Here is a 60,948-nt window from a genome sequence, read left to right as displayed (position 1 = left end):
CAAGGTGTACTGGCATTGGAGAGGGTCCAGTGGTGGTTCACAGGAATGATTCTGGAAGTGAAATGGTTAACATATGAGGAGTCTTTGATGGCTTTGGGAGAAGAGTGAGGGAGGATCTCATTAAAACCCATCGAATATTAAAAAGTCTAGATAGGGTGGATGTGGAAAGGATGTTTCCTATAGGACCAGAGAGCACAGCCTCAGAATAGAGGGATGTCCATTTAAAATAGAGATGATAAGGAATCTCTTTATCCAGAGGATGATGAATCTGTGTAATTCTTTGCCACGGACGGCTGTGGAGGACGAGTTATTGAGAATACTTAAAGCAAAGTTTGATATGTTCTTGATTAGTCAGGGCGTCAAAGGTTACTGGGAGAAGAATGGAGAACGGGGTTGAGAGGGATAATAAATCAGCCATGATGGAATAGTGAAGCAAACTCAATGGGCCGAATGGCCTCGCTCTGCTCCCATGTCTTAAGTGACCGATGCAGAATGGCCTCATTTCACCCAGTTTCTATGAAATGATGTTGCCTTCAGTTACATCTCAGCTACATCATCATAAGGACAGCCGGATGGATTTTCCTGCTTTTAGAAAGATATTCTTCCAATTCACACTCATCTTCCAGCATGCCATATTTAAGTGTATAAACAAGTCTGCTTGTGGAATTGCGGGCTTGTGCTTTTGCAAGTAAATGCACTAGTTTGTCAGTACCACATTTTTTGTCAAAAGAACTACTCAAAGAGCTGGAAATCTATCTTCACAACTTCTACTGTCGAAAGAGAAGAGATCCTCATCAATTCATGCTGCAAAGGCCTGTTTAAAGGTACAGCTTAAGGTTTACTCAAAGATCATTCATGTAAAATATAATAATGGTTCTCCAGGATTAAGGTTCTGTACACTGCAAAATGCCTGTTCTGATCTGAGCTACTACTGCCCTCTGCTGGCTAATAGTTTACTGTCAGTTTGGCTGACTGCTGACGTGAATAAAACACATTCCTTTGCACTGCCTACATTTAAAGCAGCAGCCATTTTCTGAACCGTAAGAGTCCACAGGAAGCAGTAATCTGATATAATAGAAAACCAGAATGCAATTTGTTTAGCAGCAGATAAACAACAAACTGCTGGGAGGTGAGGCGATAGTCAACATTTCAGGCCAAGGCCCTTTGCTCCTACAGGTACTGCTGGAGCTTGTTTTTTTTCTTGCTCCAGATTCCAGCGTCTGCCGTCTCTTGTCATTCTGCAATGTTGCTTTGCTGGTTGAGACCAGACTGGCACTTGGGAAGTTCATTCCAATTGTTCAGAGACATACCATTCATCTCTCTGTGCAATTTTACAGCATTATCTATTTCTGCCTTGATTCACTTAATATCCTCAAATCTATTAATTTCAACTCTGAATAATCTTGGTGACTGAGTCTCCCCAGCCCTCCATGGGAGAGAATTCTAAAGGCTCTTCATCCCCTGCATGAATTTTATTCTTTTACTTTCTGTTCTAAGCAGCCCTCTGTTATTCTGAAACTGTGACTCTTCATTCTAGGCTCCTCAGCTGGGGGAAACATCCCCCAGCACTGACTTCGTTGCATCTTCTAATAACCGAGATCACCACTCGATCTCTATTCATAAAAGGCAGGTCTACTTCAATGGCAAGACCACTCCCAAGAACCGGTGTGGTGAGTCCTCACAGCACTCCCTCTGTTGGCATGTACGTCCTTTTCAAGGTAAGTTTCAAGATTGTTCAATATCTCTTCCAGTGTGAAGGAGGACAGAATAATCGTTACCCTAGATCTGATGCAACACAAAACAAAACCACAATAAGATAAAGAACACAATAATTGAAAAAAATAACAATAAATGTTGTGGTGTTCCGGGGGCGTGTCCATAGCTCGCCCCAGCATTCCTAGAGGCCAGCGTTACTTATTGTTCTCGTTTTAAAATGTGTTCGTGGGATTATGGTGGAATGTTCAAGTTCACTTATTGTTACATTTTACGCACAGATTATACAGTTATCCGTTTGTGTGTTTGTGGGTCACCCTAACTGCAACTGGGGTGTGCAATAATCACCTCCCCCATCTGTATGTGACTGAGTGAGTTCTCTCCCCAGGCCATAGTGCCCACAATGTTATTGTGCTGGTTTTATGTACATATGAGTGAGCATTTGGTCCACAATGACAGACGAGATAAGTGGAGATAAACAAGCTTATCTCGTCTGTCATTGTGGACCAAATGCTCACTCATATACATAAGATAGCATGTATACAGAGATTGCATGTGTGTACAGGAAGTGACGCTAGGCACAGGAGTGCTTGTACATAAAGTGACTCTGACAGGAAACGGTGAAGAGGTGGTGGAGGTGCTGTGAAGGAGTGGGCTAACGGAAGGAGGTGGCGATCAGCCTTACTGCTTGCGGAAAGTAACTGTTTTTAAGGCTGGTGGTCCTGGCAAGGTCTGTTCCCTGATGGGAGTGGGACAGTCTATAGGCAGGCTGGGTGGGATCCTTCAAGATGTTAATGACCTTGAGAACTTCAAGTTCATTAAACACACGGAAGTGGTGAATAAAGCCCACCATTTCACAAAAATACCCATCACCTTCCCCAGCAGACACCTGTTTACTATTTCTTATGGACCTCAGAACCCAAAGAACTGGAGTGACAAATCATCCTAAATATAATAATTAATTCTTAAAATGGCAATGCATTGACCCAAGAAATGTAAGGAGACAAGAGTGTTTCAGACACAGGCAATCAAATATGAATTTGTTACATTATCTCTCAGTTGGAAGACTGTGACGCAGAGGAGGTTTTATCATGATGGAGAGTGGGGACTAGCAACTTCTGTGAGACGGGTTAAAATCGTGGTCAGGTGTTTCTCACAAAATGGTGTTTATAATTGCATGTCTGGGATCTTCCTGTCATCGCTCAGCAGTTTAAGATGCTAAATAAATATGTAAAGCATTATTATAGCTCAAGGTTCAAAGTAAATTTATTATAATATCATCATATACAATCTTGTGGGCGTACTCAGTAAATCCAATAACCATAACAGGATCAACGAAAGACCACACCAACCGGGTGGAGAAGCAATGTTCAGAAAGCCAATGAACTGTGAATATTCAAAAGGAATAAATAAGTAAGCAATAAATATTGAGAGCCTGAGATGAAGGGTCCTTGAAAGTGAGTCCATCGGTAATGGGAACAGTTCAGTAATAGGGCAAGTGAAGTTATCCCCTCTGCTTCAGGAGCCTGATGGTTGAGAGGTAACTATTCCTGAACCTGGTTGTGCGAGCCCCGGGGCTCCTGTATCTTCTTCCCGATGGCAACAGTGAGAGGAGAGCATGACCTGGGTGGTGGGGGTCCCTGATGATGGAGCCTGCTTTCCTGTGGCAATGGTCCGTGTTGATGCGCTCAGTGGTGGGGAGGGCTTTACCCATGATGGACTGGGCCGTTTTACACTACTTTTTGTAGGATTTTCCCTTCAAGGGCATTGGTGTTTCCAAACCAGGCTGTGATACAACTAGTCAATATACTCTCCACCACATACCTATAGAAGTTAGTCAGAGTTATAGATGTCATGCCAAATCTTCACAAGCTCCAAATGAAGCAGAGCCACTGCTGTGCTTTCTTCATAATTGCACTTACAGGATGAACCCAGGACAGATCCTCTGAACTGATAACACTGAGGAATTTAAAGTTGCTGACCTTCTCCACCTCTGATCCCCCACCTCCGGTTTCCTCCTCCTGCCAGATTTTCACTCCCCCTCCTGTATGCTGATTCATCACTATCTTTGAGCCAGCCTACAACAGTGGTGTCATCAGCAAACCGAAATACAGCATTGGAGCTGTGCTTAGCCTCTCCGTTGTAAGTGTAGAGCAGGGGCGAAGCAGACGGCCTTGCGGGGCACCGGTGCTGATTGTGGAGGAGTTGTTGTTGCCAAGCCAAGCTGACTACAAGTGAGGAAATCCAGGAGTCAATTGCACAATAACATACTGATGCCTAGGTCTTGGACCTTATTGACTATTTTTGATGGGATGATGGTATTGAATGGCAAGTTTAGTTGATAAAGAACATCCTGATGTATGCACCTTTGCCGTCCACATGTTCCAGTGTTGAGTGAAGAGCAAATTAAATGGCATCTGCTGTGGACCTGTTGCACTGGTAGTCAAACTGGAGCAGATCCAAGTTGCTTCTCAGGCAGGAGTTGACATGTTTCATCACCAACCTCTCAAAATACTTCATCACTGTAGATGTAAGTGCTACTGGACGATAGTCACTGAGGCAGGTCACCACACTCCTCTTAGACATCGGTATAATTGAAGCCTGCTCAAAGCAGATGAGTACCTCAGGCTGCTGAAGCGAGAGTTAAAGATCTCAGGAAACACACCAACCAGTTGATCAGCACAGTTCTTCAATACTCAGCCAGGTACCCCGTCTGGGCTGGATGCTTTCCATGGGTTCACCCAGCTAAAGGCTGCTTTCACGTCAGCCTCAAAGACTGAATTACGTGATTATCAGGTCTGCTGGTTCATGAAGGTTCCTCCATGTTTTGGCAGTCGGAGAGAGCAGAGAAGGCATCGAGTTCATCAGGGAGTGAAGCCCTGTTGTCACCCACGTCGCCTGTAGGAAATGAGAGCATTCAGGCCCTGCCACAGCTGTCCAGCATCCTTCAACGGGACAAGTTTGGTCCGGAATTGACACTTGGCTTTCCCGAGATTGTACCTGGACCTTTTGTAACTTTGTTGGTCATCAGACTTGAATGCCTCCGATCTGGTCTTCAGTTGATTGCGGATCTCATGGTTCATCCAGGGCTTCCAGTTGGGGAAGGCTCTGTATGATTTTGTGGGGACACTCTCATCTTCAACTGTTTTCTGGGCCTGTGGTCTAAGATTCAGCGGTCAGTGAAATGTAAAGTGTGGGGCGGGGGGATGTTAAATGGGGTATCCAAATGACTCCTCTGCTCTTCTGACATAGTGGCATTAGATCTACATCCTCCATCTTGCCACATAGCAACGGTGATTAACATTGCTTTGGAAGAACACCAATCACTTACTTTCAGCCAGATATTGCCATCGGGAGCTAGTGACAATTACTGCACAAGCTGACCTTAGAGGCGTGACCCTCCCTCACCAGAGGATACAGAGGACAACTCAGACCCTTCCTGTTACCCCTAATGGCCCAGTGACCGAGATGACTAGTACAACTAGTGTACGGCTATCTGGACCAGCGTCAAACCAATGACTGCATTTTGCTCTGAGGACCTTGTGGTCGTTCACCTTGTCAATGTATTGTGGATTATTGATGGCTCTACTTAGATTGGTGCAGTTTTGCAACAATCAGTCCCCTTGGTGTCAGTCCTGATCCAATTGTTTGAATGAAAGCAGCAGTTTACTAACCAGAGATATCTGAATGTCGGAGCTGAGGAAAACTGATCACACAAGACTAGAAGAGAAGGCGGCCATCTTTAGCCTGCCTGCCATTCAATATGATCATGGCTAATCTTCTTCATGGAGATGATCCTTGGCTTTTTCCTCTTCCTTCAACAGTAATCTAACTTGCAGCAAGTAGTGTCTGCAAGAATTAGCTAAGAGTAAACATGTTAAAGAGCTGGTGGCGTTTCGCAATTAAAGAGAACAGTTAAAGAGCTTAGAAAAATAGAGGGCTATGGGTAAGCCTAGGCAGTTCTAAGGGAGGGACATGTTTGGCATAGCTTTGTGGGCCGAAGGGCCTGTATTGTGCTGTAGGTTTTCTATGTTTCCATAATCACGATAGGAGATTCTAAAGATCCCAAATTTAAACTTTATCTTTCACAACCTCAAAATATTTCAAAAAACAGTCACCAATGTTACATAAATAATGTTACATTCTAATTTCATACACTTTATTTATACAAGTACACAGGTGGGATATCTGGAATGACAGAATAATCTGGAAATGATTGCAATTGCTTCAATAGGAAAAATAGATTTTGATTATCATGGGTTTAAATATAATGCAAATTGGCCTTCTGGTCTGGGGGCCAGTTATGTACACTGTAACACCAGTACCACGATACGTACCGTGGGCAGGCACTACGGAAGCCTGAACTCTCATACCACCGAGTCCAAGTAAAGATACTTCCCCTCAGTTTCAGCCCGACTGTTTACGCTTTACCTAGATGCTGCCTGGCCTGCTGAGTTTCTCCAGCATTGTGCGTGTTGCTTCCCCTCAACCATTAGGTTCCAGAGTGAACTGGCACAGCCCTCATCACTGCCCTGACTCCATCAAAGTGATGACCAACTGTCTTGGTAACCTGTCCACTCTTGTCAAACTCCATGTTAAATCCCTTGGTGTGATATTTGATTCCACTTTTAAGTTTGACAAGCAAGTTAATGCAGTAGTAAAAGCCAGTTTTTTCCAGCTTCGTATTATTGCCAAAATCAAGCTATTTCTCTCTTTCAAAGATCTCGAGAAAGTCGTCCACGGTCTTATATCCTCCCGCTTGGACTACTCCAACTCCCTATATACTGGGATTAGTCAGTCGTCCCTGTCCCGCCTGCAACTGGTCCAGAATGCCATAGCCAGGCCCCTGACAGGTGCCCGGAAGAGGGACCAAATCACTCCTATCCTGGCCTCCCTCCACTAGCTGCCAGTACGGTTCAGAATTGTTTTTAAGATTCTCCTGTTTGTTTATAAAGCCCTAAATGGGCTGGCTCCCCCTTATATCACAGACCTTCTGACCCTTTATTCTAATTCCAGGTCCCTCAGGTCGGCTGACTTGGGGCTCCTGGCTGTCTCGCGATCTAAATTTAAGTTCAGGGGTGACTGCGCCTTTGCTATTGTAGCCCCGAGACTGTGGAACGGCATTCCCCTCCCTATCAGATCTGCCTCCTCCATCGACTCTTTTAAATCCAGGCTCAAATCTTACTTTTATTCACTAGTGTTTGAATCCTCCTGATGTGGCTGATTTTTGGCTTGTGCCTAGGCCCTTGTGTTGTTTCTTCTGTGCCTATAAGCTGTTTGCCTTGTTGGTTATATCTGTGTTTCTCATATTTGTAATTTTAGCTATTCTGCTCTGATCTGTACAGCACTTTGGTCAACGTGGGTTGTTTTTAAATGTGCTATATAAATAAATTTGACTTGACTTGACTGCAGTTTAATCTATGACCATTTTAATCTTTGTTTTGTTCTAATTGTTCTTGCTGATAAAAATTGTGTATAATTTATGTTGATTTTTTTTCTTGTGAATGCTGATTATCTAATGCTATGTGCCTAGGAATGCCATTGAAAGTAGTTTTTTTATTGCATCTGTGTATAAATATATTTGTACAAATGACAATAACTGACATTCACTCTCTCATTTCTGTTGTTGCACAGTGTCAATAAAAACACACGTTTGTGTTCAAGACCTTATGATAAGAGAAATGTATTTATCTTTAGTACCAAAACTCGATTACCAAAATAGCTGTGGTAAGAAAACGAAGTGTTGGGAACTCTTAACATGTATGGAAAGAGGACAAAATACTTTTTTTCTGGTCAACGGCCATTTTAATTTGCAAAACTTTACTTTTGCTCACGATGTTTCTCGGCTTACCAACTGTCTTGGTAACCTGTCTACCCTTTTCAAACCCCCTGTTAAATCCCTTGGTGTGATATTTGATTCCACCTTAGGGTCTGAAACAACGAGAGAAAATGCAGAAAATTTTCAGCAGCGGCCCAATTCAATTTGGGTTCACTTTATCTCAGCCTGCTGCACATTTGCGATGCAGCAGGGGGCGCCTGAGGGCCCAACTACACCCCTAACAAACATGGCGCCTGGTGTTTTCTAAGCGGACGCCTATTTTCCCGTAGGAAGATGGTGGCATCAAATCGTCATCCAACTGCGTCGGAAGTGTGAAGGGCTAAAGGAAGTGGGAGCTGTTCCGTTCGGAGCCGGGGTGTTCGTGCGGCGGCAAGATGATGGGTTCTGCCAGGGGTGGTGTCCGCGGGGGACAGGATCAGTTCACCTGGGAGGACGTGAAAGCGGATAAACATCGTGAGAATTACTTGGGTGAGCAGGGACTGTCCGGTGGGGTGCGGGAGGGAGAGGGCCCGGGGAGACTCTTGTCGGTTGTGGAGAAGGGGGAGGCGGGCGGGGGGCTATTTAGGGTCAGGGAAGGTGAGCAGGGGTACTTTTTGGGTCCTGGAGAGAGGGGTGAGAAGAGGGGGTGTGAGGTCAAATCATGAGAGTGCAATTTTCATATAGTTACTTACTCTGCTAGTATTAGCTAGTATTAGTACCATTGAGTTATATTGAGAAGCAATCCAAGAACACGCACAGAAATAATGTTGATTTGAAATTTTCGTTTGCCTTTTCCAGGTGATTATTGACTTGGGGAAAATTAGTATTCAGCCTGGGTATTTGCGTAGTTTATAGTACAGTACACTAACTGGAGCATAAGGCTAAAAGTGCAGTGATTTTTGTCGTCCAACAGTCCATGTGCTTGAAGTAGTCTTGTGATAGTTGATCTATATAAATTCGTGCCTTGTTATTGACTACACATAGGAAACTCGCTCATGGCACCAGTTGGACGATGGCAGAAAGGGAGGGACTTAACCTGGTACACTAAGGAAAAGAAAACCGAGGGGAAGCAGTCTCGCGAAGAGGAGTTGATGGCTGTTCGGAAAGCTGAGCAGGAAGCCCTCATGGCAGCACTGTGAGTTGAGAAATTATGTATTCCTTCCTGCTTTATCTCCCTCCCTCTTCCAAAAGCTTGTGCTAAATTCCTGGGACTGTGTTTGCCTTCCAAAGGATACCACCAATCAGCTGCTTTTTCCTGGCCCCATGGTGGGACACTTGCCAACTCGGCAAATCGGGAATGGGTTCCAGGATGTTTGTGGTCCTCATGGAGCTCAGCGTTAGGCAGATTGAGGTCCTGACCATGGGGTGACTGCAGAGTGAGCCCTTCCAAAAAGGAGTAACTGGGATTTGTGTTTTGGATTAAATGTAGTTTTTTTTTGCAGGATTGTATTCAAAGCACTGTCAGTGATATATCAAAGGTAAATCTGGAGGAGGAGTAAGGGAGGTACAGATACAGTATTATGTGGTTTCTGAACATTTTTTCACATTTCATGTTTACCAAAAAAATAGTTAATGTGTGCATTTGTACATTTTGCAAGTGATTCTGCACAGTTACTCGTATCTAATAATGGTAAATGCAGATTATATACATCTGGATTCCAAAGTGGCAACTTGTCGGATGTGTTAATGTATTAGCCTCACAGTGGTTTAGGAATTAAGGCTGTTTTGACATGCTCTCAGTTTCATATTTTCACCAAGATGCTTCGTCTTATTTGGAGCCCTGAAAATTTGCTATGCTGACGTTTCTATGATGGTATTCTTATGAAGTCAGTGTAGTCTCTCTAATTTGTGCATGAACTGGAGATGTAACTTATAATTCAACATAGTCAATAGTCACAGAGCCTTGTTTGGAGAATGGCTAGTATTAAATAAAAAACAGAATGTGGTTAAGTCCCATCTTAGGAAAGGGGATTGGAGTTTAAGGAAAGCGAAACAGTAGATATTTCAGATTGAAACCTGATTTCACAACCTGGGTTTTTCCTCTAAATTGCTTATATTGAAAAGAGGACATTTGGCCCTTTGGGTGCAGGTTGTGTCCCAATGGAGGAATCCCATTAGTCACATTTCCCACCCTTTTTTACTACAACTCTGCACAAATTTTCGCCCTCACTGCGCAGTTTGAAGGGAAATGATAGCAAGTGGGAGATTCTTAAGAGTGGAATAGCAAGCGTACAGGAACAGGTGAAGGGTAAACCTGGCAAGTTCAGAGAATAACACAAGAGACTGGAGTAACTCAGTAGGTCAGGAAGCATCTACAGAGGGACATAAACAATCAGGGTTTCAGGCTACGACCCTTCTCAGGCTTAACCTGCTGAGCTCCGCCATTGTTTTGTGTTTTGCTCAAGATTTCCAGCATCTGTAGAATCTTTTTGATTTGTATGTTTGGGAAACCTCTGCTGACGAGTGAAATTGAGGCTGTTGTCAAGAATAAGCAGGGAACTTGCATCGGGTTTAGGAGTTGGGGTCAGTTGAAACTCTTCATGACTATAAATGAATTAAGAGATGAGGGCAAAGAGACTGTAAGGTGCATCTATTGGATAGGGTTAAAGAAAATCTTAAGAAGGCCTGTTAGGGAGTATTCTAGAGTTATGTGAATATAGAAGATATTAATTCAAACAAGAACCACTCTTCAGTTCTGTAAATGTACATAAGTTCAAGAAGCTTACAATTACCTTTCATTTTATTTGTAAATTGCAAGCAATAAATTGAAGTTAGAAGAACAGGCTAAGAGATTGCATGTGTAAGAGCCAAATGGGAGTTGTATTAATTCGCTTTCACCAAACCAGGTAACACTGCACCATTGTGACTTGAGTGCAAGCTGACAGACCAGATGATGATGTCACTTAGCATATCAAACGTGGTCACAGTGATAGACAATCAATAGTTTTTGTGTAATTATCATAGTGTTCTCAGAGACAACCCTGACAGCACTAATTTTGGGTGTCTGCTGCTTTGTTGTCAAAAGGTTTTAGAATATTTGTGTTAATTAGTTTCTCACGAAGGTATTTGAACCTTTGGAGGTGTCTTATCAATTACAATGTGCTTCCCCAGTGTATCTCAAAGGAACCACTTGTCAACCCAAAGTATTGAAGTAACCAATGTCATCGTAACTATTGAAATTGTATTGAGTCACCTACTGTTACCTCTGATCTTAAGGGTATAAAATGTGAGGTACCTTTAGGTTTGTGAGCCTCTACCAAGTATGTCAACAGAATTATCTCGTAATGAATAGTGATTTCTGTTTCACCAGCTTCAGTGTCCCTCCAGTGACTTTGTTCAGTCACAACGAGATCTATAGCTATATTAAGGGTAAAAGAGTGGCTAGGGAGAGAATCGGTCCTTTGTAGAGATCAGCAGGGCTGCCTATGTCTTGAAGTGAAGGAGATCATGTTGTTCCACTAATGCTCTGGGCTTTACAGGTAGTGAGGTCAACCCATGGAATTAAAGGCCATTGATGCAAGTAATAGGGAAGATGCTGGAGGGAATTCTGAGAGACAGGATCTATCAATATTTGGATAGACAAAGTCTGATTAGGAGGAGTCAGCATGGCTTTGTGTGTGGCAAGTTGTGCTTGAAGAATCTTTTAGTTTTTTGAAGAGGTAACTAAAATGTAGATGAGGCTTCGGCAGTGGATGTTGTCTGTGAACTTTAGCAAGGCTTCAGCCAAGGTCCTGCTTGGTAGGCTGGTCTGGAGTGTTATGGTAGGTGTCATGGAGTCCAAAGTGAGCTAGTGGGGTGGATTCAGAATTGGCTGTGAGGTAGGAATCAGAGGGTAGTGGTTAGAGGTTGTTCATTGGAATGGAGGCTGGTGACTAGTGGTGTACCACAGGGGCTAGTGTTGGGAACCTTGTTATATATTTAAATAATGAGTTTGATGCAAATATACAATGCTTGAGTAGTAAATTTACAGATGAAACAAAGTTGGATGTTGATAGTGAAAAGAGGTTATTATAGATTACAAGGTTACCTTTAACAGTTAAAGAAGTAGGCTGAGGGGATTTCAATGAAGATAGAAGCAAAAGTACATAGTTCATTGAAAGTTGCATCACAGGGCAGTGAAAAGGGCATTTAGCTTCCCGGCCTTGAGTCCGTCTAGGAGTTGGGACATATCGCAGGTGTATAGGTCCATGGTGAGGCTGCACTTGAAGTACTGTACACGGTTTTGTCTCCCTGCTACAGGAAAGATGTAGTTAAACCAGAAAGAATGCAGAAAAGATTTGTAAGGACGTTGTCAGGGCTAGAGGGCCTGTGCAGGGAGAAGTTGGTTAGACCTGGTCTTTGTTCCTTGGCACATAGTAGAATGAGGTAAACCTGTTGGAAGTGTTTAAATATATGAGGCATAGACAAAGGACATGGTAACAGTTTTTTTTTGGGATAAGGGGGTCCAAAACTGGGGGGGGGTGTGTGGGGGGGCATGGATTTAGGGTTAGAGGGACCAGAGGGAAAACCTTTTCACCCGAGGGTGGTGAGTGTTGTGTATTTAATATTTGAGTAGTATTTTGTAAATGTATTGCTTGATTAAGCATTCTTGTGCACTTACATAATTTATTATGGGCTAGATGTAAAAATAAGTGAATTGCATACATCATGACATTACCATGTCATATGTGCATGTGTCACGAAGAACGTACATGAGTTATTCCTGACTCCGTGTTTCCCCTTTCAATTAGTTTTTATGTTTGGAGTTACAAAAAATAACAACGGTGATGAGGTATTTTTAAAATGAACCCGATACAACTACCTATTTGTTGAAGCACAACAAGACGTTCAAGTTTAAAAAAAAAAGCATCAAGAAATGGTCTAGTAAAAAAAGTACACTGCAGCACATGTTCTTCGAAAGGGACAGAAACGGTTAAGTTTAAAAAAAGGCAGAAAATGGGCAAGTTCATGGGTTCATTAACAGTGATTACTAGGTGATTAATTCTGTGCCAAAGCAAGTGCCAATTTTGTTGAGTGCATTGGATTTAAAGACATAGTTTGCTTAGAAGTCTTAACTGCTCCAACGAAACCAGCTGAAATGAGCTTTGTTGCAGGAACATTTAGAACTGTAAGATTTCATAAGTGGAATCAAAAGGAAGGGGAGCCCATTTCAGTACATGTGGCTGAATTGAAGTCTGAGCATTGTCAGTTCAATAATGGGCTTGATGAACTGAGTGAGTGTTTAGTTTCTGGGATCTTAGAAAGAAGCACTCAGAAGCAGTTCCTAACTGAAGTACAACTTACACTTTAAAGAGCAGTTGAAATAGCTGTATCGATAGAAACAGCAGGCAGGGATACAATTGAGTTGCAGCCAGGAATAAAAGTGAGTGTGAACAAAATTGCAACATTAAACAGAAACATGCCTGGCCAATAAATTGTTAATGTTGTGGCAGGGACTTGCATACACCTGACCAATGCAGGTGGAACTTGCAGAAAATGTAACAAAGTAGGACATATAAAGAGCATGTCAAGCAGACAAAAATAAATGGACTGCACAGGAGAGAGCTAAAGATTAAAAAGTCAAATTGCAGTTTTGAAAAGAGCACTAATCTGCATGATACCGATTTTTAAAAATCTGATCAGGATGTGAGTGATACAGGACTGTGTACCCTTGAGATTTACAGTGTGAAAACTAACACCAGATAGCAATGTAGCTTACACCAGAAGTGAACGGCAAATTATTTAAAATGGAATTGGACACTGCCTCAGCTGCTCCAGTCATTCCACAAAATGAGTTTAAATGGCATTTCAAAGATACTGAACTGAAACCTGCAGATATCTGACTAAGAACGTGTGCTGGAGAACCTGTGGGGATGACGTTCATAGCCCATATTGAGCTTGTACGTGGTAAAAACAGGAGGGGACCTGAGTGGCTGAGACAGCTACAATTTGATTGGAGATCCATCCACTATGTGCATGCCACATCCCCTGCAAGAGAGACAACTGAAAGCGAATTAAGGAAGGTACTGGATGATGCCACAACTGTCTCCATGCTATACACCATGAGCCATTGCCTAACAGAGGGCAAACAGGTGTTGGTGCCGTCTTCTGTGCCTCTGGTCTAACTCTGCACCAAAGTTGGTGCATTGATTCTGTTTTATTATAGATTGAGGATTTATTGATTCTGTTTTATTATAGATTGAGGATGCCCACAAGAAAATTAATCTCAAGGTTGTATATGGTGACATATAAATAGATACTTCATTGATCCAAAGGAAATTACAGTGTAGCATTACAAGTGCATAGATGTACAAATATTGGAAGAGAAGCAAGAAAGAATAAAAAAAAAAGTTACCTCAAACAGTCTAACGGGAGGGGGTCATCAATTCCCTGGCTACAGGTTGACTCATTATAGAGCCTAATGGCCGAGGGTAAGAATGACCTCGTATAGTGCTCTTTGGAGCAGGGCTGTTGTCTTAGTTTATTACTAAAAGTGCTCCTCTGTTCAGCCAAGGTGGCATGCAGAGGGTGAGAAACATTGTCTGGAATTGCCAGGCGTTTCCATAGGGTTCTTTGTTTTTTAGATTATGAAGACACGCAGTCCCCTTTTATTGTCATTTAGTAATGCATGCATTAAGAAATGATACAATATTTCCTCCAGTGTGATATCACAAAACACAGGACAAACCAAGAATGAAAAAACTGACAAAAACCACATAATTATACATACAGTTACAACAGTGCACAATATCATAACTTGATGAAGAAAGTCCGTGAGCACAGTAAAGTTCAAAGTTTCTCAAATGTCCCACATCTCTCGCAGATGGGAGAAGGAAGAAAAAACTCTCCCTGCCATGCCGACCACAATCTGACTCTGTCATCTGAAAACTTCGAGCTCTGATCAGCTCTCTGACACCGAGTACTGAGCGCCATCTCTGTCCAAGCGATTCGACCTCTTTCTCGGTCACCAAAAGCAGGCTAGGCCGGAGATTTTGAGGCCTACCTTCTGAAAGATTCCCAACCACACAGTAACGACAGCAGCGGACGGGCATTTCAGAAATTTCTCCAGATGTTCCTCTGTGGTTTCACATCCATTCTCCATCAAATCAGAATTGTCCACGGCCTCTATTTAACAGATACGACATCATTTTTCACCGGAGAGCTGCGCTGCCATCTTCTCCTCCCGTTGTACCACAACCTCCAATGTGTCCAGTTTGACTCCTATAACAGAGCCAGCCTTTCTAATCAGTTTATTGAGCCTGTTAGTATTTTGATAATAAATTTACTGTGAACTTTGGTTGGAAAGCATTTGGACCAGTGAAGGACCATGCCTCTCAGTGGGATTGTGACAGTGATAAAAACAGTGGTCCGACTACAAAAGTTTTTGGAGGCGACATATCTGAGAAAGCTTCTGATACGTTAATTGGACAGTTACTGCGAAATGTGGCTTGTTTTTAAACTGGAAGAGAGTTCAAGGAGTTTCAGGAAAGTTGCAAACATTTGTGTTTTGTGAGTATAGACAACCAGAATCTACTTTGTGTGCATTAAAGGATATCACATGAACTTCAGGTGTGAGGGGGGAAAAACCTGTTTGTGAAAGTCGATGCAAAGACCAAAGCCCAGCTGGATGAATGGAAGGACAAAAAGAAAGGAGTCAAAGGAGATATGAAAACAGGATTTGTCAGATGATGTGGATGCAGAAACCAATCGGAGAGATCAGATTGTAAAGGGAACGAAAAAAGATTAATCTAGTGAGCTAAATGTACCTTCTCAAGATCAATATGCACAAACTAGAAAGAAGAAAAGGGAAAAGAGGACAATGACATATGTGCTATGGGAATGGAAGAGGATAAATGAGACCGAAATTAGAAAATTCATAGGTTCTCACAAGAAACTGGAAGATAAAGGAAGGCATGAAAGAGAAGGAACGTGAAAAAAGGAGATGAAAGGTGCTCGGACGTGTCACATCTCCTTCCTGCATTCTGAGTCAATTGCTACATCCAGGACAGAGGAGGCTCCAGAACCTGAGATTGTTTCACAGAGTTAAGTCTCACTTGCCAATCAGTGTGACCCCCACCCCACTTGGCAGGAAAGATGCTAACCCTCAAGGGTAAGCAATCCTCTACAGTAATTAAATTTTTAGACCAGAATGGGACAATATAAAATTTACTATACTCTGGATGTCTGTATAGTAGTTGCATTATATGTATACTGTGTATATAATTGAGATGCATTCTTTGAGTTGGCCTTTATAGCTAAGCAAGGAGGAGCATTGTGTATTTAATATTTCAGTAGTATTTGAGTAATGTAAATATATTCTTTGATTAAGCATTCTTTAAATAATTCATTACAGGTTATATGTAAACTCTGAATTGTATACATCATGATTTAATGTCATATATGCATGTCACCTCAAAGCAAAGCTGAGAATGTACATGAGTTATTCCTGGCTCCGTGTTTTCCTTTCAATTAGTTTTGTTTTGCAGTTTTAAAAAACAATGGTGAGTATATGGAACAAGCTTCTAGAAGAAGTGGTTGAGGCAAGTAGAATAGTGATTTTTTTAAGAGGCACATGGAGAGACGGGGATTAGAGGGCTGTGTGCTGAACGCAGGAAATTGGGACGACCTAAGTGGACACTGGTCAGCATGGTCTCATTGGGCTGAAGGGTCTGTATTGATTGCTGCTCCGTCTCTGTGACCACCCCCCCATTCTTTTTCCCCATACCTACACTATAATTTACGATAGACATTTAACCTACTGGCACATCGTTAAAAGATGGGAGGAAACTGGAGGATCTGGCTGTACAAAGTCCGATTAAACAGTACTTCTCCCTGTAACCTTGTGGGATTTCTCCAGGTGCTCCAGTTTCCTCCCAAGTTCCAGAAACGTGTGGGTTATGGATTTCTTGGTCACATGGGCGGTGCGGGCTCATTGAGTCAGAAGGGCCTGTCACTGTGCTGTATCTAAGTAAATGCTGGGGGCGGGGTGGGGGGAGTCTGTATTTAATCTGGGTCCCTAGAACTCCGAGGCATTTCAGTAGCAGCTATAGCACCATGATGTAGAATAAAGATGTATTGGAGCAGCTTGCTTCATAATATACACATGGGTTTAAGATTATTTTGGAGTATTGTGTGCATTTTTGGTTTCTGTGCCTGAGGAGGTATTAGTCTTGAAATTGCTGCTGCCCAGATTTGCAGTGTTGATTCCAGGTAAGAGAGGGTTCTGATGTAGTGATTGAGGAAGTTTGACTTGTATCTAAATTTTAAAAATATGACATTTATAGATTGTACAAAATTATGAAAGGAGCAGATGGAGATGTTGAGAGGCTGTTTTATTTATAACTATGGGCAGATTCATGATGTCCATTTGGATGAGAATTTAATTAAAGTTGTAAATGTGGTAGGCTTGGTTGAGAATGTGTAAACGTACAAGGTATGGTTAGAAATTCCGCAGATGATACTAAAATAGGTAGTGTCATAGTTGGTGAATATGGTTATCGGGAATTAGATCTTGAACATCTTGGTAAGTGGGCCAATGAATGGCAAATGGTGTTTAATTTTGGTAAATGTGAGGTGTTGCATTTTGTGAAGACATATGAATTTATACTTTGAGGGCCTTGGGGAGTGTTGTCGAACACAGGTGCCTCGGAGTTACAAGTGTCCTGTTCCCTGAAATTGGCGTCACAGTAGACGGTGGTGAAAAATGCTTTTGGCATGCTGGGTTTCTTCATTCTCGACGTTCTCTTCAATGTAGAGAAGTTGGGATGTTATGTGATAGTTGTACAAGATGTTGGTGAGACTGCATTTGTAATACCATGTTCAGATTTGACCACTCTGCTGTGGTCACCAAGCTGGGAAGAGTGCAGAGGAGACTTAATGAAGATGTTGATGGGACTTGAAGGAATAAGTTATTGAGAGAGGTTAAGCATTAATTTATTCATTGGAACATGAGAAGTGCTCTTACGAGGTATATAAAATCATCAGGAGTTAGTTGGGGTGAATTATTACCAGGGTTGGGATTGAAGAGCAAGACGACACAGGTTTAGGGTAGAAGGGAGAAATTTAATAACCAGAGCACCACCTTTCCACACACTGTGATCTATTTGTGGATTGAGCTGCCAGATGAAGTGCTCGAGGCACATTACCAACATTTAAAAGACACTTGGGAAGGTACATAGGTGAAGTTTTGAGAATTTGGGCCAAACATGCAAATGGAACTAGCTTAGAATCTAGGTCAGCATAGACCATTTTGGCTGAAAGGGCTTAGTTCTATGCTGTATGACTATTTCACAGTGCCTACAAGAGGCAGTTACTAGATGTTAACATATCAAATAAATTTGGTGTAATTTTATTTATTTTCTTTGTTAGAGGGTACAAGAATCCCAAAAGGAAACCAACTGGAGTAACCAAAGAGGTAAGGGATAAGTACAATATACTTTAAGAAATAAAATTTTTGTCTGAGTCATAATGTGATCTTCCACATACTTCACACAGTTTCCTTTTATTTACACATGGGCAGTGTACTGTGTGAGAAGTGCCCCATTATTTTGCATGTCCAACTTGCCCTTGTGTGCATGTCATTTATTCTCTACATGCTGTGTGCATTCGCTGTATCTGCTACCGTCACTGAGGTTCTCTATATACACCACCTCCGAACGTTAACATTATTCTCCACATCTTGTACTTTTGTGTATCATTTTGTTAATGCATTGCCCCAATTGATTTTGTCACTTTCTCGCATTGCACTTTGTATAATGCACTTTACATTCTACACTGGAAGTTCATACATTTTTGTGAGAGAATTCTGTATTCATCTATCTTTTTGTATACGGTGGTTTTACGAGCATCTTGTTTACTGTGTAAAAACACCAGAAAATTGCATTAATACTTATCACTGTTACTTTTTTACTGTTCCTGTTGATTAGTTCACAAACCTGGATGATGTTCTGCTTATGTGGAGTTGCAAAATGCTGCCTTAACAGTAGTGTTTTCATCTAATTTCAGGAACTGGCAGAGGTCTGTAAACGTGAGGGTGTGGACCCAGATAGCAAAGATGTTGACAGAGTCCTTGGGCTTGGCAGTTCAAGGTAGGAAGATCCCAGTCTTGCCAGTTGTAGATTAATCTAGATGTCTACAGTAAGTGTCTTAATCCGAATTGTCGACTGTCTATTTCCCTCAACAGATGTGGCCTGACATGTTGAGTTCTTACCGCAATTTTTTTCTTTAGTGTACTCAAGAATGCCCTTGAATGTGTGTGTGTAAAGCGGTATAATGCTTCTGTAATTGCTATTCAACAGATGCCACTATGTATAATTACTACTATAAATATTTGAACATTCTAATTCTGCTGACACAGCATATTTGATCTATCCCTATCATTTTGTTCAATATTTCTGTAACTGGAATTGGTATGGAATGGTTTATTATTGTCATACTGTTTAATGAGATGTGATGAATAGCTTTTGTTTGTATACCAACAGACAGATCGTTCCATACACAAGAACATCCTTTCTGAGAAACTTTGTAATGCCGGACCTCCAACTTGTAAGGTTCTGCGTTATTGCTAAGTTCCTGACTTCAGTGGTTCAACTCCAACACTCGCCTTTGTACAAAAATCTATTGCGTTGCATGCATATTTAGTCTCCGCAACATTCTGGTTGTGTCTAACAAGACCTACGCAGAATCATTATTAGATATCCTCTCGCACATGGTGGTGACAGACATATTCTTGATTCTTGTGCTGCTAAAGAGCTGTGTAATTTGGGTGCAGCCATATAGAGATACCCTAGAGCTAATATTAATTAATAGTGAATAGGAGCTGGGCTCTACATCCTTTTCCCAGATGATTTGACAGTGATTTTTTGAAACTGATTTTCAAAGCTCAGCATAGTCAAAGCTTAATTGGATTTATTTTTACATTTCCTGAACACACTTACTGAATGGGAAGGAAAGCTAATAAGGAATGGCAGGAGTAGGCTTCCCTGTCTTTTAATAACATTAACTCTTCTTGATAACAATATCCCTTAATCTTATTAGTATCTTCCTTTGAATTTAACCAATAACTGAGTATCTGCTCTCTTGAGGGGAAAATTCTCAAGATTTGGAATTTTCTTTATAAAAAAATCTCATTTCAATTCTAAATGGCCATCCTCTTATTAAGTGATATTGTCCCTTAGTTCCAGATCACTGAGTTATTCTCTTTCAGACTGTCCTATTCTAACTCAAGAATATAATGTAGGTGGTCTTGCCCAGTCTTTTCACATTGGACAACTCCATCATCATAATCTAGTGAATCTGCCTTGAATAAACTTGGAAGTTCAGTATAAATTTAGAAAAAAAACTTTGTTTTCCACTGTGTAGGGCTTCATGATAAATCTTTTGTACTCTCTATTACCACATCCTTCCTGCTGTGTGGCAAACACATGTACATAATACTCAACTTGTAACCCTAGACTCTTTGTGTACATCAACTCTCCTAAGGTCCTTGTCTATGTACCTCTTACTTTTTAACTAATTGCTATATTTGCACCTGTATTATTTGTTTTTCATGAACCTTTATAACATGATCGCTCTGTACGTTGACCATTTATGGACAAACTTTCCAAACCTCAAATTTCCCCACATTAATCTGCCATCTATTTGGTTAACTATCTAAAAGGAACTTCAAGGGGCACTAATGAAACCAAACACTTACAATAAGTAAATGGTTCATTCTTGTCCGTTTTGTTTAGTCCAAGTCATCAATGAGTCATTAATTATGAATAGCAGAGAACTCAATGTTGATTCCTTTGGCACCCAAAAGTATTTCTGTCAAACTAAGAATGACTCCTTTATTATTTCCTATTTCTGTTCCATGAATCAACCTTCTATCCATACTAATATATTATCACTAACCATGTGAACCTCTATTTTATGCAATGTTATGTGAATTATCAAATAAAAACCATTCAGCTAATTCCACTGGTAATGTAATTTACCATGGTCAGTATTCAAAGTAATCTCTCAAACATGACTTCCATAAAATCATGCTGCTGCTATCCAGCAGATTCAGCTAGCATCTGTTACGATGTCCCTAATGATGGATTCTACTGTTTTGTTGACAACCAATGCTGTTTAGTGATCTCCGGCCTCTCTGGTCCTTCTGATCTCCCAGCTTCTTCCTGACTTTCCGGGCCCCTTCAATGATCACAGTGAAACTACAGTGGTACTCAGAGATGGGTCTACCACTTGGTTGGAAACTTCTTCCTCTGTACAGGGGGTATGCCACTTGCTGGGAGTAATACACTCCTGAAAGTGTGTATTTGATGAGTCCATGATTTGTGATGGGGGAAGAGAGAACTGACCTCTGATTAATCCAGCCTCTTTCCTTACAGTGGTACTACTTCTAGAATGATGCTAACTAAAGAAGACCGTGAAGCAGCCAAGCTTGGACTGGCCATCTTTACGGTAGGGAAGGGTTCATTTTTCTATAGATCTGATTTCAGGGGGCTGGAATAACTTGTACAGAATCATAAATATACTCTTCTGTAAGGTTATGGTATCAAAGGTTAAGTTAGTAGACTAGATTTGCACATTGCTGGACTGATGTGACTTGAAATTTTAGCAGGGCAGCCTGGAAAGTAAATTTAGGTAAGTAAACTTTGGAATAACTAACTAGTCCAAGAAAATGCTCATTTTAATTAATTGTCATATAAAATTCTGTCCTGCTTGACTGAACCATGTGGCTAGCAATATGGTTGATTCTTCACTGTGCCCCGGTAAAAGCAACCCAGTTATACCAAAATGCTACATCAAAGTTCATTCATCATGCTGGCTGCAACATTTTAAGAAGGCAGCCTATTTTAATGTCAGCTGAGAGTAAGTAATAAATATTGCCCATGTTAGTGACATCTATATCCTGTTTGTGTATGTTTTGAGTATAATATGGGGTTTGAAATAATGAAGTGTTTCAACATGTATTGAGAAATTTTCCTTTAGGTGTTGAAAGAAAAATGAAATACATTTTAAACCTTTCCTCCAGAAAGCTATAGACAATTGTTCAGAATTATCAGGAAGAACGATGGTGCAGGACTAGAGACATGGATAAATCCTAGCCTCATAACTATTTAATTATACAGTCATCCCTCGGTATCCGCAGTTCCAGGACCCCCCCCCCCCCCACAGAAACCAAAATCTGCGGATGCTCAAATCCCTTATGTAAAATGGCGTAGTATTTGCATATAACCTATGCACATCCTCCCGTATACTTTAAATCATCTCTAGATTACTTATACCTAATACAATGTAAATAGTTGTTATACTGTATTGTTTAGGGAATAATGACAAGAAAAGGTCTGTACATGTTCAGTACAGACGCAACCATCGTAGCTCTACTGCGAACACTGATGCTGCCTCGGCACTAGTCGATGCCGATTCTCCCGTCATCTTTAAGTTCTTGAGGCTGTAGCGCTTTACATAGCTAGCTAGCCATCCCTTACTAGCCTTAAACTCCTTCCTTTCGCTCCCAACACAAGTAGTGAACAAACGAGACGTAAGGCGAACAATGCTCGAACAACGAGTGCTGGAGAGAGACTGGGGATCTGTGAAATGGCGGGAGGCTACAGCAGGGTATGCCTACACATCACTTCACTTGCAAGGATTCGGCATAGTGCTCGGCTTGGCATGCGGCAAATTCAAGTTTTGCTTTTTGGAACTTCCTGGAATCTTTTTTCAAATATTTTCGATCCACGGTTGGTTGAATCCGCAGATATGGAGAGCTGACTGTACTCCCAATTCTTGGTTTCTTGAATAGTAGATATTTTATCCTATCAATTTCTCTCCTCTCCCCCCCCCCCCCCCAAAAACCAAAACCTTCCACTCTTTAATCCGGTAAATCTTAATCTGTAAATTTCTGGACGTGAAATCTTTTTATAGTATCTCCTTTGTGTGGGGATAAAATTGGAGGATTGGGAAGAAATCTTTACAGGGACGGAGAATATGCAAAATCTTCTTCGCTGGCATCCTAAGATAAGGATTGAATTTGACGTTCTGGGCTGTATAGCAGAATAGGTTTTTTGAACTGCATGTTGTACCACTTCTATGTTCTTTTAGAAAATAGTCAAGGTGCTTTAATTTCACTTTGCTTCCAAGATCCTCGTATTTTCCTGGAGTTATTGTCTTTGGTCCCCCATGTACAATAACAACTGGCTTGCCCCTCCCTTCCTTTCCAATATTCTTTCAAGTCACCCTGGTATCATATAGGAAACATACGATCTAGCATTCTCGATCTTGATTGCAAAGATACTGTTTTAAATACTTGAAACAAAAACCAATAGATTCCTAGATGTGAATAATATAAGGAAATGTTGATCATCTTGTTGAACAGCAGAGTAGAGTTTAAGAGGCCAGGTAGTCTACTGTACGGTGTTCTCTGATGATACAATTACCCCTGTAACTTGTTTCACCATACTTCTCTTCCCACTTTGGGAGCAGCCAGCTTTAAAGTGGTAGAGTCTATTATCCACATAGGTACATCATGCTGCTTGGAGATAATTAATCTCTGTAGACAATACTATCTCAATAGGATCTGCCTACCGAGCCTTTTGGCGACAACAATCTTTGTTCTAGTCTTGCACTCCTCTGCTAAACGTGACCAAGGTTTAAGGGTAATGCTGAGCAGCCACTCATTAGACAGTATTTTTATTTAGGGGTAATGTGGATCAGACCTTTCTGGCCCAACAAGCCACACTGCACAATTTACAATGACCAAATAACCTCCTAACCGATATGTATGTCTTTGGACTGTGGCAGGAACTGGATCACCCAGAGGAAACCCAGTCACAGAAAGTACAAACTGCTCTAGGATTGAGCTCTGAACACCCAATGTGTAACTGCTATGCCACTGTGGTGAATATTTTTAGTTGATACTCTAGCTCAGTCTCTGGAGATGTATGCTGCTAGAACAATTTTGTCCACAAGAGGCATGTATGTACAGTAAATCTTTCATTTTACTTTGTTTCTAGGTCTTGGTGTAGAAGTGCAGAAACTGGCAGTAAAGTATTACAAGTTCTTGATTTCCATAACAATATTGCCAAAAAAAATCCATTAATTTTAAATACATACTTGAGCTTACTCTACCTACAGCCACTACTCAAACCAAGAAGTAGCATATTTATCGTGCTCTAACCAAATGTTCAATGTCGTTTCGAGCTGCATTGCAATTTCTTGAATTTTGTGATGATGGCTTTGGAAAGGAAGACAATCATGTGGGTGCATTATGGAATTTTAGGGAGGGAGCTAATAGTTTTCAGCAGTTCTTGCAGGCAAGGTTGTAGTTGGCTTCCTATGGAATCTGTTGATATTTGCAGCGTGTACTACTTGCCAATGTTTAAGGGATCCAGGGAATGTGCTAAATTGTCCAGATTTTTTGGCCATTCATTGCTAGACACAGGTGCTGTTAAGGGATATGCCGTATCTCCAGATATTTGTTCCCAGGACTAGACAAGTATTTTCATGGACTTTCCAGGCTAACATTTTCAGGAAATTTTGTATTGTATACTTGCATTGGCTTCATTTTAGCAAGGCTCACACAGAATTAGTCATACAGAAATTCACTTTCTTAGACACTCTAGTATTCCTGCAGGATAAGTCCACTTGTATTCTGGGACTAGTAGAAGTAGACATGATTGTGGCCCTAGAGGAGAAACTGTAATAGAGGAATAGTATGTTCTGGAAAAATTGAGGTCTCATCAGAACAGATGCAAAAGCCAGAAAAACTGGGAGAATATAAGAGGTTCCTTTTGGAAAGCAGGATGGAAGAATATGTAGGCAATGTAACTGTGTGAGTTCAAGAACTTGGTTGCTTACTCATCATTTGAGATGGAGCTAAAGTTAAGAATATGAATTGCATGAGTGGAAGGTAAAAGCTAGCACCAGTAGTCTAACACAAGTGGTTCTGCAGATGCTGGAAATCCTGAGCCAAATTTTTGAATCTTGATGAAGGGTCTCAGCCCAAAACATCAATTGTTTATTCATTTCCATAGATGCTGCCTGACCTGTTGAGTTCCTCCAGCAGTTTGTCTTCTGTAGCAATTCTCATGTTACCTTCATGTCACTGCCAGATGTTTTCCATTAATTCAAGGGGAACCATTTTCTTTGTGACTATCTTGTAGAAAGAAGGTAGTCTAAGGAGGAGGGGTGAAACCATCTCCCCTTGTTGTACCTTCCATGCAAACACGAGATAGGTGCTGGTTACATACACATCTTCAACCTGAAATGTAACTACATCAATCACCCACTCCATTGATGCTGCCCAATTTTGAGTACTTCAGTTTCTAGATATTGGAGTAATCAAGGATATGGTGTTGAACCTCCTGAGCTCTGTTTTTCATTCTTTCCATTACTTACCACATTCATTTTTTGTTACAGCACCACAAATGCAGTGAAGCTGTGGAATCGGTGAGTCAAAAGCGGAAACCAGAGAAGGAGAGAAAAGAAGAGGAGATTGAGAAGTAAGTGCAAGAATGTCAGTGTGGCGGCTTCTCAATCAGTGGTTTTTTATCCTGATGCTTTGAAAAACAGGCTATTTATGTCCTCTTTTCAGCTTTGTTCTGAGTATCCTCTGCTAGACTTGCAAAAGAAAGCCTTCTAAAATACTTAAGTTTGTTAGGGGTTCATTGAAGGAGTAGGAGTGGAAAAGTTTTTGGATCTTTAGATTCTTTTGAACAGTTGTCTCAGTAAAGACTGCCCATCTCACTCTCTAGGTCAATACATCGAAAGCGGCACAAGAAAGATAAAAAACACAAAAAGGAAAAGAAAAAAAAGCACAAGAACAGAGAAAAATCATCATCCAAAACAAGCCATCAAGACAGGTAAATACTGATAGATGCTGGTTTGGTCAGGGACAACCTTGGCATCTATGGAGGCAAAGGGATGTTTCAGGTTAAGACACTGCATCAGGACAGCTTGTAGAATAAAGGTGGTCAGTATTGAGGAGGGGTGAAACCAGCACTTGTCATCCCTCCCTTTTAAACTACCTTACCTCTACATCCTAACCTGAAGCAAGGTATCAAACCAAGGTATTAAGCATCCTAAGCCTCCAGTATTGCTGTTTGAGTCTCTTTCCTTCAGCAGTTTTTGCTCCGAATTCCAACAGCTGCAGATTCACGCTTCCACCTTGTCTTTGTTGAGAACATGAAAAAATTGGCACCATGAAGAGATAAATATTCATTGGAAAAGGAGCATCAAAGGCTTTTTTTAATGCAAATGACCACACCAACATAGGGAAACGATTCTGAGAAGGCAAGGAACGAAATTGAAAATTTAGCTGAAGTTGTATTTGAGAGTATTATGGAAAGGGAATACAATGGAATATGAAGACAAGTGATACCTTAAATTTGATATGGGGAGGGGGCAATATTGAACATCACAAAGTAGATACAGTAAAATTCTTGAGCACTGGTAAAGTCTGGGATGATAGCTGAATAGGATTCATACAAGTTTTATAAGTAATTCTTTGAGAATGCAAGAGCAACCAGCTAAATGATACTTGAAGCATGATAACTGCATGATGTGAGCAATCTTAGGATGGAAGATGTGGAAATATCAGAACAGAAGTGACTCAAATTCTTAGATGAACCCTCCTGCCACTGTATGAAACAAATTTCATAAGTTTTGCTATTAAGTCATTTGACACAATAGGGGTAGGAAGGGATGCTTTTTCTCCAAAGAGCATCTTTAGTGAAAGGAGAAATTTAACATTGTGCAAAAACCCCATGTCCTGAAACACTTTTGTTCATAAGGAACTTGTACTTAAAATTTCCAGTTTGACTTTCAATTACGTGCATGGCAAGAACAGGGAGTTGATAACTCAGCTGTGCAGGAGTATTCTTGCAGCAATGTGGAACTAATTTTGATTTAGAAAATATCACTCAAGTGGTCACTTGTTGCTCATTCACCTAGTAGTTTTTTAAATCTAACTTTCAACTTAATTAAATAACAAAATAAATTCACTGGTACCATTGGTTCTATTTAAACTCTACCTTCTAAAAAGATGTGGCTAATTTTAAATGAATGTCGCGACCAGAGTTGACATAATTTACGGAAACCGCCTAAGTGTTTAAAAGTAGTGCAATAGTGTTATTCAAGCAACCTTTTGAAAATTTCTCAGTTGTGTAAATTTACCCAAAAGTTCTACACTACTTATGATGGTTCGAACCAGCTACATAATTCTCTAAGGATATAATTCCCATTCAGGTTTAGTCATATAGACTCTGAAAGACATCCAAAGTTGCTATCATAACTTGGATAAGGGTACATACTAAGCTTATGTGGGAAGAATTCAGATTTCTCGTTAGGTGCATTTTTACTTCATGAAGAGATCTTGGCTTCTAATGTTATTTTTTTCTTTTTTTTCCCCCACCCAGAAGACATCACCAGTCAGAGAATGAAGCGAACAGCCAGCACAGATAACAGTCATTTAAAGGCAGTTGAACATTCCTTTGCCAGTTTGTATTCATCCATAGGCTAATCTCACAGTGAAGGCAGGAAAATTAATGCTTTCATAATTGGTAACTTTGAGGGAGAAGATGTAGGATATTTTACAGCCAGGCCTGTCATTTTAGTATTTAGCCATGTAAGTTTTGTTAAACACCTTAAATCTACAAGAGGCTATATAGATAGCAGATTTCTGCAGGTTAATGGTTGTTAGCATTGGCAAACAAGGAGCATATCCTTGGAATAAATCTGTAGATTGCAGGGAGAGTGGTTAATTCATTATTTTACTATGTATATATTAAATGCTGTTGAAACAGTTCTTTCTCAGTTATTAGGGCTTAATATCAGAGCAGCATTGACCAATTTTTGGAGTACACATTAAACTCTGGGGTAGTAGAGGTTAATAAAAGTTGTAGAATGTTTTATGCAGTACAAGAAAATTTCTGTACCAAAATCATATGCATCAAATGTGCATTAAAAATTGCAACAAGTTCAGGAATCTTAGATTTTATTCTAACAGTAGCTTTAATTACAGTGCTTTTGTCAAAATGAAAGTTGAAACGTATACAAAACATCTGATTAGTAGTGTAATGAAAGGATCAACTTCACATCAATAACTCATCCTGATCAGACTCAAGTATTCACTCTCCATTTTCTCAGCTGGTTTTAAAAGCTTTAAACACTGGCAAACCAAGGCCTTGCAGTATTTATAATCAGATGAGTTCTGCAGGTTTGGAGAATGGTATGGGAGAAAAGGGAAATGGAATTGATGGCAATACAATGTCTTGTGCAATACCTAAAATGGAATGACTCGCACATGTAGTTTCCACACATTGGGAAAAGCAAAGAAGGTTAGGGGCTTAGGTGCATTCAATGACATTGATACTTACTACATAAGCCATGGGACAAGCTAACAAACAAAACCCAAAAAAAACTTCTCCATCTGACCCAACAGTGCCTGCATGCTGTGATCAGTTTACCATGTTGGTAGGGGGTAAGCCACAAAGGAAAAGTCAGGAATTTAACAGGCAAAATTCCTGGCACTTCAGGTAACCACTCAAAATTTGCTGTGTTCACTAATTATCTCTTCCCTAATGCAATTCATGTTTTTGAAGTTTAAGTGGTCCCCTAGACCATGAAACCTTCAGCTTTTCACTAAAATAAATTTAAAATCAATCTGAGTGATTAAATTAAGCCATTGAGTTTGACTTTAAATTATTCAAAAAGGCAGATAAAGTAGGTTACAAGTTTTTTTATTCTGAACTTCAATTCCAACCTCCATAGGTCTAGGAAAGGGATGCTCGGATAAGCTTTAAATTGAGACCAACTCACAGAAGTGCAAGAGAATCCGAACCCAGAAATCATTGAGGTGTGTTGGCAGTTTTAAAACCAAAACTACAAGCAATCCTTCACTGCTGAAATTCCAGCTTTGGGCAATGAGGGAAGACAAGCAGAAAAATCAATAAAGGTCAGATGCAAGTTCCCTCCCTCCATCAAAAGCCATGCCCCAAACTGCAGGAAAGCCCCATTTAAGAGCTTGTAAAGCAAATCTCTTATGAGACTTTGTGCATTGTACTGTTGGGAGCGTATTCAACTCCCAATTCCAAACTCAGTTTGTCCCCTTTCTACACTAAATTCTTACATGTCAATATGAACCGTAAAGGAAAACAGAACAATCATGGGGTAAATATTGCATAGGAGTAGCAGGAAACTGCCTCGTTACAAAAAGGGACGATATATACACATTTTAAATAAGAAACCACATTTGCTTTCAAGTCTGTACTTCTCACCCATACAGTATGGTGGTATTTATAGTTCTAGTGATCAGATGTAATGAAGCAGGTTCCTGGCACCCAATACCACAAAGTAGCAGTTGCCATACGACATAATGAAGCAGAAATAAGGGGAGGGAGAGTGGTGAGTAGGAAGGAAGAAAGGAATTATTTGTTACTTTTAAGCTGACTGGACAACCACTCCAGTCCTTCATATAAGCCATCGCCACTGGTTGCACAGGTTGCCTGGATGAACCAGGTCCTCTGGCGGAGTGAGTGCAGACCCAGCTTATCAGTGATTTCTGCAGCATTCATCGCATTAGGCAGATCCTAAGAACAGAAGAACAATTGGAAACAGCATCACATTTAGTTCTAGGCTGATCAATATCACTGTGACATCTTTAGTAATGCTAATTATTATTGTCATAAGTACTGAGATAGTGAAAATTTGATTTACATAATATCAAGACAGATTATACCACACATATTTACACCAAGGTAGTAAAAAGAAAATGCAAAATCATGTTACAATTACAGATGAAGTCTATTGCAGGTAGATTGGGAGATCAAAAGTTAATCTTTAGTGTACAGGAGGTCCACCCAAGAGTTTGATAACAGTGGGATAGAGGCTGTCCTTAAGTCTAGTGGTTCTTGCTCTTGATGGGAGAGGAGAGAGTGCTCAGGGCTGGAGGGGTCCTTGATTTTGTTAGCAGCTTTTCAATCAGCAGAAAGTATAGACAAAGGTAATGAAGGGGAGGTTGGTTTGCATGATGGGCTGCGTGGCATTCACAATCCTATGCATTTTTTTTCAGTAGAGTAGTTGCATTATTAAGCTGTGATGCATCTATAAAATTTGATGAAGATCAATAGGGGAACTGCATTTGAAAGAATCTTGTGAGCATACCAGAGCTAACATATCTATCAACACAGTTAAAATTGAGACAGCATTCATTTCAAAAGTGACAAAACTGAATAGACAGTACATGTGACAAACATTACAAGCACTCATACAGCTCATGCCAATAAACAAACATGCCCAACTAACCGGAATAATAAAATTTACACTTCAGTTTCCAGATACGGTTTACCAATTAATTTGGTTGGTGAGTTTTTGTCCACATATGCTACCCAGTACACTAGGGGCTGTAATTAGAAGTTCATAAACTAGAAAACCAGAAATTAGGCCATTTGGACCATCCTGTTTTCTCAGCCCCAATCTCCATTATTTGTAATAACTGCAGCTATTTGCTCACCTGTTTATTTGCAAAAAGTAGCAACACAGCATCTCGGAGCTCATCTTCAGCAAGCATTCTCATCAATTCTTCCTTAGCTTCATTCACTCTCTCCCTGTCATTACTGTCAACCACAAAAATCAAACCTGGAACCCAGCAACAAGAAGATGTGACAAGAAAACAGTTCCTCACCCCACCCCCAAGCTTTTTCTGTTGTCATAATATAAATATCCCATTAAGGGCCATTATGGGATCTATGCCCAAATAACTAATTCTGATGCCATTGAATATTTAATAAGAAACCAACTACAGAGCAATGCAAATGCATCCATTCACTTCCAAATCTCTGGTCTGGGACATTTATAATGCTGTCAAATATATCCTAGGATGCGCCGGGACACATCAGTGATGTAACCTGGGGTCATCAGATGTTTTGGGTCTTTCAACATCACTTTTTCCCCAGGTGATCCAGCCAGGGTTGCTAAAGCCCTGATTTGTATTATACGTAGCTTGTGCTGTAGAGAAATTAGAAGAGGGGACTGTATTTTTCAGGGTAGAGGGACATAATGCAGAAATCATAACCCAGTAACTGGCGGTAAGGGGGAAGAAAAGTCAAGAAAGCACAATTTTTGACAATGGCTCAGGTATGGCTTGAGCTAATGATGGATATCTAAGCCCTTAGATTGTTAATGATCAGTGTGGGGTCCAGAGAGACATTGGTGCCCACCTTAAAACTGATCAGGGTCAATTGAGTTGAATCTTCAATATTCTCAATCAATTACTCATCATCAATACCCATTGTTAACAAATATTAGGCCATAAAACATCTTGGAAAAATAGGACAGCCAAGTTGTAAATGACACCTGGTCTACATCTTCACTTGTCCTTCAGCTGGCAAGCAGCCATTTGTTCAGTAAAAGTTTATATCAAATCCAATTTAAAATAAAACAGGAGATTTTAGTCAGATGCCCAATGGATATTTTAAGCCAGCTGAAAAAAGTTGGATGTTCTAGTCATTTGACAGGCGACTTTGTCAGTGTTCAAGATCACTGAGTCAAGGGAACAGCTAGCTACCACAGTTACCTGTATTGCTGTGAACCCTAGGAGCTGCACCATCAGTGCTAATTTAATTGTGGCCATTACAGAGGGGTCTCCCTGCTCTTATACGCCCCCTTCGTAGCAGAAGATCTGGTCTCTGAACTGCAGTGAGCAGCACCAATGTACAAGCCTTTGACTAAACCCTTTGATCCTTTCAGCCAATAGGGGTTGTAAAACACAACTTTGCCCACTAGAATTTTATTTCTTTTTACTTCACAATAGAATGCAAGCATCTTAACCACAAAGCTAATCTTAATAAGACTAGTGTCAAACATGGGTGGTCCGACTTGTGGCCCAATGCATTTATAACCAGCTCTCCATCTCCCAAATCTATATAGGTAATGTTTCAACCTACCTGTAATAAGTGAAACTAATCTACAGCACTAATGGGGAAATGTCCATTTCATCTCCAGTATTAAAGTCACCCTAAACTCAATTGTTCCACTGCAGTACATGTACAATCATTTTCTTTGTGCACATTCAGAAGCCAAGCTTTAAGGTCAACTTGTTCTCAGCAATAAATGAGAGTCTGTAGAGGTCATCTACCAACTGCCCCCTCAATACCTATTATCCATTGATAACAAAGGTTCACAATGATAATCTGGAAAACATCACTTCCCATGTCCCTCAGTGAAGACAGATAGTGATGATGAAATATACTATTACCTTGAGTTTACCAGCATAGTCTTTGACTGAATGAGTAAAAGTATGATTGAAAGTCAAAAACTCAAATCTCTCACAAAACTCATGGTTTTAGCATTGAAACCTGCAAATCTATACACTTCTGAAATTTAGATCATCTGTATCTGGTACCTGAAGCACAGGGGCATATCTTCAATGCTATCTCCATGAAACCTTCAATCTACTGGAAGAAAAAACGTCAACATTCTCTCTCAGGCCAACACCCCAGCTCAGAAGCTGTAATTACACTCAGGCAGCCTCATTTGTCATATGATGTTCAGCACATGACACCAGACTCTCAAAGTAAACACAAGACCTTAAGGCATGGGAGCAGAATTAGGCTACTTGGCCCATCAAGTCTGCTACATCAGAGCTTCGCCATGGGAAGAGACTGCCAGGTGGGCAGAAGGTTAAAAGGTGTACTCACGGCCTTCTTAAAAATTAAAATATTCCTAATGACTCATAGGAATCTCTAGTCATTGACACCTTTGTACAAATGGAGCACTCAAAATTGTATTGAATATATCCAGTTCAAACTTTGGAAGCACATAGAAATCCAGTGTAAATGACAGAAGCACATTATTCAACATTCTAACAAAATATTGTCTCATTAGCCTCTGGCACGGTAAAGGCGGCAGGTACCACACTGAACTTATCAGTCACCTCAGAACCAGAATGGAGGCAAATCATCCTGGATCCTAAAGAGCTGCTGTCTAAGCATGCAAAGTCTAAATTCATCTACTTAGATAAATTTTCTCTCAAATGAAAAGCCAGTGAACAAAGGTATTTTGTGGAATATTTAAAAAAAAAACTGCAATCTGAACTCACCTTGTGTGTTCTGGAAGTAGTGGCGCCAAAGTGGACGGATTTTGTCTTGACCACCCACATCCCATACAGTAAAGCTAATGCTTTTGTATTCCACAGTTTCTACATTGAAACCTAAGAAATAAAAAAAGCTTATAACAACTCTGTTGAATGTACCATCATCAGCCCTTGTACTATTCAATTAATACCTTTAACATTCAATCTTGATCAGCTGACAGCTCCAATTCCTTCAACAATGAAAACTTTTCCAATACGTCCTTACTCTTAACCTCTATTCATAAAAAACAGCATTTGGTATCCCTCACTTAAACAATTTTCTCAACTTACTCTGCCATCAGTTGGGTGGTGGAATGGAGATAAGTCCCTACCAAAGAGATACAAGGTGCTGCTCCTCTCTACTAGCCTGCAGGTCACCCATTGGGCAAGGCATAGCACTTGCTTAGCCCCCTGATCAGGGTCACATTAAGCCATAAGAGCAGCTGGTGCATATCACCAAATCCTGGGTATGCAAAGACTTACATTGGGCAGACAATCTCTGAAGAGTATTGATAATGCCTGGGGTCACCTATCTTGTAAAGACAGTGCCCAGAAGGTGGCCAATAGGCATGGTCATGAGACGATGATTGCTTACGTCATACGACATGGTATGTAATGATGACGACTATGCCATTAGAACAGACTATGCTCCCAGATCTGTGTTCTTGTAACCATTTCATAAAAGTGTTTTCTCCTTTATCTAATCAAAATACAAATTAATTTTGCCATCATTTCACTAGCATAGCTATCCTTTGAGTTTTTTTTAAATCATTCTCTCAGTTCACCATGCCTCCAAACTTAGTGACATTCGTAAATTTGGAGATTGTGCTCCCTAAATCCTAGCTCAAGACTTCAGCTCGTACCAAGAAAAGCAGTAGACCAGCAAAATAAATGTCATGATCAAATACATTATGAGGCCCATGTACACCACACAGCCTGTTTTTCTTATTAACCCTAAAAAAACTATCAATTTGACTCTTAATCAAATTATGCTGGTCTTCTCTAACCAATTCAAGTTTGCTCAAATTAATGAAACTCCATCCCTTATATTTGGCTTTGGTATTTCTCCCAATGCCATTTTTATACTGTCTGCTCTGTAATAACCAAGCTCATCCTTTCAGTTTTAGAAATGTGGTGTAACACTGCAAATTTGATAAGTGAAAGATTCCAACCTCAGCCTCCACTCTTTTCTCCCAGGTTTCTCTTAAATGCTTGGACAATTTATACAGTAAGCTTGTGGCCTTTTTTGTATGTCCTTTATATTAAATCCGTAGCCATCTCAACTCATCTTCCTATGCTGAAGATAGAGGATCTTCATCTGATACCAAATACATATGCAGTACCTCAGTCTCTGAGAATAGTGAAAGACGCAGGCAAGGAGATTGCTGGGGTTTTGACAGATCTTTCTGAACTAACAAAAAGTGATGTCCCAGAGGACTAGAGACTAGCAAATGTGCCTTTGCGCCAAAAATGGGGACAATCCACGTAACTCTTAGCCAGTGAGCCTCACATCATGTGGTGAGTATATGAGAGATAGGATTTATGCACATTTGGAAAGACACAGCCTGTTTAGAAACAATAAGCATGGGTTTTGAGGTGGTGACAAAGAAGTTTCATGAGGACAAGCGAGTGCATGTTACTTACATGGACTCTAGTGAGGCATCTGACAAAATCCCTTATGGTAGATTGACTTAGAAAAAAAAACACGCGGATCCAGGGCGAATTGCAAATTTAGATCGCGCACCAGATTGCCTGATAGAAGACAGTAAGAGTGGAAGTTGTCTTTCCTCGCTGGAGGGCGTACTAGTGGCATTCCACAAGGATTAGTGATGGAACCTCTACATGTATCAATGACTTGGATGAAAATGTAGTTGGGTGGATCAAGTTTGCAGTCTTGCAGATTAGTGGAGCTGTAGACAGTGTAAAGAACTTAATGTATCGATCTGTTACAGATATAAACTGAGAAGTGGCAGATGGGGTTTAATCTAGGCAAGTGAGAGTTGTTGCACTTGGGAAGATCAAGTGAAAGGAGAATGTATACAGATAATCGTAGAGCTCTTCATAGAGGGATCCTGGGGTCTAAGTCTATAGTCCATTGAAAGTGGCTACACAAGTGGATTAGGGTGAATGGTGTGCTTGCCTTCATTGGTAGGAGTTGTAAGAAGTTGTGTTGTAGCTATATAAAACTTTAGACCACAACTCGAGTATTGGTTGCCCCATTATAGGAAGGATGTAGAGAGGGTGCAAAAGACGTCTAACCTACAAGGAGAGGTTGGACAAACTTAGCTGCTCTCCCTAGAGTATCAGTGGCTGAGAGGAGACCTGATAGGTTTTCTTTAAAAATTATAAAATCGTAAGAGGCAAAGAAAGGGTAAATAATCTGAATCTTCCCCCACCCCACCCTGAGTAGAAATATGAAACACCAAAAGATCAAACTGATTCCACTGCAATCACTGTTAACCTTTTAAAGACACCTACCACCCTCACATTGCCTTTAAAAAGCACTCCCCAAAACACATTTCTAAGTTAGGGTGGGGGTGGAGTTTAAAAGTGGTATGAGGATAGTAGGTGTCTGCAATGGGTTACCAGTGATTGTAATAGAATCAGTTTGGTAGAGTTTGAGGTTTTTCTAGGTTAACATACAAATACAAAGGGAATGGGGTAATGTGGATGATACGCAGGAGGATATTTAGTACAAATTGGCAAGACGACACAATATTGAGAGATGAATTGCTTTCCCAGTAATGTACTGCTCTATGTTCCTACCTTTCGGCAACTCTTTTCCCTCTCTGCTGGGTATGGATAGTTTAAGTCCCTCACTGGATCAGTACGACCTTTGAACACCTTCAATTCTCCTTCATTGGTGGCTAGGGGTACTCTTACAAATAATACTTCAAATAAAATCATAAAATGCTGGAAATACTGTAAATTTCAACCTTTCTACATATCCTGCATTATCTGGACATTTAGAGCACTGAGTTTTTAATTTTCATGTCCACCATGTGCAACTTAAGTTACAACGTCTCTATTATATCATGTCTCCATGTATTAAATTCTGACAACTCACTTACCTATGGTGGGAATAGTGGTTACAATTTCACCCAGTTTGAGTTTGTATAGAATGGTGGTCTTGCCAGCTGCATCCAGGCCCACCATGAGAATACGCATTTCTTTTCTTCCAAACATAGCTTTGAAGAAATTGGTAACTACCCCCCCCATATTTGCAGTATTTGATTGGACACACCAAGGACACAATTATTTATCTGAAAGAAAATAACAAAACATGTCAGGCACCAAATGCAGAAAAAAAAACTAATGGCACAAAATATTTGCAACAGCACTGTTTTCAGTGTAAATTAGAAAAAATCTGCTCCAGTAATCATATGCAGTGGGATGCAGCTACAATTGAACATTCAGCCTGGCATACGGTATGGACACAGGCCCTTTAGCCCACTGACTGCATACCATCATTTAAAAAAAATTCACTCTTCCCTAATCCAATTTTATTTCCTGCCACATTCCAATTAACTTCTTCACCTAGACTCATCTACCAACCCAGACACCCTTCAGGTGTTGGTCGATATTTCTTTTCAGGGTGACACCAAAGGTTTAATTCTCATTTTTATTGTTAGGGCACATGTACAGAAAGAACACGTGACTGCCCCTCTATTGTATTTCCTCCAGAAAGTTGATCTGGGTCACCCAAGACAAGTTAAAGCAGATCCTGCTGATAATGGGTCTCTCAAGATCTGCCTTTCTGAATTAGATCCAGTACAATTATACTTCTGTAAATGAACAAGGACCTTGAATATAATTCATTATGACAATAAATCCAATGCTACTAGAGCACAACTAGTAAATTGTATTATTTAGGGACTACCTATAGTGTATGCTGGGGATGGGTTTAACCTGATACCAACTTCAGCCTGTCAGCAGAAATAAGAACCACATCAAGGAATACATTTCAAATGCGTGCACAAATAAACACCAGCAGTGCTCTAATCATGGCCGCAAGCCCCGATTACATTTCCTATTTGCTGTTTATTTCTCCTATTTGGATTTCACAGGTCTGATAGTTCAAAAAGGCCTCTAAGTTATTAGGGAGAAACAGCCAAAACTAGAAAGCTCATTAATTAAACAAAGCCAAGTCTTTAAAAATAAAACTGTTTACACTTAAATTTCAAAACATAAATCACAGCAGCATGGTTTTGTCAGCTTCCAAAGCAATCTCTACTGACGCTTCCCGCATCTGCAGTTTCATGTCTGCTAGAATTTAATTGTTTTTCTTTTGCATTGTTGCAGTTACATTCACCAGGCCAAAGCAGAGTATTCTTTTACTTCATTTATGCCTTAGGGACGGTGGAATGACTTTCAGGTGTCAGTCCCTTGTTTGCTCTTGCAGCCACAATACTTAAGTGGCTATTCCACTCAAGTTTCTGGTCAATGGTGACTTCCAACTCCTCCTTCAGCATTGTTTGAACTGAGATGACTGATACACAACTAGAATCATCTTTCTTTATGCGAGGTATGATGTTGCAGGGTCAGACCCCATAGGGTTCACTAAGAAAATTACAGCAACTTAACAACAAATATTGCTCACTTTTCACATTTTTTCCATTATGATCTATACTGGCTCCTGCCCAAAACCTTAAATCGAGCCTCATCCCTAAAGCCTTTTGCGATCTCAATGGTCTCATTCCAAACTCCCAACAATTTTGCAAATTCCAACCAAAGACACATAGTTCATGAAATTATATATTAGTGTTTTGTAAATCTTGCTTTTTACCCGATTCTGACAGATATGACTACAGCTGGCTACACTCCTAACTCAATAATCCACCAAATGCACAAAACACAGCAAGCTTTTGCACACCCATCCTACTACACCCTTTAGTTTAGAGTACTATATTCTGAAGCACTTTGGAACACTTGCTTTTATGCTTTAAAATGTGACAAAAAGCTTTACTTGTGACAAGTACATTGCAAAATACACTGTAGCGCAACGTTAACATCGAAGACCAACAGTCCAGGATTTGATGGGGGCAGCCTGCAAGTGTGGCAATGTTTCCAGCACCAACACAACGTACCCACAACTTACTAACACTAACCTATATGTCTTCGGAACGTGGGAGAAAACTGGAGCACCCAGAGGAAACCACGTGGTCAAGTAGAGAACGCACAAACCCCTTAAAGACAGTGGCAAGCATTGAACTGGGATCACTGTGCTGCAAAGCGTTATGCCAACCACTGAGCTACCATGCAACGTCCTCCTTTGGTTAAGCGTATACAAATGCAAGTTATTATCTTACTTCATGAACTTATTTGCCCAACAGTTATCACAATAACAGATCTATGGCCATGAGGAATTCACCCCAGTTCTCGTGATGTAACTGAGAAAGACAAATTCTTAAGTTACATTGACAGGTGTTCTTTACAGTTCACATACTAAATATTACATGCTTCAATGACTATCTAGCGGAAACACAATACATCAATATAAAAGCCCATGGGATAGTATTTCCACGTCACCATTGGAACAAATCCTTTGGGTCCTCATAAAATATTCATTGATATCAAAATGTTTGCCTAATATTATGGTAAAGAGTGGGTTTAATATTGCACTATATTCCCCATAGTTTTGCTTCCGTAAATCTAAAGGCAGAGTAAACTTAGTTTGGCCTATAATGCTTGTCTGAGTTTGTAGTAATACACTTTCATGATAACTAATATATCTTCATCATGGAGAATGAGGTGATTTTAAGTGTCTTCAAATTTTGAGGAATTAATAAAGTGAAGCTTTTCAAATTGTTCATATTCATGAGAAATAAAAAGATACATTTGAAACATGTATTCAATGAACTCTAGCTCTTCAAGATGAATGGCATATTCACCAGCCCAATCAATTCATATTTATTAAAAAAATTTGACATGCTCATTAATTTTTTTTTTAACGCTAGCAGGCCTCACTATAGACACTTTATCGAGGGGGGAGAGGAGGAAGAGGGGAAAACACACACACAGGAAGAACGTAACAGAATTACATGTTTGGATTCCTTGTTTCTACTCACTTAGTTTGGATAAGCTAACTCAATGCTTTAAGAACAGTTCTCCAGCACCAAAGTTCAAAGTACATTTATTATCAGGCATGTATGCAGTATACAAGCCTGAGATTCATCTTCCCATAAACAGCCATGAAACAAAGTAACACCAGGGAATCCATTCAAAGAAAACATCAAGCACCCATCACACAAAAAGAAAATTGCACAAATGGCAAAAACCAAGCAAAAAAACCCCCACAGAATATAAAATATTAAACCACAGAGTCATCAAAACAGTCTAGAAATGTTTAGTTCAGTTTAATCTAGTGCTGAGTCATTCAATGACTGCAAACTGGAGAGCCAATCTGCCCTGATCAAAAAAAGATCATACAAAGTAACAAGAGCAAGCAGAGACACGTAATAACATGAACTGCAAGTTCAAACCACATCGATTAAACCTTGCCCAAGACCCCAGCACCATTGATTGACAGTGGGGGAGAGAGAGAGGGGGACTGGTTAAACACAAATATCCACTTGCCTTCCACTCCTGCCCTTGTTAATTTCAATCTTACTTGATACTTTAATCAGCGAGCTATGGAGTCAATCATGGACTCCAGGCTTCTTGACCTCCAGGCCTCACAATGCTTGAAACCTCACTGAACTTCCTTGGAGACTGCAAAGTGCCAGATCGCTGAACTGGCCCAAAAACACACCATTGAAATAAATCACAGGTTCCAACAGTAGCAGAATCATATTTGAAAGAAGTAAAAGTAAAATAAGCAGTCTCGTGAACTGCCTTTAGTTGCATTGTTTGCTAGTGCCATCTCCTTCAATGTCAGTTCTATATTCTTCGAAGAAAATGTAAATGCACACACATTTTCTTCTGTAAGCAAGCTGGTTAACTGGGAGGTAACCACAGACATTTGTACCACAATTATCTATTTAACAAATGAAGCAGCTCTGGAGGGAAGTTCTTGCAGATTTCTCTCTCCCTTCTTTCCAAATTTAGGTATAATGAGCCAGGTACAGTAAAAAAAAATTAGGGATGCCATGGTAGCATGGCAGTTAGCTCAAAGTTGTTACAACTCGGGTCATCAGAGTTTGGAGTTCAATTTTAGTGCCAGCTCTTAGGAGTTTATACGTTCTCCCTGTGACCACGTGGCTTCCTCTGGTTTCTTTCCACAGCCCAAAGATGTACTGGTTAGTAGGTTATTGTAAATTGTCCTGTCATTAGGCTAGGGCTTCAAAGGTAGTCATAGTCAAAGGGTGGTAGTGGGGACGAGCTCACACTGCTAAACAAATGCTCTTCATGACATGCGTCTCAAACAGCCTCTCACAACCAAGTCCAACTCCTGGCCTTCACGTGTGGCATAGTTCTTCTGCCCAGCGGAACTGTTCTCACTGACAGGAGAAGGGGCAAAGGCAGGCCACTGGCACCTTACAACCAGTTGCTCTGGCAGATGGGGTTCGTTAACCACGGATGGTAGCTCATCTTGGAGAGGGAAAACTCTGATTTCAAACCTGCACTGCCTTGCGGCTATATCTGCTCACGGGAAAGGCTTTGGGAGTAAACCCTGAGGAAAGATCCAGAGTCGGAGTCCCGAAGGTGGCTGACTGCTGTACCCAGTACTGGCACGGCAACTCCTGCGATGCTGCTGGCATCAAACTGAATCGACTTTCGTCATTCCTTTGGACCTGTCATCAGCATGGAGAGGGGGGTCCCACTGCATGGGCAACAGGCAGATCTCCATATCAATTCTGCCCTAGGCCACTCCCCAGTGACTACCAGAGGCACAGTATCCATGGTCGACCATGACCGACGGAGGCCACACACAGGCTAAGGTCGAACAGGGAGGTTGCTGGGTGGCATGGCTTGTTGGACTGGAAGGGCCTGCTCCACACTATAGAAACCGTGCCTGTGGTGAGTGCAAAGATACAAGCAATAGCCACTAGCCCAGTTTAAGCACCAAAGAATTAATTCATGAATTCTGTAAGTTATTGTCCCTGTTGGAATTACCAACACAGCCAGAAGATGGGCCTGTGCAGAAGCAGCTGAATGACAAAATTTTAAGGGTGCTATAAAAGGTTCTTATGTTGTGAGGACAAGGGGATTTATGATTAGGAACATCAGCATGACTGCCCAGCTAAAGCAGGAAGAAGAATTCACATTCTCAGAGTGTGAAAAAGGCAACACTTAAATCTTATGGAAAAAGGGAGCAGAGTCTTAACGTCAGAATAGAAAGTGAAAAAACTTCTGTATTATAGCTGACCCCACATTCTAAAACAAAGCAGCAAAAAGAGATAAATCAAAATGCTATTAGCGTATAAACAAATAAATTCAGATACAATAAAGGCTCAAAAATTGGGAAAATAAATGGTGTCCGTACAACATAGTTTCTAAAATAAGACTTCAGTTTCTATAGATAACTGACTTCAAGATCAAAATATTTTCAGGTGGGGCATTCATGGTACTGAAAAAGGCTAGGTTAAGACAAAATCCATATTTATTGTGGTTAAGAAATAGAAAGTTAGTTTAACAGATTGGAAATGATCAGTATACACTAATTAGTCTCAATACGAGAACAAAGACGAAATTTAGTATTAAGCAAACTAATGGCACAGAAAAGTAGGTCCATTTTGGCATTTAGAAATTTTCAAACAAGTGGAAACAAAATAAAGATAACTTAAAAGCAAAAAATTGAAAAAATGCAATTTCTGAATAAAAATAAATTAAACATGAAGAGGAAGCAAAGATAATTGAGGAACAGTGACAATGCAAGGGAAATTGAAATAGAAAGTTTATCAATTAAGTATGAAGAAAGTATAAACAGTGATACTTGCTCTTTTGAACCACTGAAGCAGAAGAACATGAATGCCTAACTGGAAAAAAAAGCACAAACCATCTTCAGAGAATATGGGTCATTGTTAGTGATTAGTCTTTAAATATATAAATAGTGAGACAAACTTCATTTGTAATTTAGCCACTCAATAACTGTGGATAGTCTTGGAAACTGCAAGCAGAGATATCACAAACTGTGAATTAATGAAGATAACTTGTATGAAGTTTCATTTAATAGCTCAATAGTTTCATTATTTCCAACTGGAAATCAACTTAATGAGGGTGTTATCTAGAACTACAAAAGATTGCGCAATTTATTTGTATTTAACCATGTGATCTGGTTTTCTGGTTCATGTTTCCTTAACACAGAATCTAATTCCCATCCAGAAACCTTGCTAAGCTTTCAGATCTGAAAGCCAATTTGTCAGGACTGACCATGGATGTTCCATCCAGCTGTCTATGGGATACGCAAACCAGGGCAGTATGATATGGAGAGCAAGCTGTTGCCCAAGCAGCTGGCTCTCCCTCTCCACACAGCTGATGAATCCAAAGGAATGGCACAGACTGATATAGTCTGGCACCAGCGTGTCACAGGAGTTGCCAGTCAGCATTGAACTCAATGTAAGACTGCCTTAGGGACTCCAACTCTGGAATTTTCCATGGGGTTTACTCCCCCAAAGCCTTCCCCATGAGTGGTTATAGTTGCAAAGCAGTGGAGGTTTGAGATCAGAATTTTCCTTCTCCTAGATGAGTTGGCAATCACAGCCGGCCAATCCCATCTGCCCCAGAATTCATCATACTTGCACTAATATTTTCAGGCACACAAACATGCAATCACCCTCAGTGTTAATCATCAATGTAGTAGCCAATTCGAATCACAGGTTCCAGTTTGGCAGAGAAACCAGCGAAAAATGTCTTGTACTCATTTCATCAGCAGTCTTGCTCAAAGGCAAGATGTACTAATTTACTTTGCATATTACCACATCTAGCAACTTCAGTCCAATCAGAAATTACACTGATGATAGGAGATATGAACAAAATCGATTAGTGGATATCTCAATAAGAGCTGATTAAAACCTCAACTCATCATCCGTGTTTTTTCGGGTTTTAGCATTGCCTAAGAAACTTGGGTGCATCTTCATTTTATTAAAACCAGCAGGTCAAAGCACATTTTGCTGAATGCCTGGTGTTTGCAAAGCAGCAATATGCTTTATTTCTGAATTATTAACTGATTATAACAATAATGTACACAATGAATCAGAAACAGATTAGCAAATCAGAGCTGGTCAGATCAAGATGAGTAAACAGTGTACACCAGTCAGTGCTTGGTTCAATTTGCTTGGCTCACAGTTACGCAATTAAAACCAGAATCGGCATGAAATAGATTAATCAACCTGATGCCAAAGATTAAAGTATCTATTAGGAATATGAGACTATAGCAAGTGAGAGGCAATGAAGGCTGACAGCTTCAAGGTAAAATTTAATGCAAGCTTTTAAAACTGGCCAAATTATTTCAAAAATAAACAAAAGTACTCTGAAAACAAATAACTAACCTCACTTTCAGTAGTCTGTATAAAGAACGGCTTCAGTAGAAAACCATGACAGGCATGGGAAGCAACATGGCTTCTCTTTTTCCTCCAGTCCTGCTGAAGGGTCTTGGCCTGAAACATCAACTGTACTCTTTTCCATCGATGCTACCTGGCTTGATGAGTTCCTCCAGCATTTTGTGTGTGTTGCATGGCCTGCTTCAATTTTGAAACGCTCTTATTCCTACCATCAAGTATGTGGTAGAGGGGCCTTAAGACACACACTTAACATTTTAGAAACAGCTTTTTCCTCTCTGCCATCATATTTCTAAACAGCCCATGAACACTACCTTACACTCTTCTGTACTATTTTTATTGTAATTTGAGGGAACTTTTGAAGTCTTCTGCATTGTTGCCACAAAAAGTCATGGCATATATCAGTGATAACAAATCTGATTCTGACTCTAGGATGGTCAGATAGGAAGTAATGTTTGGAGAAATATCAGTGGCACACTGATAGCCAAAATCTTAAACAAATTTAAGTGTAGCAATCTCCTGAGCCAAAATCTGCATACAGCAGATATAATCAGGAAGCCAATCAATACATTTAAAGAACTAGTTAATGAACTTACCAATGAAAGCTCACTGATGTGAAACAAAACTGCTATCTGACATAAGTATTTCTAACAACTGCACTATTTAGTTTGCTTTACTAAATGCTATTTTTACTCTTAAGGAGAAAGTAATTTTCAAGAGTGCAATAGACATGGGATTGGGAGATACACACATAATCTGCAAAGGTCCGTGGTAAGCTTATCACTCATTTATTCCATTTAGACACACTAATCCAACTTGCTTATTCCCATGGCAAAAATATCTTCCCCATCATGCATGCCTACAATTAAAAGCAACCTAGATACCTACATTTAAAAGAAAACACTTCCTACATTAGTACTGATCCTCAAATTGATAAAATCAGGAAATGCTACATCTTTGGAAAGAGAAAAGTTAACATTTCTGATCAAAAAACCTTCATTAGAATCTGTTCTGATACAGGGCCTCAAACCTGAAACATTAACTCCTTCCCAGCTTCAGCCTAATCTGCTGCAAGTTCTAGCACTTAGTGGTTGAATTTTTGTATTTCCAGTACCGGTAGTTTGATTCTCAAACTGGGGTATATTGGAAAACATGAATTGACGATTTCATGACTTAATGTAGCGACAATGGAAGGATGTGATTGGTCCTATACATCCCATCAGAAGCAGTGAAACAGTTCTCAAAATCCACAGTCCACAAGATGTAATGAATAGTCTGCATTACAAGCTTAAATCAATGTAACTATTACCAAAGGACAATTTGAGAAGAAACTTGACTTGCATTAATACCTTTTTACTCTTTATTGCGCAAGATACATTTTGCATTTATTTGAAAGAAGAGTACCAAATCAGATTTACTGGCAAATCCTTACACTGTTCCCATCTATAAAAGAATTGGAGTAGAATGGCAACAGAACAACAGGGAATTGGAGAGCAAGCGATATAAATAATACATTTTTCATCGAAATATACAGGAAGAAATCTTTGACTCTGCAAAGTAACAGCATGTCAATTCCATCATCTCTTGTTTTAAAACAATAAAGAGGCTCCCAATATAATGGTTAGGTAAATAATTACAAATATTCTACATCTGATGACTAAGAACCAGCTCTAGTTCGCAAATCATTACGAATCATCAGAAACTGAATGGAAGACTAAATTTGTGATTAGCTTGAAAACTCTCACCAGTAGCAGATTTTATGTCCAAAAGTGTTTTACTCCTTATCTTTTGCTCCTGAAAGCCTTCAATCAAGTATCCATTTCATTGTCTGTTATGAAAGAGATGCACTTGAGCATCTAAAATAAGCCAGCAGTCAAATCATTAGTTCTTTCCAATTTTGCACTATTTATCTGATATTTGCAAGTTATAATTTCCCCTTCACAACAGATGAGCCAAAATTCAGCATTGACAATTTGACAACACCAGTAGTACAATGGATCTTAACATGGGTTTTCAGTAGCTTTTTAATATATTCAGCAAATCTATACACAAATGGTTTACATATTGCAGCAAGACTAAGAAGAGCTCAGGAACAGGCTAGAGCATGATCAAAATTCTGAATGACATTGAAGTTCATGCTGTAAAGATAAAAAGACCTGCTAGAGATCGCATGACACTGCTTACAGATTTTTCCAATATCCCAGCTAATATTCATTTGTCAATCAACATAAGTTATGGAAGTGACACTGCCACTTGATCTACAATATCTTGAAAGGCACAAAACAGCTACTGCATTGTCTCCATATACAGTAACTAATGTTTAAAAGTAATGAGCTATGTAGGACTGAGTTCAGTACTTATTGTGGATTTTACAAATCAGTGAGATATTAAGGAGTCTGCAGAGCTGCTATCTCTATGGTCTTAAGCAAACTCTTGAACAAGTCAACATGGACACAAATGGCTAACCAATAAGCTGCACCTCCCAATGCTATTTAATAGCACTGTAGTTCTGCTTTCAGTATATACTGAGTTCTATACTGGAAATAGTTTTGACTAATTATATTTCCACCATCTTGATGGGCAAGGAGTACATTTGAATCTGTTTTCCTTGCATGCAATTTGTTTACCATGTCTTTTATTAGCTCTTACAAATTTTAATTCTTTTAATTTTCACCCTTAACCAAGTTGCATTATGGCCTATTTGCAACCTGGTGATAAGGAAGTGGTAGTCATTACTGTAACCACAGTCTGATTCCTTATTAAGGAAGTATAGGCCAAATGCACTGGAATCATTTCCCCTACGACAATTATACAGTTCTACAAAATTATCAAAGAACTTTATTGAGCGAATATATTCAAGAGGGGGGAAACCCAAATTTAGGAATCTAATATTAAAAAAATCATTTTCAAAGGCAACAGTAACAAATAAGAGTAACTGATCTAAAGGTTTAAATATTTCAAGTGAACATAAAGGAATAGGAAATTCTCTAGATGAAGTGAATTGAATTAGGATAGGAGACTCTGCTCATGGGGTGCATATAACAAGACTGACTATGCTTCATATAAATTTCTAGAACTATATGTATAATGGAAGCTGTCCGGGTGAACATATACTGTAACATCTTTCTTTCAGTGAGGATGGTGTAATCACAGCAATGACAATTTTATATAAATTAGTTCCATTACTTTACGATGAATTTGTATCTGTAATTATAACTTGGAAGGAATCACACTAGAAAAAGGTGATAGTTGCAGAATATCTGCAGATTGGAGAATTCAGAGGGCTTATAGTGCGGAAAGATTTCAAAATATGCAAATCATGTCATTATAACCATTTTCAACGTCAAAAAGTGCTATTTAATAGAAAGACACAAGTTAACCACTACAAAGTTTTCACACTAACTGTGGTTTTTTTGATTAATAAATTTAAAAAAAGCAAAAAGGAAGAATAAATGGGTGCTTCCTGGGTTGGCAGCAGTGACTAATGGAGTACCACAGGGATCAATGCTTGGGTCTCAACCATGCAATTTGGTTGAAGAAACCAAACATTACATTTTCAAGTTTGCCAAGGACAGTAAACAAGGTAGAAATGCAGGTAGTAACAAAGAGCCTGAGTGGGTAGACAACAACATTGCACATAGCATTCAAATGGCAATATGCAAAGATATCCATAGAAAGCTCAAAAATGACAACAGGTTGGATACTGGTCAAATGGGGCCTGAATGTCCTTCCAAACAAGTCACTGATAGTTAACAGGTGCCTTTAATGCAAGATAATTTAATTGAAAAATTAAAAATGTTTCACTACAATTTTAAGGGACCTTGTTGAGACCATACCTGGAACAAGAGGTACAATTTTAGTCTCCTTACCAAAAAAATACTTGACGCAAGAGAAGATTTCCCACACTGATTCCAAGAATGGCCGGTCTGTCCTTATAGACAGAAAATGGACTCAGGCGACTATTCTTAACAGTTTAAAAATTAAAGTTCATTTCGTTCAAAACATAAAAAATATTTAGAGAGCTTAATAGAGTGGACATTGAGATATTTCCACTGGCGGAGGGATCGGGAACTCCGGAGATAATAATGTCAAAATAAGGTAAAGGCCAATTCCGAGAAATTTCTTCACTGCTCAATAATTTCTTTCTAGTTTTCTACCCGAATGTCGTGGGGTCACGGATTAAATTCAAAACTAAAAACCATAATTTCTGAAATATTAGATGCATATTAAAAGTAATATGCCGAAGATGGCGTTAAAATACAAGATTGGCCCGATCGTATCGAATGGCGGAGGGCTTAACAGCCTTCTCTTTCCCCTTTCACATTGAAATATTTATGAATATAATTACTGCATATCGTGAGGACAGAAATCTTTTAATACTGAAACAGGTGGTATGTCGGGAGCACATTTACAAGCGGCAGCCTCCCTCCCCAGCCCAACACAGAACTAGTCATTAACCCAAGATGGCGGCCCTCAGATCGCGTCCCGGAAAAGACGGCCAAAAAAAACCGAAATTTGACTGCTCGACGGAAAACCCAAAGATCCATCGGAGCAGCTACCCCCGGAAGCCCTCCGCCTGGGTGCTCGATACCCCAGGCGCTGGAAAAGTAACGACCGCCACTCGCAACCTGGCGGCCCGATGATCGCAGCCCCGCCGACCCTTTCTCTTCTCGACTGAACACTAAAACCTGCGGCCTCCGTCCCTTTCCTCCCGCGAACCAGCAAGTTTCCCGTCCCGCTTCATACGTTCGGCACCAAGCTGGCTTGCTCTACATCACCTTCGTTTAAAAAATAACGGGAAAATGTCCCAGCTTCGCTCGCTTGCCTCCGCTCTCTCTGCGCCACGTCAAGGAGAAAGTGGAAAGGAGGGGGTGGAGGGGGGGAGTCGGTGGGATGATGTCACGTCGATTGGGCAGCCGGTTGCTACAGCAACCCAAGGACGGCCAAAGTCATTCAAATCGTGATCAGAGGAAGAAAGAGTCACTCCACCCTCGAAGGCTTACTTCGTAATTTTCGTTCTCTGCCAGCGGCTGGAGGCACGGAAGGAGGTCAGGAAGCGGTCAGCGAGGAGAGGCACGAAGGCGCAGCTCAGAGGCCGGGGGCATTGGGCCCTCAGGAGGAGGAGGAGCTGTTGCTGAGAGCGAGGCAGAGGTTGGGGGGGAGGGATAGATGGGCCGAAGGGCCTATTTCTGGGCTGTACTTTTCTCGATGAATCTATGATGTCATTAAAACAGAACTTCACTCATATAACCCGAAAGTAAACTGTAGATGCAGGAATTCAGAAATAAAAATAAAAAAATTCTGAGGGAAAAATACTCAGCGGAGGAAAAAAATTGGAAAACAGTTCCATTGTGTTCTAATTTCCCCACATTCCCATCAAATACCCCTGAGGGGCGACTTACGGTAGTCATTTAGCCTACCAAGCTGCAAGTCCTTAGGATGTGGGACGAAACTGAAACAGTCAGAGAGAGAGAATGGGAGGCCAGGGTTAAACCTGGGTCACTGGAGATGTGAGGCAGCAAGTCTGGAGACAAGAGAGCATGCAGATGTTGAAAATCTGGAGCAAAGCACAAAAATGCAGGAAGAACTCATCAGGCCTGTCTTCTGGCTCCATCTGTCAACCATCCTTCATTCCTTCTTTATCCATCAGAAACATTTGACAATTACTCCCCGCCTCACTTAACCCGCTGCATTCCTCCAGCAGATTGTTTGTTATTCCAGATTCCAGCTCTTGCTGTCACTCCTGTCTTTTGTTTCTCAATAGAATGTATATTTAAGAACTTTGAAATGTGTCTTTAAATTAATCTAATTTCCACACTGATCCACCATTTTAATTTAATAATTTGTTTTTTTTGAATTATCAGTCTCTAGTTACTGACTGAACTGTGTCGTTTTTAAAACTATACTAGGATCACCTTTTCACGGGATCCCATTACAATGAGATTACTAATTAACTCTGATTTATTCATTATACAAGATAAGTTCTAAGATAACTTTTCCCCCAGCAGCTTCTAAGACAATTGGTGGAACTGCCTCAAATGACATCCATGAACTATAGTATTCTTTAAACTAATGTTATCTATTTGATCTGTACAGTATAAATGATAATTAATGTACACATAATTGTGGTATTAGCTCTCCTATAAGCTGTTCTTATTAATTCTCTCTCCCGTTGTGTTACTCCTGCTCAAGAATCCATAAACTGGTCGTTTTTGTCCCATGTTATATCTTACCTCCAACATACTGCTTTTCCTTTCTGTTCCAAAGGACAAAGTTCATACCTCAGTACTGGCCTATGCCATTTTTTTATTAGCTAAGACCTCTCCACACTGCTCTCCACAACCACCTTTGTTTTCTGATGAAGAGTCTTGTTCCGAAATATCAACTGCTTATTCCCTTTTATAGGTTCCTCCTGACTTTCTAAGTTCCTCTGGCATTTTGTGTGTGTTGCTCAAGATTTTCAACATCTGCAGAATGTCTTTGCTTTTTTTTGTTTTATATGACTTGTTAAAATATTAAGGACCTTGAAATATCTTACATCTTTGTTGTCCTGCAACTATGTAATACCAATTAGATCAAGCTTTATTTTAAGTTTTTTTAATGTCATCCATTTTTATTGCATGCCCTGTGGATTCCAGTGCAATTCCTTTAATTTAAGCTTTTTTAAAAATTTTCCTTGAGTTTACTATTCATTTGCTATTATTTTGTTACCATTAATATCTCAGCCCCTTTCTGCCTCATTTTACCAGTCAGTGCCCAAACTGCTAATTTGACTTGTTGCCTCGACTTCCTGGACAGATATTGAAAATAATTAAAATAATTTACAGGAGTTAATAGAATGATGGCTTTTAAGTATGGAGAACTGTAGTGCAAGGCAGAGAGATAATGATACAAAGCTCTGGTACTGAAGGTACTGTGAGTAGTTCAGATGGACCAGAGGAAATCGCCAAATCATGACACCATTAACTGTCCACGGACTCTCACAGCTACCTGGACTATTTCTCCTCTCACCCTGTCTCTTGCAAAAATGCCATCCCCTTCTTGCAATTCCTCCGTCTCTACCGCATCTGCTCTCAGGATGAGGCTTTTCATTCCAGCACGAAGGAGATGCCCTCCTTTTTTAAAGAAAGGGGCTTCCCTTCCTCCACTATCAACTCTGCTCTCAAACGCATTTCTCCCATTTCACGTACCTCTGCTCTCACCCCATCCTCCGGCCACCCCAGAAGGAATAGGGTTCCCCTTGAACTAACCTACCACCCGACCAGCCTCCAGGTCCAACATATAATTCTCCGTAACTTCTGCCACTCCCAACGGGATCCCACCACTAAGCACACCTTTCCCTCCCCCCCTCTTTTTGCTTTCTGCAGGGATCACTCCCTACGTGACTCCTTTGTCCATTCATCCCTCCCATCCCTTCCCACTGATCTCCCTCCTGACACTTATCCTTGTAAGCGGAACAAATGCTACACATGCCCTTACACTTCCTCCCTCACCACCATTCAGGGCCTCAGACGGTCCTTCCAGGTGAGGTGACACTTCACCTGTGAGTCGGCTGGGGTGATATACTGCATCTGGTGCTCCCTGTGTGGCCTTCTATATATCAGCGAGACCCGACGTAGGCTGGGAGACCATTTCGCTGAATACCTACACTCTGTCCGCCAGAGAAAGCAAAATCTCCCAGTGGCCACGCATTTTAATTCCACATCCCATTCCCATTCCGATATGTCTATCCACGGCCTCCTCTACTGTCAAGATGAAACCACACTCAGGTTGGAGGAACACCACCTTAACACCGTCTGGGTAGCCTCCAATCTGATGGCATGAATATTGACTTCTCTAACTTCCGTTAATGCCCCTCCTCCCCTTCACACCCTATCCCTTATTTATTTATTTTATATATATTTCCCCCCCTTTTTTCTCTCTCTCTCTTTTCTCCCTCTCTCTTTTCTCCCTCTGTCCCTCTCACTATAACTCCTTGCTTGCTCTCCACCCTCCGGGCTCCCCTCCCCCCTTCTCTTTCTCCCTAGGCTTCCCTTCTCCAGCTCTTAGATCCGGCCTTCCCCTGCTGTCTTCTATCATTTCGGATCTCCCTTCCCCCTCCCCCTTTCAAATCTCTTACTATCTCTTCTTTCAGTTAGTCCTGACGAAGGGTCCCGGCCCAAAACGTCGACTGTACCTCTTCCTATAGATGCTGCCTGGCCTGCTGCATTCACCAGCATTTTTTGTGTGTGTTGCTTGAATTTCCAGCATTTGCAGGTTTCCTCGTGTCACCATTAACTGTCTTCTATTGACAACACTCTATCAACCTTTGCAGCGTCTGTCTTTATTTTGATGCATTAGTAAATATGTGGGTACTTTACTTTATTGACGCCAAACAATTGATACTAGAGCGTACAATTATCACAGTGATATTTGATTCTGTGCTTCGCGCTCCCTGGATTACAAATCGATAGTAAATATTAAAAATTTAAATTATAAATCATAAATTGAAAATAGAAAAGGGGAAGTAACGTAGTGCAAAAAAAACCGAGAGGCAGGTCCGGATATTTGGAGGCTACGGCCCAGATTTTAACTTTAGGTTGATCATTGATGGCACCATGAGCCAGTCCATTAACATCAGTTTTAGTGCACACTAAAAAGTATTGAAGCAACTAAAATGCCACAGAGAAACATCTTGAGGACCATGCATGCATTTGCATTGCCTGTTTTTGTTGTGACCTGATGACACTACTGGTCTGCTAATATTACTTTGCTTATATACAAACATAGGGAATGGAAACAGCAATGGGTTACGTAGTCCCTAGACTGCTGCGTCTTTCACTGAGACGCAGTCTGATCAGTTCAGGCTGATCTGAACTTTGCATCAGATACACCTTCAGCCCAGATTCCTCTACACTATTTGATTCCCTCTATTGTCCAAATTTTATTTCAAAATCCAGTATACTTAATAATTGAGACTATTGGAAGGCTTGAGGTATAAGGAGAGATGGGATTGACTGTATTTATTCTCCCTTGAACAAAAAGGACTGAGAGGTGACGTGACAGATATATACAATTGTAAGAGGCATAAATGGGCAGAGTATGTTTCCTTGGGTAGGGATCTCTAATAGTAGAGAGCAAGAATAAGTAAAAGTGAGAGGGAAGAGGTTTAAAGAGGATCTGAGGGATACATTTTTCAAACAGGGAGTAGTCGATATCTGGAATGATCTGCCTGAGGTGGTGATAGGGGAAGGCACAGCAAAACACTTAAGGGTCGCCTGGAGAAGTACTTGAGCAAGTGCATAGAGGGAGCTAAAAACAAACTCTGGAGGAACCTAGTGGATTAGGCTGGATCGTAGAGAAAAATGATAGTCATGTTACCTAACCAAGTTAACGCATAGATTCCATCTCATTAATGTTAGATTTGCTGACACTTTTTTGGTACTCCATACTTTCTCTGACGTTTGCTGTTTTTGAGTGCAGATGGTGTGGATCTGAAATAAGCCTCAAATAACATATTAAGAAGTGTTTACTGAGAGAGGAAAAACAAGTTAGACCATTGCTCCAAATCAGGGTTTCTCAACCTGGGTTGTGATGTCAGCCTCTCCCTCCCAAATTACCTCCCCAAACTTCCCCTTTCGTGCCACCAGCTGACTTAATGGGAGCGAATAAACTCTGGCAGCCTAGTAGAAAAGTGAAGGGGAAATTTTCATTCTAAAGAAGGAATTTTTACACATCATGACTCAGCAGAACTTAATACCCAGAAAAGGAAAAGTCACACAGTTGGTGAGAACCTAATAATGCCAGCATGTAAAACCATAGTAGTAAAATGCTAGGACAAGATGCAGTATGAGAAATTGAAGAAGTTTCACTCCCAATTTGTACTATAAGTTGCGTATTGATAAATGTCAATAAATGTCATGTTGTAGCGTTTTTAAGATTTGTAAATGATGGTGAAATTCAAGAAAACGTTTTCTCTTGCAAAGAGCTGCCAGAAAAGCCAAGGTATATTTAATATTTCGTCTTCATATCTGGAAACAAAAGATCTGTCTTGGGGTAACTGTGTTGTCATCTGTACTGACGGTGCCCCATCAATGGTTGGCTCCATGAGAGGTTTTGTTTCCCTTGCAAGAGAAGAAAATCCTGACATTATCACAACACAAACAAGACAAATTCTGCAGATGCTGGAAATCCAAGTAACATGCACAAAATGTTGGAGGAACTCGGCAGGTCAGATAGCATCTATGGAAAAGAATACTGTCAACATTCCAGGCCAAGACCCTTCAGCAGGACTGGAGAAAAATAAATGAGCAGTCGGAGTTAGGAGGTGAGTGAAAGGGAGGAAGAAAAACAAAGTGATAGGTGAAACTAGGAGGGGGAGGGGTGAAATAAAGAGTTAGGAAGTTGATTGGTAAAAGAGATACAGGGAGAATCTAATAGGAGAGGACTGAAGGCCATAGAAGGAATAAAAAGAGGGAGGAGCACCAGAAGGAGGCAATAGGCAGGCAAGGAGATAAGGTGAGCAAGGGAAAAGGGGACGGGGAACGTGGGCAGGATCATTACCAGAAGTTCGAGAAATCGATGTTCATGCCATCAGGTTGGAGGCTACACAGACAGAATATAAGGTCGCAAACACGAGGAAATCTGCAGATGCTGGAATTTCAAGCAACACACATCAAAGTTGCTGGTGAACACAGCAGGCCAGGCAGCATCTCTAGGAAGAGGTACAGTCGACATTTTGGGCCGAGACCTTTCGTCAGGACTAACTGAAAGAAGAGATAGTAAGAGATTTGAAAGTGGGAGGGGGAGGGGAAGGTCTGAAATGATAGGAGAAGACAGGAGGGGGGAGGGATGGAGCCAAGAGCTGGACAGTTGGTTGGCAAAAGGGATATGAGAGGATCATGGGACAGAAGGCCCAGGGAGAAAGAAAAGGGGGATGGGAGGGAAAGCCCAGAGGATGGGCAAGGGGTACAGTGAGGGGGACAGAGGGAGAAAACGGAGAGAGAGAGAAAAAAAGAATGTGTGTATATCAATAAATAAATAATGGATGGGGTATGAGGGGGAGGTGGGGCATTAGCGGAAGTTTGAGAAGTCTGTGTTCATGCCATCAGGTTGGAGGTTACCCAGACAGAATATAAGGTGTTGTTCCTCCAACCTGAGTGTGGCTTCATCTTTACAGTAGAGGAGGCCATGGATAGACATATCAGAATGGGAATGGGATGTGGAATTAAAATGTGTGGCTACTGGGAGATCCTGCTTTCTCTGGCGGACAGAGCATAGGTGTTCAGCGATACGATCTCCCAGTCTGTGCCGGGTCTCGCCAATATATAGAAGGCCACATCGGGAGCACCGGACGCAGTATTTTATCACCCCAGCCGACTCACAGGTGAAGTGTCCCCTCACCTGGAAGGACAGTCTGGGGCCCTGAATGGTAGTGAGGGAGAAAGTGTAAGGGCATGTGTAGCACTTGTTCCGCTTACAAGGATAAGTGCCAGGAGGGAGATCAGTGGGGAGGGATGGGGGGGGGGACAAATGGGCAAGGGAGTCATGTAGGGAGTGATCCCTGTGGAAAGCAGAGGGCGAGGGAGGGAAAGATGTGCTTAGTGCTGGGATCCCGTTGGAGGTGGCGGAAGTTACGGAGAATTATATGTTGGACCCGGAGGGTGGTGGGGTGGTAGGTGAGGACCAGGGGAACCCTATTCCTAGTGGGGTGGCGGAAGGATGGAATGAGAGCAGATGTGCGTGAAATGGGGGAGATGCGTTTGAGAGCAGAGTTGATGGTGGAGGAAGGGAAGCCCCTTTCTTTAAAAAAAGAAGACATCTCCTTCATCCTGGAACGAAAAGCCTCATCCTGAGAGCAGATGCGGCGGAGACAGAGGAATTGCGAGAAGGGGATGGTATTGCTCCTCCAACCTGAGTGTGGCTCATCATGGCAGTTGTCACAACACACTGCTTTCTTCACAGAGAGGTGCTGATGTCAAAAACTCTTGAAGATGAAATAAAGTTATGCATGATGTTGCAAAAATATTTAACTTCATTAAACAAAGACCAGTTCACTCGAGAATGTTTAAAAAAAACTGAAAATTTGGACAAAGAGCACACCAATCTCCTGCTACATATAGAAATCTATATTCTATATCTATAATAATCTATATTGGCTTAGCAGAGGAAGAGTTCTCAAAGGATGCTTGAGATGAAAGGTGAATTGCCGGAGTACCTTCAAGAAAATAGTAGGCCAGATTTTGCTAAGTGCATTGAAGATGAAGAATGGCTGCAGAAACAAGCCTACTTAGCAGACATTTGTCATCATATGAACCAGCTGAACAAGTCTCTGCAAGGCCCTGGAGAAAATGCTTTGACTTCAAGTGACAAAATCCTTGGACTTAAAAGGAAACTGACACCTTACTGATCATGCTAATGTACCATGAGCTGTACAGACATCCCACCCTGCAAAAGCTCATTTCAGGGAGGTAACACCTCCTGCCCCCCACAACCCCATATACCCCACCCCCGGTCGACCTCCAAGAGTACATGTGTACAGGACATTTGATTATGAAAGAACACAACAATTTATTTGATCACATATTGAAACTATTTACACACACACACACACACACACACACACACACACACACACACACACACACATATATATATATTCCTTGTTGAGTATTTTGTTGGCAGTCTCAATGCTAATAGCTAAATGCTAATGCAAATAGCTTTCTATTTCTTTTGCAAACATTCCTTGTACTGTGATGTGGCTTGCTTGGCAGATTTGAGCATTTTGCCGGAAGTCTCAACCTCATAGTAGTCTGTGTCAATGAATTTGTTAATTTTGCAAGACATCAGATTTGCAAATGTTTTGTGAGACAGCTGACTTCTGAATTCTGTCTTAATGTGATGCACCATGCTGAATGCCCTTTCTACATCACAATTAGAATTTGGCGGCACCAAAAGCAGCTTCATCAACTGGCAGAGCTCTTTGAATCTCAACTGCCCTGTGCTCACAGATTTTACTTTGGACAGCTTCCCCCAGAACTCATCAACTGGCAAACTTCTGTAGTTTGGCACCAGTCCTTCAAGGTTAGTTGAGACATAATCCAGGACTTCCAAGTGGAGCTGTTCTCTTGCATCTGCCTTGATCACATTTGGAAATCTCTCTGCCAAAGTTAAAATCTGGTCTGGATTCACCTCATCTTGGCTCTCTGTATTGACCACTGACAGACTTTTCAAGATTTGTCCTCTCATTGGGAACTTCTGCAAGATTTTTTGAAAGCACCTGACATAGAATGCTCTAGCATCTTTGAAGAACTGTTTTGTCTTGTAAGGGGGGATCTCTTGTGCTTCCTCGCTTAGCAACTGCCTCCTTGCCAGGTACTCGGTAAAAAGATCTTCATCTGGGAAGTGAATTTCAGGGTTGCCCACATCTTTCTCCTGAATGTTCTGTTCTCTCAATACCTTTGGCTCAATAAATCTGCTTGCTATGTCATGCAGGAGCTCTTCTACACTCTGATCCAACTTGAAGAGGATAGGTGCCTTGTTTTGAAAAATCAAATTGAATTTGTCAAAACATTGTGTGACATTGTGGAGAAAGCAAGTATATGTTTTCATTTGGGGGTCTCTTCACATTTCAGCCTCTTCTGAATATAAAATGTCTTCTGATTCTCACTCTTTGACTCAAAATATGAAATAAAGACTGGCCATTGGTGGAGCAGATGGTCCAAACCTTTTCCTAAAGAAAGCCAGTGTGTAGGACAATGCTTTTCTACTCTCTGCTGAGCAACATTGCAGAACTCTTGAGACTGTTTTAGGTCTTCTCTTCGTTTGGAACTTTTCTCAGAGTAGTAGTAGATGTCAATGAGCAGTTCTTCAGGTGACATTGAGAACTCCTTAGCAGCAGTTTTGGCACAAATGTTAACCAGGTGACTTGGACAGCCAACGCTGTAAATATGAGGGGCCTGTGCTTTCACTCTTGATAAGACAGAGTTGTTTTTGCCAATCATCACATTGCAGTTGTCACTGCTAAATCCTACACAGTTAGACCATTCAAGGCCTTTGTCAAAAGGCCTTGCATGGATGACGCAATGCAGTTGAATATGTTTTCAGCTTTGGCATCATTGCACACCGGCATGTCTACAAATCCAACTGTTACCTAATCCTGTTTTTCATTGTAGTACCTGGCTAAAATAGTACATTTCTTCTCACACATGATATGGTTGCTTTCGTCAACCAAAATACTGTATGGCCTTTTTTCTGTCCAGATGAACTTGTACGGATCCTCTGAACATTCAGGTTCCAGTACCATGTTCACAATAGCTGCTGTCTTGGTAAATGAGCAGGCATAGTTTTTTGCTATTTCTGAATCAGGAAACATTTTCCTGAATAGCTTGCCTGTGTGCTTACTCACCTGGAATGGCAGGTTATGCTCAACGATGGAAGATGTAAAGTACACTCAGCTCTAGTGACCTTCTCTGTCAGATACTGGTTTTCTGCTGAAAAGAACTATGAAATACTTGAGCAGCCTTCCCTGCGATTAGCCTCCCTAATATGTTGTGGTCCCTAAAGGAAATAAAAGCATAAGGTGTATCCTTATTATATTGTCTTATGTAATATTTTGTTTAGTGATTTTGTCTGATCTGTAAACCAAGTTGGGTATATGCAGAAAATGTGACATTAAAATATGTACTTATATTATCATGGAGTCATTTTTTATTCTATTACATCTTTAAGCACGTCTACGGGGAGTTTGGCCTCATCACATAGGACATCAATAGAGTAGCTCCTTAGCAGCTAGCCAGCTAGTTTAAATAACGTTAGCTATGCTGATGAACGAATGACACCTGTTAAACTCACCCCAACATGTCTTTTACAGTCATTTAAGCCACCATGGGCAATAGAAAAGTCAAACTGTTGCAAACAGTGCAGTGAGCAACACTGTCATTATTTTTGACCCCTATTAGTCAGGGGTACACTTTAGTGTAGTCTGGGGTGACGTACATTTTATATTTTCTTTTTTTGAAACACTCTGCCATGGCGGTGCAGGACACTAAACTGAACTGATGGAGGGACAGAGGTCAACTGTAAAGCCCGCTCACAGAGAAAACTGATAGGTGTACTTAGCACGAAGAGAGACCAATCAGGATGCTTGCTCTCACTCTCCCTCTCCCTCTCAAAAAAACCGATTTCCAGGATATTGTATATAATTTGCGGGCATCAGGGAGCTGCCATCAATATGCGGGAGACTCTCAAAACTTCCGAGGGAGATGGGATGTCTGGCAGTAGATGTAATAATTTTTGTGCTGGGGTTCCCTGAGACCTGAAAATTATTTCAAGGGTTCCTCCAGGGCAAAAAGATTGAGAAAGACTGCTAATTTTTTTGACTTTGCCACTTCTGACTCAGATACGGCCCAATTACCTGGATTTTATGTTGTATCTGTCAGTTGTTGATTGTGAAGGGGTCAATAGGGTAAACTGTTAAACAGCCTCATTGAAAATTAAAGCAACTTTTTCATCTTCTGTTGTCAGTTTGGTTCACTGGAGCAGTAAGTGCTGGTTCTCTGAACCTTAGCTTGAATGTTTGGTCTGTCCAATCCATTGTATAATTTCCCTTCTGGAAGCAGATATGAAAGTGACATTTAAGAGGCTTTTAGATGACACATTGTTATGCAGGGAAAAGTGGGATATTGTGCATCTGAAGGCAGAGGAGATTTTGTTTAATTTAATTCTAATTTTTATTTAGAGATACAGTGAGGGAAAGGTCCTTCCGGCCCACCGAACCATGTCTCACTGCAACCCACCAATTTAACTCTAACCTTATCGCAGGACAATCTACAATAAGTAATTAACCTACTCTTTGGACTGTGGGAGAAATCTGGAGCAACTGGAGGAAACTCACGCACACATGGAAAGAATGTACAGTACAAATTTTCTTACAGAGGCTGCGGAATTGAACTCTGAACTCTACTGTCCCATGCTGTAATAGTGTTGCGCTAACTGCTACACTATCGTTGCATCAACGTCAGCACAGACATTATGAGTTCAATGCCCTGTTGCAGTACTGTACTACTTTATGTTCAATGTTCTGCATATGGAGTAAATTAATGAAAATAAATTTTCTCCATTTTAAGAAAGGGCAGGCAATGCAATCATTAAACAGATATTTTGGTAGAAACTATTAGAACCAATATTCTGAGGCAAAATTAATTGGTGTATGTAAATGTATAGGCAATATTTTTGAGTTATACATGTGAAATACAAATTGTGTAAGACTAGTTGATAAGCTCTTTGAAGTAACAGAGAGAGTTAACACTTCATATTTCTACTGGATAACAACCATATAATAAGCACACTTACTGTACTTCAAATGCAAAGTGTTCTCACTATGGGTTTTGACAAGATAGACATTTTTACAGACCACATAGACCTGGAGGCTCAGAGAAGATTCTACTCTTCATAAAACTATTTTCTCACGTTTGTTTTTAAAACACTCAATATTTTACAAATTCAAATAGAGCAATATAATATTGCCAACAGTACACAAAGGTCATTCCAGTGGAATGAAATCTGGGCTTGTTGGCTTTTGTTGATTAATCAACACAGCTATTGGCAATAAAAATTTGGAATGCATCTTGTACAGGGTAATTGTACAGCCACCATCTGCTCATTAAAAAAAAGCCTCTCCTGTTAAACTGTTGTGGCATTTCTCTCTTAAACTGTCTATTTGCAGCTCTTTTAAATTTTATCACCCTTTACTATACAATTAACCAAAAAGTTTATCTTTTAATATAGGTCCCCTTAGTCCTCCATGATGTTACAAAGGCTTACAGTCAGGCTAGAGGAAAACAGTAAGTATTCCATGCTCCATATGTTATGCATCTCTCTCTTAAAGTAAAGATATCCAAATCTGACTTGATGAGATATTTAGATGAGCTTATCAGGAACTAGGCCTGAAAATAAAGCTATCGTGGTGAAACCTTAACACAGAATCATAAAATCAGAGTGTCCCAGCATAACTAGAGGCTACACATGCAGCAGCATTTGTGTCAATTCTTCAAAAGTGACGTTTCAACCATTTCCTCATAATCCTGAAAAATACAGCTATTACTGGTCAAAAACCTAAAATGTTCCTCCCAAAATCATTGCAAAGGTAGATTTACATTAGTTATGTCGCAGTCTAAGAAGGTAGTCCCCATTACGGCTTTCTGAATAGCCAGGATGACTATGGAATACTCCCATTGTCAATGACACTGCTGCTCCTTGTATGTTAGCAAGATGATCCTGACTCCTCAATTTCTTTCAAACCATAGGTCTTCAGGAAGGTGATGGTTGCTAGTCCAACTATTCAACAGCTTGACGCTATCAAGAAAATTGCAATCAATTTGAGTACCATGCTTTTAACCAATAACATTCTTTATTTTTGCCATTCAATTTATGAAGCTGCTGTGTCTACTAATTACATGATATATTTCAGTTACTTGGCAAGGACTTGTCAATAGCAGTTTCCAAACCTGTGACTTTCTTCTCAGAGAAAAGAAAATGACACAGACACATAGAATTCCCCTCCCTCCAAGTTTCTCTCTAATTCAAACAATTTTGATTCACATAGTAATAGTAATTTTTTCAATGTTGGGTAAAGATACTAGTCCTTATGGCAAAGCACACACTGTTAATAGAATGCGTACTGCTGTGGAGTAGACATTAGAGAAGGCAGCTTACCATGACTTCTCGTGGAGAACTGCAGTTAGGCATCAACTGCCAATGATGCCCATTCTCCAAGCAGAAAATGGACTAAATTCACAGGTTCATAAACTGAGAGTACTGGGTAATAGTTATCATAAATTTATAAAAGTAGAAATAACTGGCTACATTGGAATGATAGACACTTTTTATTGCACAACTGGTAA

At 40.5% G+C, this 60,948-nt stretch overlaps 2 protein-coding genes across 5 annotated transcripts; one reads left to right on the top strand and one right to left on the bottom strand.

Moving 5' to 3' along the window:
• Positions 1-1,017: 1,017 nt before the first annotated feature.
• c1h1orf35 (chromosome 1 C1orf35 homolog) lies at positions 1,018-27,495 on the top strand. Of its 3 annotated transcripts, none has more exons than XM_072260111.1 (10): positions 1,018-1,176; positions 1,538-1,718; positions 7,822-8,020; positions 8,516-8,666; positions 17,879-17,924; positions 18,515-18,597; positions 20,884-20,956; positions 24,917-24,999; positions 25,252-25,359; positions 26,914-27,495. In XM_072260111.1, exons 3-10 carry the CDS (start codon positions 7,927-7,929, stop codon positions 26,957-26,959), a joined length of 684 nt encoding a protein of 227 aa, XP_072116212.1. In that variant the 5' UTR covers positions 1,018-1,176; positions 1,538-1,718; positions 7,822-7,926; the 3' UTR covers positions 26,960-27,495. The 3 variants fall into 3 exon arrangements, with proteins under 3 accessions (XP_072116212.1, XP_072116221.1, XP_072116230.1); XM_072260120.1 differs by having other exon boundaries at positions 1,025-1,129; XM_072260129.1 differs by lacking the exon at positions 1,538-1,718 and having other exon boundaries at positions 1,025-1,129.
• On the bottom strand, positions 27,475-48,173 carry arf1 (ADP-ribosylation factor 1). Of its 2 annotated transcripts, none has more exons than XM_072260154.1 (5): positions 48,070-48,173; positions 35,699-35,890; positions 32,595-32,705; positions 30,009-30,133; positions 27,475-29,085 (listed from the first exon to the last, which is right to left on the bottom strand). In XM_072260154.1, the coding sequence occupies exons 2-5, from the start codon at positions 35,844-35,846 to the stop codon at positions 28,924-28,926; spliced, it is 546 nt and encodes a 181-aa protein (XP_072116255.1). In that variant the 5' UTR covers positions 35,847-35,890; positions 48,070-48,173; the 3' UTR covers positions 27,475-28,923. The 2 variants fall into 2 exon arrangements, with proteins under 2 accessions (XP_072116255.1, XP_072116244.1); XM_072260143.1 differs by lacking the exon at positions 48,070-48,173 and adding an exon at positions 47,845-47,980.
• Between the last annotated feature and the right edge of the window lie 12,775 nt (positions 48,174-60,948).

This window comes from Mobula birostris, chromosome 1 (assembly GCF_030028105.1).
Source record: "Mobula birostris isolate sMobBir1 chromosome 1, sMobBir1.hap1, whole genome shotgun sequence".
Taxonomy (NCBI): Eukaryota; Metazoa; Chordata; class Chondrichthyes; order Myliobatiformes; family Myliobatidae; genus Mobula; species Mobula birostris.
This window is presented reverse-complemented; position numbering and strand designations above follow the sequence as displayed.

Coding starts and splice junctions, on each gene's coding strand:
- arf1 (XM_072260154.1), bottom strand. CDS start 35,846: ATGGGGGGGGTAGTTACCAATTTCTTCAAAGCTATGTTTGGAAGAAAA. Junction 30,134..32,594: donor CTACTTCCAGAACACACAAG/GTGAGTTCAGAT, acceptor GCTGGGTTCCAG/GTTTGATTTTTGTGGTTGAC. Junction 29,086..30,008: donor TACTTTTTGCAAATAAACAG/GTGAGCAAATAG, acceptor TTCTGTTCTTAG/GATCTGCCTAATGCGATGAA.
- c1h1orf35 (XM_072260111.1), top strand. CDS start 7,927: ATGATGGGTTCTGCCAGGGGTGGTGTCCGCGGGGGACAGGATCAGTTC. Junction 8,021..8,515: donor ACATCGTGAGAATTACTTGG/GTGAGCAGGGAC, acceptor GACTACACATAG/GAAACTCGCTCATGGCACCA. Junction 17,925..18,514: donor CAACTGGAGTAACCAAAGAG/GTAAGGGATAAG, acceptor ATCTAATTTCAG/GAACTGGCAGAGGTCTGTAA.